A 72,089-nucleotide genomic window follows, 5' to 3' on the forward strand; every position below is an offset into this window, starting at 1 on the left:
CGTGTTTTATGTTGATTAAATTCTTTTCAAAATTCTTTGAAACCATGTTTAGCTTAATATATTGCCATAATAAGGAGTAGATAATCATATATTTATAGAATTTTTTGTTTCACAATGTAATCAAAGTTTCAGATGCTTTGAGCTATATTGATTAAGTGTTTAACTTGTACAGACTACATGCAAAATAGGGCGACGTGATTCTGGTTTAACATATTGTAATTTTGATTAAATTCATGTAAGCAACTTAATTATAACAAATTTTTGTTTAAACATTAATTATTGTATAATCATCTGTATTTACATTTTTACCGTTGATTTACTGTTTTACGAAATTTATAAATATTGTTCTACTCTATTTAAACTTTTTAATATACGTATTATTATTGTATTACAATAGCTAACAATCATTGTACATTGGATCGACCGTGGTTATTATTTTTTAGTTGAGTTATGTATTCATCGATAGTATCATTACGAGTTGATCCTGAAAACAAAACATATATGCATTATTTAATATTAAATTATTTGTTAATAAACCCAAGCATAATTAAACTTAATATAAAATGTATACATATAATGATGATAAACTCAAATAGAAAATCTAGATTCAGCATAATATTGTGATTTTAAATATATACATAGACAGTGAAAATTGGTTATAATAATATATAACACCTATAAAATGTGATGTCCCATCAGAAATAAACTATATTTATCGTATTATATAATTTATGTATTATTACGAAATCGATTGAAACTATTGCTTTGTAAAAATGAGGATCAAGGTTCCATTATCGATTATTGTTATGTTATCGGTTACAACAATGACAACTTTTGCAAGTATAATTGTAATTGTACTACAAAATATTACAATAATGTGTTTTTTTATTATATCACTATTATTACCTTTATAATACAGAATGTATTTCATTAATTTAATTGTACATTTGAGGCGTGTAGTACAAATGTACTACTACTATTTTCTCTAATTGCAATTATTATTTTTTTAAACTTGTATTGTAAAAAAATGCAATAATAAAATTATTAGCTATTTTATAATTACATAATATGTATAGAAAAATAGTTTGTAAGAAATAATTATTTAAAACAAATAAATTTATATTCTCCCTTAAGAGTTGTTATAACTTAAAGGTAACCATATTTACTGTACTTGTATATATTACACTATTTTATCACTATTGAAAACACGTTGAGTCTAAAGCACTCAAATTATAGTATTATTAACAAATAATATTTCTCAATTAAATAATAATAATAACAAATGTATAGATTTGTTCATAAATTTAGCTTTTAAATAATTAATGATGTACTCAATTCGAAATTTATGCGTACACACTTTTAATGCTTTATGGTTCCTATTGAAAAAATTTAACTCATGTTGGTGAGCATCTTTCAAATTATTTAATTCCTTTTTAAAACTGTTTTCCAATCTTTTGTACTTAGTGTTTGCTTCACTCAATTGCTTTTTTAATACAACTTGTTGGTCTTCTAAATCCTGTAAATCCCTTTTTACCATTTCATTTTTATTATCATTCTATAATAACAATAAACACAATATAGAGTAACACATCTTCAATGTTGAAAACATCGAAACGTTAAAAAATTTGATTACTATTTATGAAATAATATACGTTTTTTTAAATATTTCAATACAATCAAATCATATTCAAACATAACTGATACAACGAATACTCGTATATATATATATATATTATACATGGCTTATGATAGAACCTTTATTGTATAAAATGTCACAAAGTTACATTAATATAATATTTTATAGATCATCCTTATATATATATATATATATTTATATATAAGAAGAATAGGCCTTTTTTATGTTCCAATTTTGTGACGATACTATTTAATTTTTTTCTAATTTTTTTTCACAGAGATGTCTTAAATACTTTCCCGAGTGTCACCACGTTACCTGATTTTTATTTTTTTTTTGTTTTGTATTGGGGGGAAGGGGTTACATTTAAAGATTACTGTTTTTTTTAGCGTGTCATCTAATTAATTTAACGATTTTTTTCACAAAGTTGTTTTAAATATTCCAACGAGTAAATTACCTTTATTATTTCCAATTTCATTTTATTTGTTATTTCAGTTATAAATAGGTATCATAATTTAAATTAAATTATAAAAATTATTATGTATTACATGGTTAGACTTTAAATAGTTTAATTATAATAAAAAAAACAATTTATATACGAATCGATTGTTTAATACACGAGCAAAGCCGGGTTATTCAGTTATAGTAATTTATATTATACAGGTATATACAGAGTGTAACAGAAACAACTGACAGATGTAATTAATTATTGAATAAACTTTGTTTTTATCATTATTTGGGGTTTAATATGTATATATACATAAAATTATAAGTAAAAATAAAATATAAATGTTTATAGTCATATTCATCTCATTTAAAAAAATAGAAAAAGATTAATAAGAATAAAGTTAATAAGTGATTGCTTAGTTTATTTCATTTGTCAGTTATTTCTATTTCACTCTATAGACATAGAAAAAAATGCATTTTTCCTTGTTATTTTTGTATCATAATTATATATAATATTAAAATAATATGTATTTCATTTGTTAACATCATATTACGTATACTTATTTGTTAATACTGTTATTAGTGTATTACAATGTTGTGTGTTATTTTACTTGCAGTTTTTAAAAATGTCATATGAATGTTTAGTAGGTAAAATAATACGTGTAAATGGGATATATTAAATACATAATATTATATCTAATATCTAGATCAGTGTTTCTCAACCGGTGTGTCACCGGATAAGTCCAAACGTGTCACAGGAAGTACTAATATTAAATGCACGAACCTTGTTGACACTATATATTTATAAAAATTAATAAATATTATTCTTATTTATTTTTTATCGTGTGTCACAAAGTATGAAAATGTTTAATAGTGTGTCGCCATAATACAAAGGTTGAGAAACACTGATTTAGATTATAGGTATAAAATAAGTTGCTTGATTTATATATTTTTTTAAATCTATTTGATAAAGTCTGTCTTTATTTATAATATTCATCATATTTCGCGGTAATATATAACTAATAATGTGCATATATTATATATATATATATAAATATATAAACTTTAACAAATTATAACATACACGAGATTAGATAGATGAGAGCTGTAAAAGAGTGAGAATAATGAACGCAACATTAACTTACCAATGAAGCACGTTTAATTCTAAATATTAAACCGCTCTCATAGTAACGTTTATGGTCGATTATACTTTGGTTGTATTGGTTTCGAATTTTGATTAACAATTCACCTTGATCAATGCTATTTACGCACACTTGCCGTATCAGTTCATCTATAACATATAATAACATAATAAAACTTCTAATGAGCTACATTTTATACGGACACATTTTGCAAAATGAATTAAAATGATTATATTGATTAGTTAATCAATAGTAATTTGTACACGTGTGAAGTTTCATACGTATACAAATTAATTTTTACGTTACATACTAATGTAAACATTACAGTGATTGTAGATGAGTACTACGGTTATGGAGAAAATAAACAGTTTTAGTATTAATTATGTATTATTATTCAATCGTTTAAACATAAAATGGAAGCCATGACATTTCCTTACAACTTAATGTGTTTAATTTCTTTAGTTGTACATTATAAATTAAATTTTAATGTATACCATTACAAAATTCGAAAAAAAAGAAATTTATATTCAGAAATATGAACCTGACTAAACACACATAATGGTATATTATTTTAAAAACGATTTTGTTTTAATTTATACTATTAAAATTAAGCCCCATACACCGTTCGAATACGACCTGTAGGTTTTATTAACGATTAATTATGAAAAAACAACAATTGAAATAATTAAAATAAATATAGGTGTACCTATATAATAATATGTAGTAAAAGTGGTAACCATTAATGGTTATTATAAATTACACGTGGACACTGTTCAGTAGTTTATGATTTGTGTTTGACATCTTATATATATGTTAGGTATGTATCTGTAATTTTTGTTTTTGAATTCGATAACATGTAATAAACCAATAACAACAGGTACATGAAATTTTATTAGGCATATTTTTTAACTATTATTTAATACAATATGTTGTATAATACTAGGAATATATCTATATAGTTATTATTGATTTGTACTTACGAGGTTATAATAGCTACTAAAACAGCATTTCTCATTTCCTGCATCCATATAATATATTGTACATAGTACATTATGATCTATACATTTAGATTTAATCATGTTATTCGTTATATTATTATAATACATATATTAATTTATTATATTCAACGTATTTTATATTACAAAGTTAAAAAAAAAAATCCACAACATAATAATATTCTTATATTTTTTAATAAGACAATTAATTTTATTATTGACTACTTGTAGAGACTGTACAGTGCACAAGACATAATATATTGTATATTTAATACATTTATTTATGATAATAACATTGGAATTAATACACGAAATTACAAAAACGATAATATGATAATTGAAAATTACAATGCGTGCATAATATTGTTACATATTATAATGACGTGATGAATAAATTAAAAACTCAATACCACATATCATCGTGAGTAGACAGGTTTAAAACATAACTGATCGCCGACTGTATACGGCTGGATGTTAGAAAATTTAGTCACATACATAATAATTAGGATTGTAAATTTAAAATATTTAAAAATTTTAAATTTCACTCTTCATAAAATATTTCGATGATACTGTGAAAAAAAATAATACTTTTTTTATTATATATTGATATACAGGATTAGTATGGATTAGCTAGTGATTACAAATAGCAAACATTAATAATAATGAATTGGTTTATTTGATAATCATAGTATCTAAAAGTCTAGAGTTTCTATTAATCGTTATGATTTTCAACATTTTTAGAGTCAATTATAGATTTGAAGTGTTAGTTTTTGTAATTTGTAAAATTTTGAAAATAATATTTTTACTGTTCATTTTCTTTTTATGGCCAAAGCGCAACATATAGACAAAACTCATTCACTCGTTAGTTTATGAGTTAATATAGAGTATTTATAAATTCCTTCGAAGTAAAATGAGTACTAGACTAAATATTATATACATCTACATTAAGTTTACAGAATAATTTAGAAACAACTCGTTTGAATTTCGATTTATGCGCGTCAAAATGTTCAAAAAATTATTTTAATAACAATGTTTATAGTAAAACAGTGATAATAATTTGAATAAAAGAAGTTTGAAACACTTCAGAATTCTCTTTAAACGGCGCAAGAAAGCTAAGAATATGAAAATGTTGTATTTAAGATAAGTGTAAATAAATTTCAAAAAATCAGAATTTGAATAAATAAATAAATTTAAAAAATTAGAGTGACCTCAATAGCGTGTTTGGAAAATAATCGTGTAAAATGATTTACTGCAGCAGACAGCTATTCTGCCGAATATCATCAAATGACTTCTCGAATAATGAAATTGTAATCTCAGCGAAACTCACATTACATTTCGCAATATAATATAAATATTACATATGATATACATTATTAGTATAATAAGTTATTCCTCTCGATAATTTAAATACAATTAAAGGGTTTCTCGCGCGGTACCTATATCGAATCCATCGAAAAAACGTATTATGGTAGAAATCGAAAACGGCGAATCGGTGACAGGGTGAGAATATTAGGTATAATAATATAGCTCTATATATTCTTACGATGATTTCACCAGTGAAAATATATTATAGGCGAAAATAAGTTACCGTAAAAAACGAGAAGGAAATGTTATAGAAATATGATATTGATAGAGAATTTAACGTCCAACCGAAACGTTATATCGTCAATACAGTATCGACTGGTAAAAATAATATTTTAATGTTTAATAACTGGGTTGTGAAAAAAAAACTGGTTGACCCTTCGTTATTATTTGGACGACATCAATAAATGTATTTTGTTTTCTGTCGTTGTTTGTGTAATATCTATGAGAGTTTTTCACATTATTATGTAGTAAGAAAATACCATACAAGAAATAGAGGAAGGAAAAAAAAAATGTGCGTTTTTTTTTTATAAACAAATGAAATTTTTTCTAAACATTTGAAAAAAATGAATTTTAATAACATGTAATTATTATGTCCGAATGACTCGTTATAATATAGTACCCATAGGTATTAGATATAACAGGAGTATGTCTTACATTTTTAATGACGTTATATAAATATTCTTAAAGCTAAAACAGTTTTTTGTTCCTAGTAAATAACGACGAAATTTAAAAGCCATTTTTATTGTATGTTTCTATACCATTAAACGAGAATTATAACTAATGTTGTACAATCGCAAAATTTAGTTAGATAATCGTAAATGATAATATTGGTATCAATTTGGTATCCGTCACAGAAAGTATAGTATAGGAATTATAGAAATTAAGATGACTTTACATGGTCATTTAAATAAGGTATTTAACATGTATTATTAATTGTTAGTGATTTAAACTAAACTAATATTAAACTATTCATTTTTCATATTATTTTTATTGTATAGGAATAAGATGTAAAAAAAAGTAATATCAATTCTATTTAAATATATTTATTTTTTTCATAATCTATCTATTTTTATTTATTTATTTTACAGACAGGACCTTTTGTGATATATACTATATTATATTATATGTCTTATGGACCGAATAAAATAAAAAAATAAAAAATATTAAATTATAACAAATTATTGATTATTAAATACCTAAAATTATTTAAATTATTATCTATATATAGATAATTATATTAATTTTAGATAATAAGATACATTATCTATATTTAGACAAAAAAAACTGATTTGAACACAAAACTGTTTTTAAGAGTTGTTATTTTATACGACAATGTTGTATCATGACTTACTGAAACACTGCGTATACAATTCTCTCCTGACCGGACACACTCCATGCATCATAGCATTCCAGTACTCTAAGTTTGATTTTAGGTCTTCGGCCAGAGCCATCACTTGATGTCGATCGGCTGACTCCGTAGATGCGACTCGCCGCCACTTTTTACCGTTTTCCGTCCATTCCTCTGGCGGATAGACACACTCAAATATTTTGTTGTATCCAGGCGGATAGCCGTTGCACTCATTGTCCTGATGCAAAAGACAGCGACAAATATTATAATATAATCGTTAATTCGTTACATACACCGCAAGTTTTGTTATGATAAAAAAAACCGGCAGAGATGTAGATTGTAATATTATAATGTGCGTAGATTTCATTGTCGGAATATGCGATACAAAAAATTGAATCTTTCCCTCTAAAAGAATCCCGTAATAAAATCAAAAATATTATTGTCATTAAAATAAAATAAATTATTGGTCATTTTTTTTAAGAAAATATTTATATAGCATCCTCAATCCTGAACTTCTCTACGACTTTTTTAATATATATTTGTGTCTTCCAAGTAAATTTTTTTAAATCATTATATTGTAACCGTTTGTTTTTTTATAATTTACAAACAAGCATTTTATAAACATATAAATATGTTCTTTAAACATAAAAGAACATTTAAAGGAATATAATTAGCCCTTCCTTAAAGTCGTTGAGTATGCAGTGGGATACCTTACATACCTCGTGTACAGCGCGTCTATGATAATATTATAGTTTAATTTTAATACATCACTTAGTTAGTCTAGACAATTGTAATTTAGCCAACTACCACGTAATGTTTATTAATAAAATCCTTATTTAATTTTTATTTTAATATACGAACAATTGTAATTAAATATAAAAAATAGTGATTGTAAATATAAACTTGTACATAAAATGTAATATCTGTTTAATGTAAAAAATGTTGTCAGTACTACCTCAAAGTATACAATTGTTCAGGAGGGCAATTTCAAACTTTTAACAGTTACACATATTTTAAAATGAATGATTTTTAATTATTGTCAAATTTAAAATGATCAAAGTCACAAACAGCTTGTTGATAGTGAGCAGAGAGATGGTTCATGAATACACGTCAACACCTACTATTTAAAAAAAGCTAAATGTAAAACACAAAATTGGATTTTCTAAAGGCAAATAACTATGTTGCACACGTAGGTTAGAGAGAGGAAAAAGTATATATAATCTAAATTTATAATTATCTATACTACCTAATTGCTAAACAATAATGTATGATGGAAATCAAAATTAAAAAAATACTAATAAAAAAGTATATACATATTATATATATATCGAATTCATATGTTGTCTGAGGGGTCTTTTTTATAATTACAAACTTCATCCCCACTGAGTGACGTACCTACGCGACGTCGAACTGAAAAAAATAAGACATGACATGCAGTCGACACACGGTCGTGGTAATCCTATGTATGGTCTTTGCAGCCATCCGGTGGGATCTCTAATAACATAATATTTAACATCCAATCCCAATGTCTAACAAAAAGGATCCTGCATCGTGATCCCGATCTCTAACCAAACCCGAACTCGTTCGTTGTACAGACGATGCCATTTAATATTATATACATACACTTACATATTTTTTAAGTCTTAACGTGTTTTTATTTTATACGACCACCAGTCTCTATAAAATAATATACTTATCCCTATCTTGATAAAGCTACTTATTTTTTTTTCCATATGAAATACTATCTTTTAAATAATTTATTTACTCGCATAGGTAGTCGCTCATTTTATTTGTTCTGTATTTGGTATTATTATATTTTCACATACACAACGTTGTGTTTGAAATGGTCAGTTGTGAATATAAAACAAAGTAAACAAATTAGAAGCGGAATAAATTGTTTATTTTTTGAATAAATTATCCATAAAATATACCTTCAGTAAAATACAGCCCCAAATATATATATTTTATTAATTATCACGTGGTATTCTTGCGATGTTTTTCATACATTACCACAAATTATATCACTTTTTGGAAACAAAATAACAAAAATACTTAAAATTATAATTCAAAAAAATTACCAAAAACACCAAAATATAAATTATTCAAACCAAAGATGTTTTAATATTCGAATAAATACGAGACATTATAATTTAATCATAACATAGGTTAGGTCCCATTACATTAGTATATTTAACTTTTGATTTGATTAATTAAGTTTAAAATAATTTTAAAAACCTATATTGTTATTTATAATAAAATCGTTTGTAAAACAAAAAAAGTACAAAAAAAAAATTTTATTTGGTGGTTTAATGCGTCTATGTGAGACAACAAGCCCCACCATAGTAACGCCTAAAAAAAAATGAGATTATATTGCGGTAATATCAATACCGATTTTCTTTACAGTTTTACTGGTCAGATTTAAAACTGTTGAATTGTTTATCTTGCAATCGATTCAACGAAGTTTATGAAAAACGTGATTATAGTGATTATATCAACACACGTGGTCGAGCAGACAGGTCATGAGATTTACAAAAGAGTAAATACGATCCAATAAACAGCAGACGGACATCCGATGAGTGATCACACACACACACACACACACACACACACACATACACACACACACACACACACACACACACACACTAATTAATTTAAATTTTATTTCACTAGTTTATTACCCCTGTACACTATACTAAACATACACTATCATATGATATACCGAGTGAGTAAATTAAGATCGCAATATGCAAATTATTGTTTTTAAACGATGTTCATAAGGTCGTGTTTGTTCGGTGTACAGTGTTTATATTACGGGAAAAATAATCGTGTACTTAATAATACATATTTCAATAACGGCCATTTTAATGAAATAATAATAATATTAACCCATATTTTCTATATAATATTTATTACGCCAATTGATTCGTCTACTTGCTATATAATCAATAGTCACGTACAAGCGGCTATATTACTAGAGCAGTCGCGACTATACTTATTGCTGAGCTTACGTTGCTTAAATTATGTGCAGCTAATCACGAAAACAGTGTAATCGTGCCATTGTGTTATAGGGTTGTTATTTATCAATCATACATTCATACCGTAATAGGTATTTACTCAAATCATTTTAAAGTTATTTGTAATTTGTGGTTTATTACTAACATTTGTGAAATTTAAAGTACCTAATTGAAAATTATCAAATTTTTTTTTACTTCTGTGGTCAACTATATCAATTTTATTTTTTTTAATAAGTTAGATTGAACAATTAAAAAAAATCATAACTTTTTCTATATCTCTAGCTTAATTTTTATCTTTATACGTGTCACATGATTAGATTCAAAATTTATTACACGAAACAACTTATGCTATTTTAGCTTCCTTTTTTTCATATTTTGTTAATACATTGGATTCCAGAAGATATCAGTGAAATTTACAAAAGAAGAATACAAATACATTGTGTGATTTGTTATTGTCGTTAATGCAAATTTTAATTCCAGTTTGACGAGGAAAGTTTTTCAATATAGTATATGACTTCGAAATTTGGCCAATCTTCTGTAGAGAGTCCCAAAACAGTATTGAAATCCAAAAATTTCAATTTTTTATTGATTCAAATTAGACGCTAAAATGTTTATTTAGTTGTTTATCAATATTTATTCAATATAATAATCATATTTGTTCATCAACTTCAGTAGAAAAATTGTTTATTTTTGTCAGTTTTAAAATTTTACTTTACCGATTAAGACTATCTTGATCAACAATTTGAAAAGTTTAAAAAATTACAACTATGGAGTTTAATTTAAAGTATTAATCAATAGTTCATAATTCATATATAATTTTTATATTTTGGCATTTTTAAATTGTAATTAATAATAGTAAGTACCTAATTTATTCATGTATTTTATAATAAATTATTTTTTCAATAATTCTCCCATCTCTGTGTATAATAACTAATAGGTACCTATATATTATATTCATATAATATGATTATATGAATATTCAATATCCGATCAGAACGATATTTAATACATAATATACTTTATACTTATTTAGTTTAAGATTCAAATCCTTTTTAAATATTATACTATTTAAACTAAACATCAGTAAACATAAATTATTGTTATTTTAGTTTATTCTGCATCAAATAAATATTGACGAATAATAATCAATCATTGTTATGAAAATTGACTCTCAAAAGGTAATTGTGAAATTTGCAATTATTACACTTAAAAATTAAAACAAATCATAATACAAAATGATTTTTAATATGCGCGAACAATAATATTATCTCGTACCTCGTCATCGCCTTCTATCAGAATTGGATCACTACCTTTGACCAACTTCACATCAAATACTATTTCTTTGCAGTCCGTATCATCATCTTTCGTCTCCATTTTCGTAACAGTTATGCCAATTTATAATCTATAAAATATATTCAATTTATTCAGGTACTGTATACGAACATTTAAATAAATTGGCTTAAACGATAATAATATCCAAATGGACTGAACATGTATAGGTGTTTTTAAAATCGAAACACTAAACACTATAACTTAAAATACTAAAAAAAATATTAATGCATTAATATTATAAATTATTTCCACAGCAATATATTACAGTTATATTTAATTAGCCAATAAGTAAAAATATTTATATATACTATTTTATAGTAGGTATATGAGAGTGATTACGATGATTTTTAAGTTAATCGATTACGAACAATTACTAATTGATTACTTAAAAATGATACTCGTCGCATATGTGGTCGATCGCTTCCATTAAATAATAGTACAGTGTGTATTTATGAGAATACGAGATATAATAGGGTTTTATTATATATACGACTGATATTTATGTACATATTTAATATAATATCATATATGCATGCAATATGACATATTCACACTTATTTTATAATTAATCAGTTTTGATGTATAACTAACGATTATATTATTATTGCGCATAGGTGTAAGTGTAACCGATGGTAACTTGCAAGTTGGTAATTGAAAGCATCGGGATCAAAGAGATCTTAGCGTTTTGCACGGATAGTACTTAATCAATATACTTTCACTAATTACACACTTATACAAATCCCCAAGGGCTATTAGTACAGTGTTTAAACGTCTGGACTTATATTATTGGTGTGTTATTTATTCGAAGGGTAGAATGACTGCTAAAAAAAAAAATTAATTATCGTGCACAATATGACTAAATAATTTAGCCACGATGCACACTACATGTGTGTTGCGCCGTATATATTGCAAATGTTCACCTCGTCGACATTTAAGGTACCAAAATAAGTTTGGCCGACTAACAAACAGTGATCTGTAAATTATGGCACTTTCTAAACAGATAATATATTGTTACATTCCGAAACAAAACCGAGTGCGTTATTATCGAACCACCAAAAACCGGCTAGGCGGAAAAATTGTATGCAAATCGATATCTCCAGCTGGCGGTGATGGTGTGCTGGTGTATAATAGCGGCGTCGGGAACGTTGTGTCGAATCACCCTGCGGGGATATCGAATTCGCCACGTCCCGTTTCCCACGTGCATACAACGTAATATACGAATAATATGATACGAGTGTATAGTTCTGTTTTAGTTTACCACGAATCGATCGGATGAATTTTCGTTGTTTAAAGTACCACCAGCGGAAAATCGGTTTACCATCAGATTATTTTTAAATTGTCATTTATCAATACATTATCTTTATAGATACTCGGGAATATTATCAAAGTTGATATGTATAAGCTGGATTATTTCTATTTACTGTGTAATTATTATGTATAGTTTAGTAAGAAATTAACCTACTACAAATTCATTGGTCACTTCCATAATATCATCTCGTGATTCACGTTGATTATGTCTAGTTCTCGTATGCAAGTATACCTAAGTTAAACCATACGTTAATATTATGTACATTTATAAATTTATAATTGATATAAATATACTATAGATGCGAATTTCCCCGTCAAGCTCTAAGCAGCTAGTCTAAGCATTTACTGCTTGCTACTTATTATTAACATATTCACGTTTTACGTTGACACAACTTACAAGTTGAATATTCATGGTATTCCTGTAGTCATCATTTTTGGGAGTTGAGCCTACTATTGACAATAATAACTGACATTTACAGTGATTAAATATTAGAAACATCTAACAAACAATAAAAAGAAAACTAGAAATCGGTCCAAAATCTACAATGGCCAAAACTAGATCACAAAAACGATTTTGATAAATATATATTTCAATTTTTATCTAATTAAATTTATTAATATAATTTACGAATACGAGTAGTAATTAGTATTTTTTTTAAATTTTAGTCTATGTAATTTTAGACGGTGAAACATTAAAAAATCTTTGAGGGTAAAAAAATAATGTCATTGTATATTTTATATTTTAATGGCTAAAACAAATATTTCATATGATATTTATTATATATTGTTTTATATAACATAATTATGACTTTATGAGTAATATCAAAAGGATGGATCTTGGCCCTAGGGATTAAGACCCATCTAAACGAAATTATTCTTTACACAATTTTACTAAGAATTTTTAAAATTGCATAATTTATATTTGATAACAACAAGACTTCTCCTTTCACATATCAATATAGATGCCTACAGTACCTACAGGGCTACAGATTTATTATATATTATATACACATTTGAGATGTTGAAATAATTATAATTTTAGAATCCGATACGATGATACCGTTTATGTAGTGCGACGTTTTGAAACGTACAATGTTTATCAGATAGATTTGATGTGTAGAGCCAGTCATTGTTCGCAAGTGTATTATTTATTTATTTATTGAATAATAATACAGGTAAGATTCAATTCAATACTCTACGACAACGGAAAATCGCAAACGATCCCGTCACTATTTTACACCCATTTTAACTTTTAACCTTATGTATATACCTATTTGTGTCGGTCGACGGAACTTGATCTGCAGCAGGACGTGTCCCTAATACATCCTATAGCGCGCGATGGGGTCGTCGCCGCCAAAAGGATATTATAGAAACGTAGACGGTGTTCCTTCTATTGCGCGGTTGCGCGAGAAAAAGCGGGGAGATAGAGCGAAACAGGCCATACTCGAAAAGCCCCTTTGAACCTTTGGGATCCGTCTAATTCGTAGGCTAAACACACTGTGTTGGTGTGTGTGAATATATATATGTATGTGTGTGTGTGTGTGTGTGTGTGTGAGTGTGAACGCATGCATTTCAAAAGTCAATATAATATGTGCGCAAACGGCAGTGCAGGCGGCGGGCTCGTTTCTTACGGGTTCTGCCACTGCCTCGCGTCAAATTACTTTTCTTTCGCTCAGCGCCTAACGCCGTCATGGGGTCGACATGTGGCGAGAGGAGGTGCAGGTGTGTACGTTGCACGTTATATATCTGAGTAGTAATATGCACTTCATGGGGTCCCGCGATATCGCGTGTATACGATATAAATGTTGCAACACACACACACACACACAAACACACGCACACACACACACACACACACACACACACGCACACGCATATATATATATATATATATTATAGGAATAAAGTGTAATTATTTTATGTTATATATTATATCGCGCAGGTACGGCGAGTAATCTAAAAGAAAATGTCCAAAACTTTTTTATTAGACAAGACACTCAGCACATAATATTGTATAATACCTATATTTAATAAAAACATTAATATTTTATAATTATTATTATTGTTGTTATATTATCACATAATATTATACAAACTACTCAAATAAGTATAATAATCTCGCTAATAACTAATAACAAAGTAATAATGTTTTGGCTGCGATATTAGGTTTAATTTCATAACTCTTGCAACTATAATATGCAAATTATAGTAAAATACATTTATCATTGTGTACATATGCAATAGATAATAATTATATTTATACATTAATTTTTTTTTTAAATAGGAAGTAGTAAATGGCAAGTATTTAAGATATTATGTATATGTCACGGCTAAAGTCCGAATTAAGCTAATGTGTATATTATCCAATTTCGGATTTTAGCCGTGAATAAAAACTGTTGGGAAATGGATTATGTGCACATTAACCGGCTACAGTAATTTTAGCCATCGTGTTATGGCTAATGTAAATTATTATTAATAAATTCACAATGTATAATATTTTATTTCAATAAAATTAATTAATATAAGTTAACAATTAAATATTAAACTACATTTGATGCAATATTAACTTTATTTCTATTTATTAGATAACATTATTTTTATTATTTATTTAAACATGGTAAACTTTGATGACATTTAGAGTTGCATAAAATCAGTGGCGTCATTTCAATTTTTTTTTTAATATTACGCATGGCATATACATAGCAGGCCACTTAAGTGCAAGCCACTATCAATTATACAGGCCAATTAATTTATAAACATGGGCCAAATTACTTCAATGTTGGATATTAAATACGCATATGTATACCCTGCGTGTGCGGTCCAAATAACGCCATTGCATAAAATGCCAGATGCTTTGCGTTTGCATTTATTTGTTTCGCAATTTGATTTATATGCACAACGTTGATAACCCCGATCACCTAACAATGACATATTTTTTTGCAATTTCTCTTAACAATTTTTTTATATTTGACACCTCGTCTACTGTAATGAATGGCTGAGGACAAACATCAAATTGAGACCTAGTGTAATGTTTTTCTATCGTTCCCTCGTTATTATCTAGTTAAGTTAATAGTATTTATTTATATTTATTTTTAGTATTACATTTAGTGCTGTTGAAAATATAATTATATAATAATATATTTTTTTGTACATTTTTTCTATCCAGTTACTTCATCCATCACTCAATGGATAATGTACAAAATATCCGGTTAATATACGAAACTATGATTCTAAATGTTAAGTGTTTACTTAATACATCTAATATGGATTATTTACGCATTATCCGGATAATGTACACTTTAGCCATGTTTCGGACTTTAGCCGTAACATATACACTATAAAGTTATAAAATAATAAACTTGGGTTTGAAAATTTTTTGTGATCATTATAATATGTGATGTGTTAAATTTGAATTCTATTTTAAATATAATTGCATATTATGAAAAATAATTCTGAGAGAAGAGTGTAAATAGCCAACCTCTTTTTTTAAAAGAATATTACGTAATTTATTACTTTTAGTAGCGCACTGTATTTTAAACTAATTTTTATATGTCATATGTGATATGTTATTAATTGTTAAAATATTATATCATGTATAATATATCAGTCAATACTATGTAAATATACAAAAAACGGTATGAATAATTTTGAGGTATAAATAACTTAAAGTTTGTCTAAATATTTTAATAAAATGCTAACAACGTATTTTCGATATTTTTAATTAATGCAAGAATTATAAGTAGTAATTTCAATTTTTTTACTTACAAATAAAAAACTAAACATAAATAAATCTAAAAATAGTAAATTAAAATTAGAAAATCAAATATATAAGCTCTTCTTTGTTAAATAATAATCTATGAGTTAAATTTGAATTTAATGTGAAATCATTATACCCATCATGGAAATTTAAAAAAAAAAACCTTTACTAAAGCATTAATAGATTTTGAAATAATGAGTGTTATTCCAAAAAAGAAACGACCTGTTTATTACTATTATATAATATTACTTTTTGTATTGTTATAATAAATAATTTTTTTTTTTTATTATAGTAATACGTGATAGTATGAATGAATGATTGGTACGAGTAGTTGGAATTAACATTTTTTAAACTAATTTTCGCCAAAATGAATTATTATATTATATAATTATTATTATTTAATTTATCAGTAAATACCATACGTACCGTTTCGAAGAACAATGTAAATGGGTTTGTGGTATATTTTATAGCTTAGGATTAATCTAAATATATATTTAAAATATAATTTGAAAATTTTATTGTGTTTAATAGTAAATAATAATTTTTGAAGTGACAAAAAGTTTCAAGTTGTATTAATTATAATAAAATAATTAAACTAAATAATAAACTGCTATTTGTTGGTTAAATATCTAATTTCATCAAGTTTTATAACTTAGTTGTCTATTTAGTATTGAATTAATGATAATTTAGATTGTGACAACGACAAGATCAGTTTATAATTAATTTACTTGTAGTAAATTGTTAAATCCTAGTTTAAACATTTTAAATGTTATGAATATTTAGTTAATAAAAAATAATTTTCAAATTGTTGTGATTTCGATGTATTATGTCAAAACTTGAATTTCAAAATTCTTGAAAAAATGTGCTAATGTTTTTTTTTTTTAATTTTTAATTTCGATTCATTTGACTCAGCTTTAGCTTCAACTTTAGTTTCTAATTGTTTCTGCTCGGAATCGTTTCCCGTATATAATGATATATTATTAATGATTTCAAATTTAACACATCCACAAAGGTACCCACCTGTCTACCTTTTCTATGTTAATGTTATACTTGTTAGTTGTAGTGTTGCCTGTTGGTAATACAAATGATTATAAATAGTACCTACTTTTAGTATTTATCAATTATCATTAATGGCAACGCATATTTTAATTATCTAATTTAAATTTTACTCTGAGGGTGTTTGTTAATAATATAATAATATCTTACAGTAGGTAATAATATGTATTACCTACGGATTACGATGATGTTATTTAATTTAGTCGAATTTTATTCCACCTCGATAGTTCGACACCGCCTGACTATCGGTTTGGAATACGAAAACTGTGACGCCCGCTGTATGGGATCCTGGTTGTTTGGGACGGAAAAAACAACCAACGTTATGTTGTGTGTACCGATGTTCTGCACATATGTTGTAATGTGATATTACTGTGCTATCGATATTTATTTGTATTTATTTACTCGTATTTTTGTGATAAAAAATAAAAATCGATTTTTTTGAAAGTGTAATTTTGATAAGTATTTGCAGGGAATTTATTATTTTTGGTCCTCCAAAAGTTCCAACTTGATCATTATGATTATACAAACGTACACATAAGAAAGACCATTGTATGTTTACTTAAAGATTAAAAAATATTTTTAAAACCTATTAAGGAGTAAGGAATAAGGACACCGTCCTTAAATAAATTCTAAATTTGCTTAATAGTATCTAGTATATTACAAGCGATAATAAAAGTTCCTTTATATTAAATAGGTAATAGGTAATAGTCTATACTCTATAGGTAGAATATACTTATGATACACAGAATGTCAGAATGAGTATGGTTGGCGTGTATTATACATTTATTATAATATATGTACATTAATATGTGTAATGGGTATATTGTATATTATATTATTATACAAAAATTGCATATATGGTATGTACTTACCAATTATAATTCCACACAGAAAGAAATTTGTAAGTATGCAACTTTTTTCCAAAAAAAAACCTAAAATTGGCATTTTGGTCCATTGCCTGGTTTTTCATGCATTGTTTTTAAGGTATTTTATGGTTTTATAACCATTTTTTAAGTTCATAGTTTATAAATCACTTTTTCATTATTTATTTATACTGTAAAAGTATAAACCGTATACTGTTATACCAATTTTAAATATAGATATAAAGGCTTTGCCCCTGCATTCAAATCACGATTAACACGAGACTATCGGCTGATTGCTTACCGTACGAATTACGTAGTAAGATAATTATTATTTATAAATCGAAATAACAATGATATCATCACTAGGAGTTTCTGAATTTCTTAAGTCGTGATTACATTTTTAAAGACATTTTTTGATATTTTTTTTATAGTGTTTTTAATCGTATTTATAATCCTAGTTCTAGTGATAATTGATAACCATAAAAAAATATGACAAAACGAAAGTAATTATTGCCAATTAGCAAAAGCCAATAATAGGAATAAATTTGATACCTGATTATATTAATCTACCCCGAGTTAAAAATAAATTTTAAAGTACTAGTTTTTAAAACAATTTTTTATTCAAGAAATAATGTTAATTTTTTTTGTTCGTCATTGCTCAATGAATTTAATCACTGATAGTCCGGAGTATCGTCTTTTATATCATTACAATAATTTATCATATTTTTATTTTTGTTTTGACTCAGCGCCAAATTTAAAAAATATTCTAAAGATTATTTCTTAGATAATATTTGTATGTGTGTGTAGTAATAGTGTTAGCTCTTAAGTTTATATTACTTGTATAATTTTATCTCTATTCATTACTCCTTTGGATTATTAAATAAATTGAATAAATAAATAAATACCGAACTTATAATTAATTGAATATGCAGTATCATATTATGAAAACGAATATATTGAAACATTTCGCGTACTGTGTAATGTTTGTGCACGTGGCAGTCTGGTAAGCGTTTAAAATGATAAAAAACAAACATTAATAACGCATAAATACCAAAATACGTTACTATATTATGTGCATATATTAAGTGGGAATGAGTATGTCGTTGTAATACTTATGAACATTAGAATTTAAAACTAGGTCAAGAAACCATATTTATAGAATATATGGCGAAATTTGTTATTGAGCCCTTAGTCAGTAAATATTTGTAGGCTAAAAATAACTATTAATCAGCATAATATGAGACTAGATTGAGGTATGATATCATGTATGGATAGTGAGTGGTTCTCCGGCAGTGGTCGTACGATGCAACTCTGTTACAAAACATTAATAGAGTGTGTTTATATTTAAATTGCGTGTGTATTTTGATTTATCGGTTACACCGAAACTCAGAAAGAATTGACGTATATTATATGAATAGATGTTATTATTATAAGCATAAAAATTGTTTGACTTACAGATTTTCATCAGTTATCATCGCACATTAAATATAATATATATACAACGATTGCACGTACTTGCATATAAAATTAAATTATTAAAAATGTACGTTTCAAGATTTTTGATACATATTTTAGTGTTTTTAAAAAGTAAAAAATATAATAAAAATTCTCATTACATCTCAAATTGCGCAAATTTATTATTTGGTCCAAAACGAGTGATTCTGCGCGTCATTGTATAACTCTGGTATGCATTACTCGTTGTCTCGATCCAAGGCGTTTTACTTAAGATATCTCGAATAATTCCCAGAACGAGCTTTGATCACTTTCACTACGCGCAACATGATCTTCAGCGCTTGGTGAATAGGTATATTACAAACAAAAGGTTCTGTTAATATTTTGGTTTCAACATTAATATCATACTATATTTGGTCTTTGAATGTAATGCATATTAATTTCGGTGTGTATATTATAACTACCCGACAATCTACAAGCTACAGACGATTACCATATACCATAATGTTGTTGATTGAAGTGTATAGTCTTATAATATTATATTTAATGAAAAATATGAAATATTGTTCATGATGTACAATTTCGTAGCTTACATTAGATATAAACACGTTTACGTAATCGTTAAAAAATAAATAGTTATATACGCTAAATAGTTTGGCAATTAAACAGCTTTTTTGTTCTTATTAAAATGTAAAATATAACAATCCGTTCAATAATGTGGTACAATATAATATAATAGTAATCACAACGATATATAATATTAAAGAGGCGTAATAAAAAAGTAACTGATTGGAAACACTTAATTAAATTACTTATTGATTAGTTTAAATGAATCACGATTTCAGTTACGGTTTACTGTTATACCAAGTGAGGAGGGTTATTATTGGAATATAATAGGTGCGGTCGTTTTTTTTTTTTTTCATTAAAGGGTTAGTATTAAAAATTAATTTATTATGAAAGCGTTTTGTACTGAAGTTTGGAAAAGTCATTAACAGTAATAATTTGTAAATGTTTGTGTAACAACACGAAACGATATACTTTGTATTGGGTGGATATTATACAGTTCTGCGGGGGCCAAAATGTGTGCACCGTAATATGATAATATAACTGCGGGTCCGATCCACAGTGTTTACATGAGCATTTTGGTTCTGAGTTTTAATTTAGAATTTAGGACAGTTATCTGCAACCATTGATCCAAGGAAAGCTAAACGTTGTTTCAATAATTTAAAAATTACACTTTACGCACGTTTTATGAAATATAAACAGTAATAAATCTATGTCGATATTAATTATAACTTATAATTAGGTATAAAAAGGTATGTATATTAATAATTTTAATGATTATTGTACACGTGCCTATGAATTTTATTTGACGATAAAATAATTATACACCTTAGCGAGAAACTATAGAAATTTTTATCGGATTAGCTGATTCGTGTAATCTTTTACAGAATGAGTGCAACTAAATTTAACACTTTGGAAATACTTTAATACAAAAATATTACACACACATAGGCAAGCGCAAATTTTGTTGGATAGTCACACAATTCGTTAATTATTATTGTAGTAAAAAAAAAATAATTTATTAATATTGATTATGATTTAAGAAATAAAATTTCTTTATAATATTTGCAATTCACAAAATATATTTAGAGAAAAATTTAGCTCACAGAATATTTATGCATATTAATATTAATATTATATTAATTAATTATTTTCTTTTGGAACCTATATAATAAAATTCATATTCCATAACAAGCCATGCTTTATGTAGTTACCTATAGATACTATATGTCACCAAAGGCATTTGATGGCTCCTTTTGACATGACTTTTCTATTGGTAATTACTAATTAGTCTATTTTTGAGATACGTTAATTTTAATAAATTTTAATATTCAAAATTTCAAAATGCCATCACACGGCATCTTAGATAGGCAATTTAGCTACACTACCATGCATTATGCAATTTTTCCGGTATTCTAAATTATACTATGGACATCGTTTAAACAATATTGTATATGTTACAAAATATAAATTACGATTTATGATCTTAAGCTCACTAATACTCACTGAAATTTCCACCTCTTATTTTATCGATAGTAACATGTAGATAATGACTTTTTTTCAATTTATCAAATTTATCAACTACCACAATTTTAAGTGATTTCAATTTTTTTTTTTACTAAGTTTGTACTATGGAATATACCTAATTAATGTATATTTATTTTCAATAAAAAATATTAATTATGATTAAAAATGAAAACTCCTTTTATACGTACTGCAATATTTATAGATAATCAATAGTGCTTTCAAAACAAAAAGTTGATATTAGGTATTTTAATAAAACTATAAGACAACTGTAGCTAGTTGAGTGATTTTTACAAAAATTTGTGCATTATTATTATTTCTCCAGTCTTATTCAGTCTGAGTTGGTCTTTTTGATAAACAATCAGGTCTAATTTAGTCTGGTCCAAATTTAGTTTAAATTGCTCTGATTTGGCTCCAGTCCCAATTTGAAAATGTCGATATCGTCTCGGTTTCGTTTAAAAATATTTTAGTCTGGCTTAATTGCAGTTTGGGCTATTTTAGTCATGGATTAGTTACGGGCAAGTTTTAGTTTCAAATTATTAGTATTGGTTCTACACCGTAGTAAACATATTGTCAAAATACGTATAGAATAGGATCTGTATAAATAGTAATTTATCTGTTAAAGATAGATATAAAATAAAGTAAGTACCTATATAACTAATATTATGTATTTAAAAAAAAAATTATGTCGTCTTTTAAATAAGCAATAATTTGAATGCCATAAATAATATTTTGGTTATTTTTGTATAGCGGATTTCCAAATTATGCTGTTATCCTATTATGACGTGTTGTTATTAAAAACTCGTAATTTACGTTAATCGATTAAAAATGAATAAATCATGCAATTATCGTTATAGGTGCCAACACACGAATACGTTACAGTTAATTAAATTAATTAAATAAAATAAGATGTAGAATATAGACTGTAGATCTAATCTGAACGCGTGATCAACTCATGTGTCCGATAAATAATACTTTTATTTATTTTTTGTGCCACTGTTTCATAATAATTCATTGAAGTATATTCAGTAATGATATTGACTATTTTCTTTCGGCGTCGGATTTGTCGCACTACAATGAAACGTTTCAAGATGAATTTCGTGTGTATAGTGTTATTATATTTCATCAAACCAGTAAATAAAGAACTTAATAATGAGATTTGAAAAGTCAATCATAATATATATATACATTGTACAATAAAAAGTTTGTTCATGACTTAAGTATAATAACCATTCGAAGCAGAATATAAGTAACTATTTAATTAATTTTGACGTCCGACAATATGCAGTTATTTTAATGTAATAATTCTACTATTGCTTTTCGTCCAAATAAGAAATCACAATGGTTGTAATAATATGACGGCTAAAATTACATAACCAAAATATAATTGATTTATTTGAATTTTGAATTAATCACCTTGAAATAGTTAGTCTCAAATTGCCTGCACATATTATATTATCGTATGTTTATTGTTTATATTAATTAATACTATTTATAAATTAAATACTGTTCTTACGCAGAATTCGATAGTTTGTTTTTTAAACATACAACCTATCAACTTTTGCACAATAACTATTTTTAGATTTGCATGTAAATAATAATAATTATATATATAATAACACATTTTTTTTATTTTAAGTGGAGTGATGAGTGTATTGATTTTACAACGATATGTTTTATTTATATGCCTCAAGACATTTATTATAAAAGAAAAAATACTTAAATACTTAAATCTTTAACTCCTAAATGAATCTAATTAGTACTTTGAAGGAGTGGAGGGAAGTAAAAAGTAAAATTTCCTGTACTTATACTATTATATAGAAAAAACAATTAGGGATAAACGCAAACTCAGATTCGATAACGTCGGTTTTCATATTTTATATTTATTTTTTTGTATCAGTCATAGTGAGTTATCTAAGATTTAAATACATTATTTTTTAGTTGTTTTTATTTACCGATTATTTATAGCAGAATTTTTTAAACGTTACATAATTTTCAAAATATTTGGATTCTTTTTTGAACATTTGACATTTTTATTATTTTTTTCTATTAATGTCTATAAAAAAATATTTACTGGGCACTTAAGTTTTAAAATGTAATAGAAGGTTTCTCATAAATTTCACTAAACCTATTTAAAAATATAAAAGGTACTCAAGTAACAATTTTCTTTATAATAAGCATTTGAAATGAGCTCTTCATATTTTAACATATTTTATTTTTATTTGCAATGATTTATCATTAAATTCATATTTGATAGACATATCACACTGACAAAGCACACTTGATATAAATGTACAACAGTGCAGTTACCTAAAATTTTCTCCTTTTTTTGTTTGAAGTAGAAATTAAATGTTATTATTACATAATATGATATTTTAATATTTAAATAAGATCAATATTAAAATAGATTCCGTCAATCGAATAAATAATTCGAATGTATTAATAACAAATTGTCTCACTTTGCATAAAAATAATTCAAATTTTTGGTCTCGCCGCTGTCACCGTCGCCTAGAAACCATAAATCATAACTTAGATTTATAAAATAAAATTAATTTAAATTCCGTAATGATTGTGTAATGTTACCATGTGTGCAAAAATAATTTAATGTTTAAAACTTTAAAATGATAAACTGCTCAATGAATAAAATTGTTTTGTATATTATGAATTTAAATCAAAAATCAGTAACATACTAAAATCCATTATATAATGAAATTCGATTGTTTATTATTTGATGTTTTTGGTCCTATTGAAGAACATATCGTTGCATGGCTATTTTAACAAATGTATTTAAATGAAAAATGAAAAATATTAAATTAATTTATATTCTTACCACTCCAAAAAAATACGCATTATATATATTTTGAAATTTAATATAGTAGAAATCATAAATACATAAATGTATGGTTGATAAATATGTATTTAAGAATATCTAGCAGATACTATTTAGTTTTAATCTAATGAGTAATAATGTTTAAATCATCAGTTAGATATTCTGGTTTTATTTTTATATTAAAGTATTAAACGTATATTATGTTATTTCAAAGATGTAAGATTGTATGAATAACTAATAAATTATTATTTCTAGCTATTTATTTAATGTTGAAATGTTTTTTAAATTAAACTTTACGTACTTGAAACTATGAATTTTAGGTATGAACAAGTTGAATCAAATCAATAAGTTATTTTCAATGTTGACCAAAATATTATAGTTATATGCAAATACTAACATTCTTTTATAATTAATAATTTAAACTTTATGTTTACGATGAACAAAGAATTGAATTTATCTATTTTATTATCTAGGTAAAAACGTAATTATATTAATTTTTATCTAGATAAAAGTTAAATAATTATATTTATCTATTTTTAAATAACTTTTCATAAAATTATGTTTATCTTATAATGTACTTATATAGATATAAATAATTGCTTTGTTATCCCAACTTGCACTTATACCTCTTGAATTATTTGAATGCACATTAACGGTACCATATATATATATATAAATATGGTAAATGTTATTTACGAATACATTTTTTAAATTAAGCATTTCATTAAGAAATGGTTTTAAAACCGTTATGTATTTAACCCAACTTATATGTTGCAAAACATCTTTAGTAATAATAAAAATCGGTGCCTGATTGTTATATCGTCCGAGTAAATAGCCATCAAACCGCAGTTGTCTTTCAAACTTGATATTACAGTGTGACATTCTTGGGCCTGGAACCTCAGTTTAGTTCCCAGAAGACGCCTATAACGTGTCATTGCAGTGATGCGCTGTATTTGCGGTCTTTCGCCATATGGAACTGCGGTCGATAGACTTTGGTGATAGTTAACGACTTCACTACTCTTGACATTTATGTCATGTTCTGCAATAGTTATCTATTCATTCCAATAAGCTAGTGGCTCCGCAGGATGACGATAAGTTGATTATAATTAAATGGTAAACTTAAATGCATCAGAAAAAAATATATTAATATGATATACTCTTCTCGATTTTAAAATTTTTTTTATAAAATAATAAAAATTATAGGTACTAAAAAAATCAAAATTTGCGTTAAATATGTAGTTATATCTATGTATCTAAATGTATACTTCGATCTAAATAATACTGTTGAAAAATAAAGCAAATCGATTACACACATTTCCACTTTGAAATAGTTAAAAAACAATAATACAATTTAAATAATTTTAAAGTAGGAGCAGGTGTAGGAACATTAACTAAAATGTAGTAAACTAGGTAACCAGTCAAATTATTGAGTAGGAAATGTATAGTGAATGTATTAAATTTATCGAATTCAATGATAAATCGACAAATCGTTGTTAAGTATTATATACGATGAAAAACGATTCTGAACGAAGACGGAAATCAAGGTTGCTAAATATCTGTTTTGATAATAATATTAAAAATAGAAACACACACACACAAATACACATAATTTAAAAACCAATGCACTCATATGCAAATATTATATATGTAATTTCAAGTGTTCACATATTTTTTTTACAAAGCTCATGAAATAACTCTCTGTCATATTATATTATACTCTTCGATTTTTACTGTGGAAGGAAAAAATTATGCAAATGCAATAACATCCGCCCTTCAACGATAACGATCGTGCACTGTATAGTGAACTCCCCGCTCGGATACCACAACTAAATCGACAGCAACGAGTTCGTAGCCGACGTGCTGCATCCGGTTCCGGTAGCGATACCTCCAGGCACCAGCGGTCGTATGGATCACGATGCCGTTTCATTGGACGCTTTGATAACGTGTTACACTATGCATTGTTTAAGCAGACTGTGCGCGGCGTATTTATGTGAAAGGAAATTCGAACCCGAAGCTGACTGATTCAGCACGACGTTGGTTAAAAACTCAATAACACAAGTCACAAACGTTGCGATTCGACTTTCGTCAAAATAATATGAACTTTAAACGCTTGTAAAAAAAACTGTGGCTGTGTATTTTCGTTATTATTTAATAATTGCGTAAAGTATATGTATAGGCGGGTACGTATGAAGATAACATTGTATTTTTAAAAAATTCGATCAAATATTTATCTAAATAGTCCAAATAGAGTTAAAATATTTTGAAAATTTTATTATGTCTATTAGATTTTAGGAACAATATATTTATACTACTATTTAGTTGTAAAAATTTCAAGTGTCTACAAATATTCCTTTTTGAAATATTGATATTTCCTTTTTGAACAAAAAAATACAAATTTAGTTTTTTGAAAACCTGACATTGAGTATTTAGTTTTAGTTTTTCTGTAATGTACTTATATAAACTAGATCTAACTTTCTCCTGTAAAAAGACGTGTCTTCATACACAAAATAAATAACATTAATTTATTGTTCTGTATAAAATCAAAACTTAATGATTTTTATGATTTTATAGTTTTTTTTAATATTTAAAATAAATCTTCTGAATTGTTTATCTCCAAGTGTACAAAATAATAATAATAATAAATAAGGAACGGATTTGAATACAAACTGCACTTTTTTCAGAAAATATTGCTTTTTAAGCACAAAGTTCATTTCATTCATCAAGGAATTAAAAAATGTAACGTTTATTTTGTATTTTTTTTGAAATTTTTAGTGTATTTTTATGTTTTTAAGTCATTTTTATACAAGAATAAATAACATTTTATAAAAATTTAGTTAAAATTCATTCTAAAAAAATACAATTTAAATAATATTTATTTGGTACTTCTATTTTTATTATTTATTATATTTTTACCGATCTGATAAATATAACACTGTCCGATACCAATAATACGGTTTGTGAAACGAAATTATTCTTGACACTTGTCGACACTTTGGTAGTTAGGTGTACACATACATACAATTAGATAAAGATAAATTATTTATTTAATATCTAAATTATGATTTCGTATTGTACTATTGAGTACAATTTTTTCAATGTTAAAAATATTTTTTCTGTTATAGTGCATTAAATCGTATTTTTTAAGGCATTTTTTTTTTTTTTTAGAGCATTTAAATCTGTTCCCTAACAATAAACAATCAACACTCAGCAATAATTCATCGATTAAATTAAATATAATTTGTAGCTTCTGATAAAATAAGATAAATATTTATACTGATCTAGTCAGTGATCTAAAACTCAAAAATTATACTACAATAAAATTACTGTATATAATTTCCATCGAATAATTCCATGAAGATTTATTTAATTACAGTTTTGTTAGAATATTCTTTTAATGGAACAACAATTTATTATACATATTATTTGAATAATAAATTATTCACCAGCAGTAACAATTGTATTCAGTATGACAGTAATCAAATTAAAATGTATTCGTCGTTTTTTTCAGAATCTAATATTATATTTTTTCAACAATTTTTAAAATATTATAGTAATATAAAAATATAACTTTTATATATCATATTATACACAAAATTAATTTTCGATTCTTTGAATGTTATTAAAAATTAAAAATTATCATTATTTCAAATTCTATTCGAGTTAAATTCATTTTTTTTTTTTTGGATTTTAGTTAAAAATTTAGTTGAAAGTACCTACTATGATTGTACTAATACGCGGGAATAAATATATTACAGCTTTAAATATTTTGTTACAATTTTAGACAATTTGAAATTAGAAAATAAATCGTTACTGAGTATCCAAGTAACTGAGTCGGACGAAGGAATTGATACGTGATTTAGGGTAATTTTTGGGCATATTCTTTGTTTGAGCGTGAACGTTATTTATTTTGACTGGCTATTTTTCTCACTATTCAGACAAGAGATTAAGATGTACATGTAAATTGAATGAGACAGTTAAAGGATTCTCATTTATAGATAAAATGATTTTGTTGTCGGCATAAGTAGACTATAAATTAAAATTATATTTCTTTATTCACGATTTATTATTAATATTTAAATATTTTGTCTATAAACAACTAAATGAACGTGAAAATTCCTGATCCTGGAATACTTTAATATCCCTAACAAAGTTGTTGCGGGCTATCATAAGAAATTAGTATTTGTTATAAGGAACTGTTACTTGTTAATTATGCATTTCTCAAATTCTTAAATATGAATTGTATATTTATACCATTTTTGTCATTGTTCAACTGTTTATTATAATAATATTTTTTCTGTGAAAGTTGACATGTTTTTTTTCTATATATATAAATTAGTCTCTCGTGTAAAATCCATAATTGTAGTTGATATTTCGAAACATTTTAGATTTGTTTTTAAAATACTACACCTGCCTATAAAAAACGTATATCAAAAAAACGTCTTTTATATATTTTTTTTCATTGTTCTTGGGGTTGGAAAATAGCTTTTAAACCTTCAATAAAATTTCTTTATATTATACACTTATATATACGCACATGATTTTTATTTTGGTCTTTTAACGTACATTTTGAAAGAATATTGGTAAATATACACAATAAAATACGCATACATGCATACATGAACATAAGTAATGTCTGGGAGCCATTCGAAGGAAATTCCTTTGGGTGTCACCGAGTAGATATTAAAATGAATGAAAATAAAAATGTTATGCGTTCGCATTCTTTATTTAATGTCAACTATTATAGTTAAATATTATACTTAAAATCATTGTAAATAATAATTGTATAATTACTTACAAGCAGAGAGCTTTCAATGAAATAGTCGTATTATAATAGTGATGTATATTTTTATTTTTATTAAACGCAGTCATAATTACTGCAATATACGTAAATAATAAAATGTATCCACGATGTTATGATTAAATCGTTTCAATTTTTATAAATTGCACTCAAGAATAATATATTTTATATTATTTTTTTTAAATAAAAAGTCTTACGAGGAAAAATCAAAAAGTACCTATACTTGAAATTAAGAATGTAAAATGCGTTTTTGACTTAGTATTTTTAATAGATTAAATGTTTACGTTACATATTTGTGTAAATCGTATAAAATTAATCAAGTGTAGATTCATTATAAAATTGTACCTATTGTTATTGCACGTGAAAAGCATCATACATTATTGTTATAAATTGAAAACAAAATGATTTTCCAACAAGCAACTAGCAAGAAGTATAAACTATAAATTATATTTAATATAATATATTAATATTAATTGTTTACTTTTTTTCGGTAGGTATTATTACTGTCTTAAAATTATTATTATTATGGGCAAAACAAATAAAAAATTCTAAAATGAATACATTTATATTTATTTATTTTATATTCATAAGTTCAAAACGATTTGAAATGACGATTAAAGCATTTAAACAGTAAGACAACGGTTCGTTGTTTGTTGTTTGTGTATTGCGAGAATGCGTAATAAGCTTTTGGCGTTCATAGATGGCGTTACAGTATCCCGTAAATACAAGAAGTATAATGTAAGGATTTACATTTAGATCCAGAAGAATATTCTAAATATTGAAAACAATTACGTAAAAACTAAAGTTTTTTTTCTTTATTACAGAAAACGTTCAAACACAAAAACTTTTGGTTTTCAAAATTTATTGACCTTTATTTATTTTATTTTATTTTTTTGCTTTCGCAGATCTTTTTATATACTTAAATACTTATTACTTAACAGTCATTATTTTTTTAAACACCGGCTGCATCCTTCATCTACAAATAACGTATAGCTCAATTAAAATGTACTAGAGATATAATATAGTATATGATTATGCATAATAATATTGCGGTTAGACAGAGTCAAAGTCGGCGGTTGTTATGGGGCACGACGATACGCGATTGGATGCACAAATACTTGTCATTCAAATGCAGTCCAATTCATCACGGTATCATGCAGAACCAGCTTTATTATTTCGAATTTATGGCCGAGAATTAAACCTAGACTACGCGTCGGAATATATACCTATATACAGTGGTTGCGGGCAAACGCGAATAATAATTATTTTAATTTTATTATGCCAACGTAAAATAATATGTTTTTCAACGTCCATTATAGTAACATGCGATGGTAACCGATTCCTGCCGTTGTGTTAAAAAAAATAACCTGTATTATATATATTTATATGTAAACTACGGAGACAAGTGTATCGTTATTTTATGAGTTAATTTATATTATTAATTACGGTTTACTTTTTCTTCTTGTATTAAACATAATAATAATGATAATAATAAATATAATATAAATCATTAAACCGTATGATTTATAGTGTTTTAAGTTGCAAAATAAAACACATATACAATTTACATAATAAATGGTTGCATATAGAGAGTGTAAAGAGTTAACGAGTTTACTGATTTATTGTATTTGTGAATTCATGATTTGCTATTATTCTGAATCGATTAAACAGTTAATCATTACGAATCTAAATATATAAACAGCAACTATAGTTTTGATCTTCATAATATGATCATCGATCAGTAATATGATTAAATGATCAACAATATATGTATTGGGAAAATATTAACAATTTTTTCAGCATTTTTTTTTATTAAAAGCGTGCAGATTATAGAATTTCAGATTTTATAACAGGCACAGGTTTTTAAATAATATACTATTTTGGATTTAAAACGAAAATAATGTGGTGAACGTTCAACAGCCGCGGTTGATGGTGTTGATAAAAATCAACTTGTGGTGATTGCAGAATAACGTGGATTTCACTGATAGCAATAATAAAACTTGCAACCTTGGACAAAACGAAAATGGTTGTTACGCGCAATTATTACACGCATATATTTACATACCGAAAATTGTTTTGTCGACACACATATACACACCATCTGCACCTTCGACCGATTCATTTGTTTTGTGTTATTATTGTCGTGCATAATATAAATAACTCGTTTTAATTTCACTTATGAACTCGTACCGATTTCGGCGGTTAATGTTATCCGCACTGTGCCAATAATTTACAACGATGCGTATCAATAAATACGTCGTCAATAAAAGTCGCTCGACGATTTTATTACAAGCAAACATTATAAAAATGTCAAAATGTTTGCGTGCGCTGCTGCGCTGGCTGATTTTTTACAATAAAACTAGTCTGTGTGCACAGATATATTTTAATGTAGACGACGGCGAAAAATGTAGTACGACGTACGACATACGGTTTAAAAAGAAAACCCACAGAGTAAAACGTATAATACGAGTATTTACCTACAATATTTCAAATTATACAATACACAGCTACTGAACTATTACGTTTATTTTGGGTTTATATTTGGTGTAATATTATATTATAGTATATCATAATATTGTTGTTTTTAATGTCACGTTCGCCAATGAAGTGATTTCGGTCTATAATATTATATACCGTGAGGTAGCAGTAAAATATGTAAGTATATAATAATAAAAATGCACGCGACCGTACGAAAATGAAATATTTAATTGATTTGTTGTCAATCGCAACGACTAAGACCGGAATAAACATATATAACAAACATGATATTATTATTGCCTAAATGATTTTCGATCATTCCCTCTACATACATATACCTATTACGTGTTTCAGTGTTTAGTCAATTGTCTAGTCGCGGTGTCGATACATGATATTGTACTATCGGACATACGATGCGTGTTATATTTGATATTTATAAAATTAATAATATTATTTAGTAAAAAAACAGTCGAATTGGAGTCGAAAAAAAAAAAAAAAATACACTGTGTAATTCAAAACCATATGGGTAACCTATGCACACTGCCGCGTCTGCCACACCGCAACACCTCGTAAAAGTATCCGATAAAAACCATTACAAACAGTTAATCAAAAAAGCTCATACTAAAAAAAAGTTGTAAAAAGTGCACAGTGTAATTTACGTTTACATTTAATTCGTAAAAAATGTCACTGTGAACGATTCGCAATCCGTTACTATATAACTGGTCCGCTGATAACGCCCGAGAGCCTGGACAGTGAACGGATCATTAAATGTTTATGTATATTTTAATGCGTAAATTCCGAAATTTTAAATAATATAAATTATATGTATATAATCTATATAACGAACAACGAAAATAACCGAATTTTCAAAAATAATTAATGCGAATCTGTTCATTCAATACAGAACGCACGGCGTATAGATACAACAGCATACAATAATGGTGCTTAATATTTTCGAATATTTTAATATATTAATTACATACCTATAACCGTGTTTGCATTTGTATTTAATATCAATTACTTTTTATTTCTAAATCCCATACGACAATTGTCTTTATCATTCCAGTGTACAATGACTACAATGCGTAGGCATACATATATACTATTATATTATATTATATTATTATATTGTCACTGTAAATTCATTATACATTTATCGTATCAGAAATGTTGGTGAATTCTTAAAAATAAGGCCTTTTGGCTATTAGTAGTGTAGATTTGATTTAAAAAAATAAAAACAAAAAACGGAACGCGTATTAAATAGATAAGGTTAGGTTTACTAACGTATATTCATTTGATTAATTTAATATACGGTATTATATTAAATTAGAGGATTTTTGATTACTTCCGAGTTATAGTTCCGACAATATGGCAGTTGATTTCGATAGGTACTGTTAATTATTGTTTTGCAAAATATTTGACGTATTATTGTTGTATATATTTTATATTAGATATTGAATAAATTTATTTCGTTATTCCGAACGATATCGAAAGTCAGTGTGCCCAGGTCGCACACACTATTATACATGTGGTACAGATATAATCGAACACTCGGTTTTGCTTACCACATAATAAGACTTTTTATTCTTATATTATCTTATTTCTTCGCTGCAAATACAAACACGAAACACAATTGCATACACATTTAAGTTGGTACTTTATTTCAATCATCACCACTACGCGCGCATAAACGACAACTGTCCGTCCTAGATTTTTAATGCTCTTTAATACCGTCAATACCTAGTACTCTTCCATATCGATTTTTTTTTTACACATTTCTTTCGGTATGGAAAATCACCGATGTGCACGAACGTACGCCTACCCAATATAATATAATATATTACGACGGTGGCAAATATTTTTTGAACCTTTTTCTGATTTAGACAACCGCATCGCGATCGTATATCCGTGTTTATTTTAATGTTCACTTCATTTATTGAGCGTACGAGACAAAGGTTAACGGACCGTTTCGTTTATAAAGAATATAGTAATATTTTTTAAATATACGCATATCACGAAGAGCGATGCGCCTAATTATATTGTTACATATTTATACATAAATATTAGATATTTTATGCATTATGCACGTGTGCGCATCTCGCGTGTATATTATTATATTATATAACAAAAATGTAATACGGTAAGTATCATTAAAACACGATTATGTATTGCTCGTCCAAGCAAACCTTTCTAGGACTTGAAATTATGTGTTGTGATGACTACCAAATACCTACTAATTATTGCGTATATGTACGGCGAGAGAAAACAAAATAATTTTCCTAGACCGGCTAGACCAGTATAATAACGTATAAGATCATGTCGTGTTTTATATTATATCACATGATAACATAATATGTATGTACTTAGTATATCGATATTATCGTATACTTTAAATAAATGAAGTAAATGCGGCCTTTCAGTTTTCATATATATATATATATATATGTATAGGAGTTCCCATTATCCGCACTGGAACCCGACATAAGATATATAGTGGAGGGTATTATTTCAATGGGGTGGTTCATATATATTCCTTTATACTGGACTGTCTCGAACAGAGGTCGTTCAAAGCTCTCAAAAGGACAAAGGTCTTAACAAGGTTTAGTCGTATCGTATTTTATAAACAAAAATGCGTAAACAACGTTCGATATTTATTTTCCGCGAGTAAACTGGATGATAATGCAGAAATTTAACGAAAAAACATGATAACATATCATAAATAGTAAACAGTAATATATTACTTATTTTATAACTAATAATAATAATAATAATAATAATATAAAATATTTACTACACTTATAACGCAGTTATTTATACAGCACCGAATGGCGAATACCGGCAATAAAGGAAGCGCTTTAATACTGTCATCGCGCTAACAATGTACAACACAATATACGAGCATCAGATTCATAATGAATAATACACATTTTTCGAAAATAGTAATAAAAGTATAGCAATAAACTGCACATATACTACTGGTAATATTGTTTCATTTTTATAAAACTAACAGCTAAGAAAATTTCAATTTGTAATTTATAAAATAAAAACGATACAATGATACAAATCAACGTGTGTGATGGTAATTAGAATTGCACGATATGTAAAAAGAGTCTAATAATACTATTTAAGTTTGATTGGCTTAGATTTTTTATGTACCTTTTTAAGTATCTAAGAAATGATTATTTTTGATACTAATACCAATACATTATTGGAAATTAATAGTTTATTGATAGCAAAAATAAGAAAATAAATTAATAATTGATCGATTAAGGATTTAAAATCATCAAAAAAGAGGAGAATCTTAGGGATAAATCGTCTGAATTGGTAGAAAGAGTTTTAGCGTGATTTTGTATTGAATCGGAATCCCCGAGGTCATGTTTTCCTGATTCTATACTTTTATAATAATAGACGATTTTAATCTTCCAATTTAACTTGGTCAAATGGTAATGATCGCGCAGTTTTTTTTTCGGATTTTCTTCGATTTAGTTTTGTCTCTTGTCACTTGTCTGGACAATAGAATTCGAAAATTTATTTCAACTTAATTTTAAAAAAATGCGTTCGAGATCTCAATCACGTCAAGTTCTATTCTTGTCTAAAGATAAAACCTAGTTTAGCACACGTCTCTATTAATAATTTTTTCCTGTTATTATGTTTAATAAATTAATCTTTCCTACGAATCGGTTGTATATAGTTTTATGTAAGTTTTCTAAGAATAACTATAAAACTATGAATGTATTTTTGTAGTTTGTAAAATATTTTAAATAATAGTAAAGATTTTTCAAATTTTACAAAGTAGTTTCTAGAGCAGTCGATACACGAAAAAAAATAATTTAGTAACAGTAAATGGGTTGAATTATTTCAGTTGGCCTAACTATATTAGAAGGTTACTCTTTTACCTAAGTATTTATTTGATACTAACCCAACCTTTTTTTCACTAAATGATAATTCTAAAAAAAAAAAAAAAGAGCTTTCGTAAGAAGTATAAGATAACTAAGATAACTTAATAAGTCACTAGTTTATAATGAATTCTCCCGTATCCATGGACAATGTAAATTTTATTAAAAAAATGACTGTTCCATTACCTGAATAATACCAAACAATTTTCAAATGTTGACCTTAGGGTACCAGAGTAACGCACTTGAATAACTGATATTTTTTGATACGATGGCGTTTTTTGAATAATAAAAAAAAAAAAAAAAAATCCGTGAAACTTACTGTAATACTTGAGAAAATGAAATATAAAATGGACGCTCGATATTCATGGTCGACGGTCATCATTATATATAGAGTATATGTATTTTTATACTGCGCTGTATTATTACTAGGTATTTATGCATTATATTATTGTGTGCTATATACGCGTAGAAGATAAACATAAACGTGGTTGGTCGAAATAAGATACTTCAATATTTTTTGTCGACCCCGACATCGGTAATACCATATTTACGTCCTTGGGGACCGTTACAAATCCAAAATCGTATTATTGTGTTAGCTATTTTTTCCTCTCAGCGACATTTCAAGGGTATCTGAAAATTCTTAACATTAAGACATATATCTATATAAACCTATGCATCAAATTCAATATATTATATAGGTAAATCGCATATATACCATATTCATATATAATATATATTATAGCGTATAATATGGAGGCACAGAGTAAGACAGGTAGTTGGTGAAATATATTTATAACTTACTTACCGAATAATACGTATACTCAATATTATGGCCCATTTATTTATGTTATATAGTAAAACACTTAATATATAAAAGGATAAAATTAACTAATATAAAAGTAGTGCTATATCGGTATATTTCCGTTATAGCGTATCTCAGTTCACGGGCAACTCACCTGCGGCGTATTAGTACAGTACTTTTATATTTTTGAACAATTTTTTTAATTTTCGTCAAAATCGGTCAAGTAGTTTTTTAGTATATAAGTCACAGACATACGATACGATCATCTATATGTATGTCTCTTTTATTTCTGTAAGTTATTACGAGCTTATATATGTATATAATGTACCTATATGTTACAAAGTAGACTATCTGGCAATATTTACTATACCGGTCTATATGTATACTTTGCCCGGTGTTTTTGGGCAGTATATTAAAAATACTATTTTGGCCGAGCAGGATTATACTTTGACCGATCCAAGTTACTTTGCCCGTAGTAAATTGGGCATTTTAACCTAAGCTATAAACAAAACGTACGGTTTGAGTAAATTTTTTTAAAAATATGTTAAACAGTTAAGAAATTGTACATTAGGTATAGTAAGGAGGATATTTAAGTACAATATTAGAACCAATTTAATAAATACTAAATTCTGGCATTATTTACAAATTTTTATATTTATAAAGTAATAGATATGACAGTATATAATTAATAGTATAATACGTATTATGAGACAATAGTTTCTGTTGGTACTTCAAATACAATAGTATGAGTCACGAAATACCGACATACATATACCAAACTCCCAATACTATTTCATCAGTTATCGTCGTTTAAGATTATATTTTCATCTATAGTATATCGGTAAATCAATTATTTTACCTTTTAAGATATTGTACAATAATCATTGAGTTGTTAAGACTATTTATTATTTTAGTACAGCGCAATTGGATAATCGATATAGCCGTGGATATTGTAGCGTTAAAAAATAGTGTTCTCTCTACCAGTTTACTACGTGCAATAAACAATTGGTTAGAAAATGTGCCTGATCAACAATTACATTAAGAAAAGTAATCAGGAAATATTCAAATTTAAGAGGATATGGTTGTGATAGAAAAGTATTCAAAAATGTTCAAATAAAAAATGTAAATGTAAGGTGGCAGGGGAAATATTTAAAAACCGAACTCAGAATTTAATTTCAATAATAATTGTAAAAATAAATAATCATGGTAAAAATGTTCAACTAATAAAGTATTGAATAAGATTAGTAAGATTATTATAGTAAGGTGTATAATTATATAAAAAAACACTTTTGGTTTACGTTGCCCAACCTAGACTGAACAATTCTATATAGCCGGGAAAATGTATAATTTTTCTTGCATTGCCCACAAGTTTATATACTTTGCCGGTAACATATATACATAGAATAGAAAACAATTTGATTTTCGTGATCCAAAACGAAATGCCTGTGTGAGCCACCTTATATAATTGAACACCGAAATATTCCCCAAGTCTGTAAGAATATGTATATATATATATATACACAATTTGATTGCGATTGGTTTAGTAGTTTTCAAGTCTTTAAGCCTTATTCAAATGTGCATTAATTTATATACATAGATGATAGCAAATAATATAGTATTGTTTTCAAAATGGACCAATATTCCCAATTCCTATATTTATACGGCGACGTTAAAACGGTTTTAAATCCACGGATACTCGCTTTCTTACTGACAGCTTGAGTTATTTTATTATTTTTTTATTAGTAAAAATACAAGTATCCCGCGCACCGTGGATCTAAAACAGTTTTAACGTCATCATAAAAACGTAGTAAATGTTACATTTTAGTAACTTTAATGGTTTCATGAAATCGCATTTGTCATTTTGAAGTTATAAATCATTTACTGCGGTTAAGTTCAAATCTAACAAAACTATTACCAACAAATCAAATCACCTGAAACTAAAAATAAAAATATATTATGTAGATATTCAATAGAAAATCTAAATGAATTGACAATACCAGTTATACGTATTAAAAACATTATTCGATATAAATAACAATATGGTTATTCAAAGAAGTGTTCGATACTAATAATAATTACTACGTTTATTTGCATCAGTTAATGCGCATTGAGTTAGTCCGAGAGTTAGGTGCATATAAATGCATTTTTAATTCGCATTAAGCTGATGCGCATTGATTATTTAATTCGATTCGCCAAACTTATTTACTTTCGTCACTCTTACTCCGGGATTAAGGAACGCACGTAAACGCAATAATGCGAATTAATACTTTAGCGGAATTTTAAAATGGCAAATTATAATTATTTTGGTCGTGGAATCTAAAGTATAAAGCATGGACAAAAAATATTCGCATTGACTTGCGATTTTATTTAACATCTAATCTTGATATTTTAGGTGCATATAAACCCGCCCTCCAATGCGAATTAATTTAATGCGCATTGAGTTAATTCGCATTAACTCCTGCGTATAAACGCAGCAAATATGTATTTAAAAGTATTCAATACCACGAGTAAAAAAAAAAAAAAAAACTTTAACTCAAATTGCAGTATTGTACACTTACGGTGCAAAACTGACACACATATACGACACACGGCAGACATACAAATGACGACGCACGTATAATAGTATACGTATATAATATGCATATGCATTAGATAGGTGGGTCAAATTGTTCGTGGGATACCAAACTTATATGCGAACAATATTCTGACCGAACCAAACTAATGATATACCGCCATATTATAATACCCCTCGACTAAAACAAACGCGCGGAAAATGACATAACCCGGCGGGGCCGTAACTATAGGGTAATGCCGAAAACGATGCGCTCGCCTTTGGCATCCGTGTACGGCTGGCGCAAAAATACTATATCCAACTAGACTGAGAAAGTCTATTTAAAATATAACAGTTGAAAAATATTCATTTGTCGTCACTACTCACTAAAACAAAATAAATAAATAAATACTATTATTAGCCGCTGAAGTGTCGATAGTTTATATCAATAGTTTTGACTGAATATATCAGTATAAGTACATTTCTACACAAAATACTATCAATCAGAGCAGAAGAATTTTTTTTTGGACATTTGGATTTCTTCATAATACTTTATAATAGGTGTGAATATATATATTTAATATATACAGACCTCCCCACGGTTCTTATAATAACGTATTACATTTTCTATATCTTTTACCACTTAATGAACGTCGAATACTTCTACTTTCTAAATTTCTTAATAAATTATTATTGGGCCTTATTGATTGCCGGAATTGTTATCATTGATTAATTTAAAAATAAATAATCTTAATACCAGAAATCCGAAACCTTTTTACCCTCAATTTACAAATAAAAATTATATTTTAAATTCCCCTGCTAATCTCCTCGTGGTAGCTAGTAACACTTACCCCTTTGATTTTATATAACTTATTGTCTATTATCTTTATTATATACCTTATCGCACTTTATAGTTTTCTAATTATATTCATTTAAATACTATTAGTTTTATGTATAATTTTTGTCATAATGTTTTTTTTTCTTGTTTACTAATCTGTTATTATCTTATGTGCACATATTCGAAATTGTAATAGGACTTACGTCCGTATATTTGAATAAATAAATAAATATTTATGTATATACATATTATTACATAATATTAATAGTATGAAATTATAATATTTAATATGTTTTTATGTTTTTAACACTTGATTACTTACTTACATTCAAAAGCGTTATTCGTTAATCATGTCAGGTATTAAAATTGTAACTAAAGAAATAATATTTTAGAGTTTTTTTATTGGTTAATATATCTTATAGATATTGAAGGTTATAATTATTGATAATAAAAAGTTAGCTGTAATTTAAATATATTTTTATACGATTTATTGTATTACACAGATTATTCTATTTCTATTGTTTTATCTTGTTCGAGTTGTATAGTTTCATAAGTTGGACTTCGTAAGCATTTTACTACAAAACAAATTATATTTTTTTCTAAAGATTATATTAGTAATAAAATTATAATGACATAAGTAAATCCCAATAAAAAAAAAAAAAAGAAGAAATTCTACCGTAGAAATAATGTTGTAATTGGTGTACATTTGGTATTCAGTTTAAAAATTGAAAATATCAAAATAACTATATTCAATATTGTATTTTGCTCGGTTGAATTAGTTTGAACGTGGAGGAGGTGCATTATTAAAACTTTTCTTCGTGTTAACAACTCCATACGATATATTATAATATCATAATAATAATATAAAGTTACATTCTCGTCAAAAAAGTCAATATTCTCTCTCTCTCTTTCTCTCTCTTGTGCGATTGAATCGTTTGACACGCGTGATACACGAACTTGGAGTTTGATCGTATTCCAGTTGGATTTCCGCGAGACATCAATTGTCTGATTTAAAACGTCATACAAAATTGCATGATATAATACATATATTAATATAATAATGTTATTTGCACGCTAATTTAAAAAAAATATATAGGTACCTAAAACGCGTTATAATACGACAGCGTGCGGTTCGTCGTCATTTATAAATTCGGATTACCCGCCATACGCCGTGGGTCACGTCGGTTTTATTTTAATTATTATCGATATAAAACAAATCAAGTCGTATGTATTATTGCGTTGCACTTGTGGGGATGCACCCCGCAGGCTCCCTACAGTATTGCTTTTTCTTTTCTTTTCCCCGGATGAAAGCGATTCTATTTGCTTCGTCGCATTTATATTGTCTTGCAGTTGTTAGTTAACAAGACGTATTGCAACTTCTCACGCAACTCCGAACAGCGGATCGTAATCGCGGGTCGGACGCACATTATTAGGTATACTGCTGTCCGTCGTACGTACTCGTATTTCTCTTCTTCCCCCCCCCAACCACGACTTTTATCTCTAATTAATAGGTATATATATATACACGCATACACACACTATATAGCCGAAGACTACACCGCGAACGACGACACGGACTCCGATCAAACTGTCGCGTGAGAAAACATTGGAAATCGAATACCGCGCCACACACACGTCCGGCGGCGACGACCGTATATATGCACACGCAGCGGCACCCGACGACGGCACACGGATCAATATATAATATTATTATACTCAATACACACTGCAGCAGCACGGCCCATATAGCTCTACATTACAGTAAAATATTAAACGAATCGCACGCAGACACACGTATGTCTGCACTCGAAAGATATTAGGTTATTACTATTATACATATATATATATGCTCGTCGCCGTTGTCGTATAACAGCTCTGCAGACGGCGATCTCGGCACAGTGAGACTGTATTCGGATCCGTATAAAGAATTATTATTATTATTATTATTATACTTCTATACGTCGACGTAGTAGGATTCAATCGTTGGCGATTTCGAGCGGACCGTGTGTGCGTGTGCGTATATATATATATATATATATATAATAAAATAATATCGTTTTACGGTCCGTCGGAAAAGCGACGCGGCGCGGAAAAGATGAAAAAAACCACCCTCGCGCGTGGTCTAAATATATAAGTACACTAGAAATATATATATATATATAATATATCAAATATAATATAACGGGCGTACAATAAAAATCCAATCTGCCGCCGTCGTCACCGGGTGGACTGTATATGTATACACTATATATATATATATATACACTGCACAGAGTGGGCCGCGAAGTGTTTTCCGACCATATATATATAGCTTTTAATATCGTATTCGTATATATATATATATGTATAAACTCTCGACTCGCCCTGTACATATATGTATGCAGTATGTGTATGTGTGTGTGTTCGCTTATAATATAATGATGACGGGTACTACCACCGCTACCGCCGCCGCCACCGCAGACGATTCCGGCCAAAGTCTGTGACGTCCGAAACCGTATTTTCGTCGTCGCTCGGCACGACCACGCACCGCCCGCCACGACACGTCGCAACCAGCCACTGCGCTCTTCGCGAGAGACCTGACACGTCCCGTTATCGCGTCGTCTCCGGTCGGTCGTGTGTACTGTATATATAGTAGGTATACCGAGTATAGCGTATAAAATATATCATATCACATATACACACACACGCACGCACACACATTATACGGAATATATCGATCAACCGTCCGATATAATATATTATATTATATTAATATATTATGGCGGTCGAGCGCGTACAAAATATACAGAAACACGGCCGCGTATGCAGTCACGCCGAAAACGATATTATATGAACGGTGTATGTATAATAATAATAATAATATATCGAACGGACGAAAACAGGGGCGATGCGGCGGTGACGACGGGAAAACATCTAACCGTTCGCGTCGCATTGGAAACTGCGACGGACTATACGGCGTGCGAGAGGGACGAAATTAAAACGTTCGCTGTCCATCACGACGATCGCCGCCGGGTCGAGCTGTTTGCGACACACGTATAAATATATATATATATATATATTTATATACATAGAACTGTCGCAGTATTGAGTAGAGACGGGACAGACTTTAAAAATAATTTACGTCCTATGATAACAACTACAACTACAACTACAACAACAACAACAACGACAACAACAACACGTAGACGAGACAACAGCGGTCGACCGCGACAGCAATATATACCTACACCACTACGCGCGTCTCCGGCCGGTGCAGTATAATATTGACGTTGCCGCAAGCGATCTGTGTAGATATTCGTCCTGACCCGACACGAAGACGCCGTCGAGATTTCGACGAAAACAAAAGTGCTTATTTTCCTGTAGATGTATATAATTATTATCGTTGTGGCGCGATTGTGTTTTTTGATTTTTCGAAAAGCTACGGGGAAACGCGCAAAGACTGCGATCGGTTGAAATGTAATTTACTAATCGGCGTATTCGATTCCCTATCTATATTACTGCGGGGTTAAGCTTTTTGACCTTTTCGTTCTAAATGTATATGTTATCAAAAAACGGAAGCACCCGGCGGCGCCGTTTAAATGCAAAACCGATAGCTAGAGCAGCTGGTACGCACTGCCCGTATAATCTAAAAATTACCCGCTAAAAAAACAAAAGCACTATATAACGGCACTGATCGTTCGTCACTCCCCCGTAGACCTGCTGCTGAGACTGAATACATTTCGCGTGTATTTATATTGCCGTCTATTGACGTGTGTTGTACACATAGGTATCATCGCACTGTGCCTACGCGTAGATCATTCTCTTTAATAATGTGTTAAACTTGTATAAAGAACAAAATTAACAATAGCGAACGGTTATCGGATATTAATCATTATAATGATGGTCTAAGTGTCTACCAAGCACACTTGTAACGCAGGTATATTTTGATATATAAATTATATATAAAATATTATAGCGATATCAGTGAAAAAAATATTAGACCCAACAAATTAGATATACTTTATATATTATACTAATATTATATTATTAAAGTTATTTAAGTATAGATATTAAACTAGAGTTTACTATAGGGATATGGGAATGGATAACGGACAGCAAGCGAACCTTTTTATCTGCCCCACGCGGCGTTTTACAATTTATATTTTTAGAATTTTTATAAGAAAATAAACAAACACAAACAAAAGTCGTTCAAGGGACAATCTGGCCCATGAGACTTCTAAGTTTTGAAAGCCCCACTTTGGTTAATTCTAGTTGTCCGTCAAACAGTCTTGTTAAGTGTTTCTAATAAAGTATTTTAATACTATTATAAATAATTAAAAAAAAAAAAAAAAAAAACAATTCATATACATATTTTTTAGTATTATTGTTTTATATTTTAATTCTTTTTAGAAAAATGTATTATAAATTTATAAACCTTGTTAGTGATCATTAAAAACATAAATATCCTATAGCAAAATTAAAATGTATAACATTAATAAAGCGTATCTTATTCTTGTGTGTAAATAAATAATAATATTGGTAATACCTATTATCGTTCAATTGTAATAATTATTTTATTTTATGTACAAAAATTATACATTAGATTAAAGAAAATAATATTCATATGTTTTGAAAAATATTCCTGAATACTTTTTCAACATTTATTTATTCGATTTTCGATGTGTATTTTGAATATGAAATACAAGTAACAAAACTGCAGTCTAAAATCTAGCTCCCAGTAGACCATTTGTAATGGTCATATAATGGTAAACAAATTTGTAATTTGTTCATGGCGTATTTTATAGCATAAAATAATGCAGTGCAATTGAATGTCTAAATATTTTAATAATTATTATTACTATATTGGACAGTTTGAAAATGTATATAATACTATACTATTTATCTGTGTGCATGATACAGATTTTGTCTTTCGAAATAGTTTCTTGTTAGAAGAAAATTGGACAAAATTTGAAATATATTATATTATTATGTTGAACAATTGCTGCGGATGAAAAAAATTCGTTGTATAAAGAGCAAAATTGCGGGGCAAACTATACTCTTTCAGTTCTACAGTACATCAGAACTCAGCAAGCTATTGTTGTCAAATTTTAGACAATTGATCTAAAATTAATTAGAAAATGTTATAAATATATATTTAATAGATGTACCTATGAGTACTAATATTGTATCCATTTCTAAATTTATATGGAAGATGTATTTACTGGTATATAAGAATATCCGTAACTATTAACGAGCTAATAAAATAATTAATTTACTTTTAATTTTTACATGATGAGTTACTTTTTTTAAATAACATCCAAAATAACCAGTCCATTATTTTCTCTTAACATTAATCCCATGCATTTTAAATCTATGTGGTTTTTATACAAAGTATTGTCTATAAAAAAAAACTCGGAAATAAGTGTCACTCGTATATTAACTAGTTTCTATAGTTAATTTACGCAGTATTTGATAATTTGATATGAATCACTTTTAAGTTAATATAACTTATGGAAATAATACTTATGATATTCTAAAATAATCGAGAATTTTTTACTGGGAATTATTATTATTGGGTTTTGTTTTTTACTTACGAGGTATATTCCTTCCTTATCGATGATATATTATATATCTGCTTTAATCAAATAAAATCATACCATAGTATTTTTTATATTATTTTAGTTTATTTATACTTTATAGTACTTAACTACGCATCTAAAATAGTCTAAAATAGTCGATTAAAAAATTTATATTTTATTTTTATAATTTTGTTTTTAAAAGTATATAATTTTTTTGAATACGGGCTGGGGGCACCCTCTAGGCTCCTTAAAGGAAAGGCACCCTTTCAAAATTTATAAGGATTTTTAAATTATATATTCTTACCTTTAAGGTTGATCATTGGTCGATTCACTCTAATATTAAAGTTAGCAACACACCATTGGTTTAGTTGAATATAAATTTACTACATTGAGCGTGGGTCAGAATATAAAAACAAATAGTGCACTTACATTCTCTCTTAATATATGTAGTATACCGACAACCGTATATTATCGTCATCCCATCAATCGTGATGTTATATCGCAATGAGATTTATAGTTATTATATTTTCTGACAATTATAGCATATAAATGTTATTAATAATGTGAAAACACTTTTAAAGCCGTAAAACTTATTAAACAATCAACATTTATACTTAGTTACATACAGGATGTGATTAATCTGTCCGTATTAGGTCATTTAAGAAACAGTAAAAACTTAAAAAGTAGTGGAAAATTACATACTTACATTCAAATTGTTAGAGTGGAAAATCTTAGCAAATTTAATTGTCTTTTCGTTTATATACTTAACTCAATGATAAGACCCGATCAGGATCCGCAGTAGAGTTTGTACATATATAATATAAAACTTTTATAAGTATTCGAGTGATAATAATGATACATATGTTTGTGATTAATGCCTACGAAAAATGGTGACAAAAAAAACCCATGAAAGTGGCGTCCCAATTCATTCAGTATATTATTTTAATAATCGACAACACTACCGATTCTGATCAAAAACATTTTTTATATTCTAAACATACTATGAATCTTCGAGAATCACAATTTTCCAGTACATACACATATACTAGCCATAATATACATTATTCAAATTATTGTACAATTTGCACTGTTCAGCCATCGCCGTCTTGGATCGTAGTATATTATTTTATATATTTATATAATATAATAAATATAATGGTATGATTTAAAATATAATATTATTGTCGAAATTGGAAAATACACGCGAGGCATGTAATATTATATATGACCAGTCTCCCACATCACGACTTGTGTACACAAACCACCGTCGAGTATATAATTTATTATATAGGTCGTACAGGGCGCTTCGATGCGATTTTCGATGGTGAGAAGGGCAGAGGGGTTGAGCGTCCATTAAAACGGTTGGAGAGCCTCAGAGCATTGCTAGGACTTATTCGATTAATTTTAATGTATTTTTTTTTTCGGTTACCTGTGACCTCACAACCTAGCTATATCATTTTAATTTCGCCGGGGTCTCGTGACTACTTTTGGTCGATAATATTGCAGTTTTCTAGCGCTGTCGCTGATGCTGCTATAATATGTGAACGTTCCTTGAGATTTTGAAAACCCTACACACGCGCATCGCTCCGGCGGCAATCAAAGTCGCGACGCAGAGACGACAATTTAACGTAGGTATATACGAGTATATATCGTACTATACATTAATATACTTTATAAGATACATAGAAAACAATAAGGTGTAAGATATATAATATAGATAAGCTACACAATATTTATTTATATATATTATATCTATATTCTATTTATATAGATATATATATATAGATATGACATAAGTACTAAAATATATAGACACCAGGTATCAAAAATGTAATGTTCGATCTAAGTGTAGTGCATTTTACACATTATTCTATCTCTCCCTTTAAAAAAGCCATCTTATAGGATCAGTCTACCTTTAACGGATATAGTTCATTTGGTATTTTATTTTTATTCAGACAATTTGTAATATTCTATAAGAACAAATTGTTTAAACATGTACCCCATAGGCTCACCCATACACCATGTAATAAATAATACATACGTATTGTATATTATGCTAATACACTTGAGTTTAAATTTAAACCCTCCTCCCCTCATAAGTAGTTTTGAAATTTAAGAGAGTGAAATTAAAGTACGAATCGCAATATCATGCATTGGATATTTTCATTGTATTTAAGCGTCCACATTACACTGTAATATTCCTTAACGTTAACAATCAAATCATTAATGTTGTATAGAGGATTTTTTTTTATTGTACTATGTATTTTAAAATACAACTGAAAAATGTAGGCATAGATTTATCTCCATTTTTTTCTTATCAAGGAATATTTAAATACATCAGAAGATGTAAATTATTTTTAAAAAAACTAATCATTATTGACTTTACAAATATTTTAAAAATAAATAAATAAAAAGTTAATAACCGGCATTTTGTAAAAATATCATAGATACTTATGTGTGAATTGAGATAGTATACAATTTTAGATATTTAAAAATATAAATAAATAATATGATGTGGTAAAAAAAGTAAGTTTTAATTGTTTTTGTGGGAGATAATACTAAATATTTTAAAACTTAAATAAAAATAAAATTGTATTTGTTCAATTATTCATAATGCTTATTCTATTTTGATTTTATAATTATACATTTAAATGGTAGTACAACAAAATACTGACTAGAAAATCTGGCGATGACAGTAAATTCAATTCTAATCGACTAAAAACAGAAGTCTTGTTTAACCATATATTGGAAAACGAAAAACGTACTCGAAAAACGAATACGAGTTAATTATATAAATGAACTGAGTCAGATGTTGTCAACATTTATTCGGTGCATCTATTAATTACGAAGACCGGAGACAATATAAGTGATAGCGTCGACATTTCTGATTTTGGGATAAAAAGCATTACAATTATTAACGATTCAACCTTTAGTCGGAGGACGCGCGTGGACGAGAGATCGTATATCCATGAAATATGGTCGTTCAATAAGAACAGCATCATGCAGACGAGATATACCGGCAGACGCACACGGGAGAGAAATTTTATCTGTGAGGTTTTTGCGACAAGTCGTTCAATCAAAGCGCCAAAGCAGTACTACGATGATACACCCACGAACGCACACGAGTCGGGTTTTCGATTGATTTATGGGCTAGATTCATAGATGTTGATAAATGTTGTTATTGTATGATATGTTCACTTGTTAATTGTTTCGTTTAATAATTTATAATAGTATTAGTCAATAATAAATTGTGATTGGTTTTATAATGTCTATATATAATATTAGCCGTCACTTTGTCGTTGTTTTTAATAACATTATAATATATACTATTTATTGAATATTGTACGTGGTTTATATTATGCGCTTTAAGCTTTAAGCATATCACACCTGTGAATGTAATTTTGTGGGTTCGTTGTGGTACAATGTTTTTTAAAACTATTTCTAAAATTATCATTAGTTTACGCGTTGTTCTTCTCAATATTCAGTAGAAATCAATCCATAAAAAATATAAATACTTAAAATACTTCTATGGTATTATAAAATTACACAATTTTATAATTTATTGTTATGCATTTGATATAACTCAATATTTTTAAATTCGAAAAAAAAATATTTATATTTAATAATAAATATTTATTTATACATAAAAAATTTGAATATTAAAGACACTACTAGTAATGATATAAAATTAGCAAGGTCCTGTTTAAAAAAAAAAAAAAAATTACTAGGAAAAATTTAACGTAAATGTATGTGTCATATTCACGATCTTATATATTAAATACATGAACAAACAACAATTAATTGAAGAATAATTATAAGGTAACAACAATACAATTAAAAACTAATAAAATAACAATGTGAAAATCTTAATCTTTGGGTGGTTTTTACGTCCTCTTTGTTTGCTACGTAAAACTTTATTTTATTATTCCCAGTTCAACATTATTTTTAAGTAAAAAATTCACTTTACTTTCACATTTTATTAAACTCCATTTTTTTATTGTTTGACAAAATATTTTTGTTAATTAAAAATGTATAGTAGATTTCTACTTATAATCAAATGAGAGCTACACAATAACAGTGATATATCGTAACATAAAATATGTGCATTTTATGAAGTATTTTTTTTTCAAAATACTTAAATTAACTAATAAAGGTAAACTGGGCTTAAATTTACTAACGGCGTTTTTGGCCATTAAAAACCCTAAAAATAGAAAAAAAATGTATATATTTTGGGTTTTCTAGTACTAAACGCATTAATAAGTTACCATCATAATGTATTATCTGATCTATAATGAATAATGATCATGCATATGATACTTATCTGCTAATAAATGAAAACGTTTATTTCATCATTAACACAATTTGATACATCTGAGATCACCGTTATTGTAGTCGAACAGAAAGTAAACGATTATTCACACGCAACAAGTGAAACAAAAATGTGATACATATTACAATATATATACAATAGTAATATATATTTTAACGTTGTGTTTATCGGATAAAATCATGGAAGATGGTATAAAGGTGGAGTCTAACTCCCTCAAGTTATTCAAACTCTTTTAAAAACAAATTTGTAGTATTTTTCTTCATAAATAAAATCCGTGATATCATGTCTGTTGAAAAATTACCAACTATGTGTATAGAATATTTCTTAAGTAATTATGGTAAATATTTTAACTGAAAAAAAATTATTATTTTCCCAGAAATACTTATGTTAACAGCGAGCCGATTGTCGTCACTATTTCAAATAAGTTATAAAAAAAAGCGGAGAGCTTGAAGTTCCTGCTGCATAGTGCATAGTCAATTTAATAATATCTATAAATATCATAATTTTGATCGAACGGGTAACTTGAAAGCTTTTCGAATAATATTATAAATATGATTTTACGATATTTTAAAATAATTTTTTTAAGAACAACTTTGGAGGGACATATATGTAGTGATGTACAATTACGGTAATTATCTTTTGAGAGGATATTCTCTTATATAAAGAATATTCTCTAAAATAGACATCAGTAATCACTATAATGTACAACTGTCGTTGGTAAAATTCTAAATATTATCTAGAACAGTACGTTCCACTATAGCAATTATTACCCGGTAATAATTTACAAAAGAATATTCTCTTATCGCATCACTACATATATGGATTACATTTTCAAATATCAAGTATATAAATCAAACATTTTTGGACATATTAAATACAAATAAATAATACTTGTAAATTTTCGAGAATTTTAATACGTACCAACAACATGAAAAACTAAATAATTTCAGAAAATTATCTACAATAAAAATGTAATTAAAACGCTTGAAGCAAAGCAAGAATTTTTTTGTATTTCATTTTCAGTTAGTCTTCCTTATATAGTACCTGATTTTCACCTATGGTGCGATGATATAGATATTCGACACTCGTGCGGAAAACATTTTTTTTTTTTTGTACTATTTTTGTTATGTTATGTAAAGATGAGTCCAGAAGAAAATAATCAATAACAAAATATAAAATATTGATAAAATATTCACTATTTTCACATTTCTAACGTATACACACTAATAATGGTAATATCATAACACTGAAAGTAAAACAGAGAATTATCGGTATAATATAATGAATTTAAAAAACAAATCAGGAATGAAAAATCGAAAGTCATGAGATTCAAAGGCAATTCTTAAAATCTTAAATTTCATAAAGGAAGGTCGAATTTAATGAAAATGTTTGATTTGTCACTGTTTATTATGTTGTCTATGAATTATTGAAATCATTTTACATACCTAGTAAAAACTATAGAAGTTTTAGAAGACGTTTAACACGTCAATAAAGTGTACAAATAATAAGAAGCTTTGAACACACACAATACACACGACACACATGCAAGTACGGAATTGAGACGATTCGATTCGATTAGACATTCGACACGACATGACGTGTAACCGAAAACGATTAAACAACAAACTGAAAAAAAAAAATCAGCAAACTCATTGTGTACCTACTGCTTACATCAGTATTATTGAGTAAGTTATATTGTGGGCAATGATAATTTATTAATATTAAATAATAATTAAAACAATATCGATTGTGTTGAGCTTATAAAAAAAAAAAAAAACAACATAAGATAAATAACGACGTACGTCATTTCATAAATCTGCAGAATCCGATAAGCACTGATTTAGGCAATATAAATCTAACATCTAACAATAATAATATTATATGATATAACAACGTTGGCATGTTACTATTTTCTTAACAGAAATGAACGACGACTGTGAAATACAGTGTAAAAACGTAGACATCATTATTATTGCTTTTAAAGATATTGTTTTTTTTTTTTTTATATTTTATTCCTCACAACTGCAACAGCCTATAGCTGTATGCGTAACTGACCGTTTCCATATAGGTATTATTATTATATTATTATTATTATAACGTATCCCCGTGTACAGTCGTTTAGTTGTTTTTTTTTTTTCTTTGTTATTGCATTAGCGTGCAGAAGTGCTGAGTCTCGAAGTCATATTATATAATTATATTTCACTACAAACCCAACGAATACTATGTACTACAGTGTAGTATAATGTCGGTGGACCGCGATTATTATTATACCCGCGCGTTTGCCCGGCCCCGTGTGTAAACACATCTATAGGATTTAATCGCGTTTATCTATAGTGTTTGATAAGCTCGTAAAAACCGCAATAGTCATGACGTCAGTCCCGGTTTGTATTTGACTAGCTGGTATCCGCGGTAAGCTTTCGGTGTACCGGAACGTTTATACATTTTTACCGTACCATTGAAATACTACGTACCTATACGTTTCCGCGTAGTTGAATCTAGCACGACTTTTCGTGTGCACACGGCATTTCATTGCTTTATAGAATGCTGATTAGGAAGACAATAAAATATATTATCGACGATTGCCTATACCATATAATGTATGATATGACCGCGCAGTTACCTAGTAAAATCAATGCGAAACGTTTGGGTACCGCGATCGTAGCGAATGGACTCGGTCATTAAATGCACGTACACGTGAACGTGTATCGCGGCGAAAACCCGCCTTCGCGAGGTTAGGTAATTCGAACTATTTCCCCAAACTGACCAAACTAATTACCATATTATAATATATATAATATAATATATCAAACGCGCGGATATAACCAGCGTCCGACCCACGACTCACGATATCCAAACATCACGATTCACGGCATACATTACAACATACTCCTGCAGCAGTGTTTATGTATATATGCGCATATATGTATGTGTGTGTGTGATGTGCTTGATAAAGGGGTGACTTTTCTTATTTAAACGCTTTTCGTCGCAATGTATTAGGTACACGTACAAAATGTACCATTCTGTACCGTGTACAGATATGTATATACATAGGTACTTACTTTAAACTATTTTCGAAACCACAATGGCGCAATAACAGAAAAGTACACTGGCCGAAATCGTGTGAGGGTCCGACCATCTCTACAATTTTAAAAGTCTGCAAACGTTCGAAACTCTCCATTATCACCCATCGGTTATAGTACCTGTTTAGCTGCAAACGCCTGCACTTTTTTTTTTTTATCGTACATCACTAAACATGCCAATTTAATTGGTAGGTATATGTAGGTATATACCGGATTCGAGTGTGTATAAAGTGCCGAGGTTAATATATTTTTCAATACAAAATCCAATTATCGAATATTCGTATACGGCATACCTGTGAATACCTCACCATCAGTACAGTTTGTTATTTATGATTTTACATACACGTTTGATACGCAAATACATACTGAATTATAACTACTCGTATAACCTATTAGGTAGTTCACCTATTTTAGCGTTGGCCCATGCAAATAAAAAACCTATAGAAGTATAGACAGCTTAAGTATAGTTTAAAACTATATTCTATAAACCGCCGAATGCCTAACGTACCTATGTAATGTTACGGAGAAATAGCGAAAAATTTTAGTATAATTTTTACGTTTAATAAAATATTAAAATTAAGTCTTAAAATATTAAATTATGATTATTGAAGTACAAAACTAAATATTTTGGAGGGTAAGACGATGAGTTTTTTTTTTAATCTTAAGATTTTGAAAATTTAAAGGTTATTTAAATATTTAGAAATTTTTCTATTTCCAAACGATATAATGAACGTTATACTTGGAATACTCTGAAACCTAACCCTGGAAAAAATCTTATCGTCTTGACTTCCAGAATACTGTCATATTTTAATTTTATAATTGGTATATTTACTCTAGAACCAAATTTGAGCGAGTTCTACTCATACTGCGTAAACACGTTTTGTCTATGTCGTACATGAGAAGAAGACAACACATGCGGATGCGACGTCTTCTTAACTAATCAATGTAAGTACTTGCAAATTACAATAATTGTAAAAATGCATAAGGCTTATTGGCTTATACAAGTTATACCATAATGCAGTTTACTCCAAATTTCAACACTTTAATGAAACAATTTTTATTTTATTGAAAAAAAATATTACATTGGAAATAGATCCCTAAAATATTAATTTTGGAGTAGGTACGCAATGTGTACTATACATGTCTAATTTTTTTAATTTTAAAATGTATAGTAAGCTGTTTTATGTCTTATATATTATTAAATATCATTATTTTTTTTTATTACATTTTTATATCTCATAAATTATCAGTTATTATAACCATAGAGACAATGATATGGATAAATAACCAAAAATTGATATAATATGTAATTAAATTTATTAGTGCAATGTAAATACATCGAATATTCGAGCATATTATGATATAGTAACCAATAAATTTCATTTTTTTTTCAGTCGATTTGATGGACATATTTCCAGATAAATATTTTTAAATATATTATGTGTATTCTAGGAATAATGCGTAGATGTGTGGGTAAATAAACATACGCATACAATTCCACATACAGCACTGTTACGATGTACTATATAGTATACAAAAATAATTAATTATATACTATTAATTAAAATTATGTCTCTGTCTTACATAACAAAAAAGTATTACTGTTTTTTAGAATAATGACGAATAAATATAATATATAATATTTATTTTTACACCAAAAATTAAAAACATAATACAATACTACTGTCTACTTACGAGTGTGTTGTGGCACTATACATTATACCATATATTTACGAGTATTTGCTACATGATCTTAAATAACAATAGTAATGTATATTAATAACTGCTCTTTAACAAATAATATTTTGAAACAAATCATTGATTACAATATATACTTCTTCCTTTAGATTTTAGAACATATATTATATTTAACTTGTCATATTCTTCTGGAATTTTCCCGAGAATTTTTAAGGTCATATAGTTTTCAACATTTTAATTTATATAAAAAATATATTAATCATAAAATAAAACAGTAATATATATTAATATATATATATATATTAATTTTTAAGCATTTATTTTTCTCTTTTTTCTTTTTTTTCAAATTAGAATTTATATAGTTAATATTGTTATTTTAAGTTTATCTTTAACTTACTCTATACATATATTTGATATTTATAGACATGCATAATATTATACCATGCAAACTAGGACAACTTAGTACAAAGCAACTATAGTGTACATTTATATGATAGTTAAGTAACTACAAAATAAGAACTTTTGTCTGCTAGCAACGCAAAATTCTATAGACGATAAAGTGTGTCCATACTTACTGCATGCGTGGACGTCCACACGACCTTCTACTATAATTTTATAATCTTCTTAATTGTAAGTATATTAAAATTTAAATGTATTAAATTGATACTAATACTATAATTGGAATACAATACACTGTTAGATACTGCAATATTACTTTCCTTATTGACTAAAAATACTATTATTGTTATCGATTTTTCAAATGTCTGCAGAAATATGTCGTTTTTATATAAATAAAGTATAATAGTGAGAGTATTTACATGATTGTATATACATAATAAATGTGGAATATTGAATTTTACAAAAAAACAATGTTTATGGATAATAATTATCTAATTATCTCCTTTATAAGTATATATAACAATTTATTATTATTATTTATTTATTCAACTTTGTACTAGCAATTATTGCCCATTTATTTGAAACATGCCAATATCCCATACGAAACACCCTAAGTATAGATTTAAGTTGATTGTACCGTTAATTTCACAAGTTACTAATAATATTTAAAGGCTAGGATAAATTAAAATAACACATATTGTCTATATGCATAGTATATAAAATTTGGATTTTTGACTTAATAAATATAAGCATTATATTATGAACTACTACAGCCCGGGTACAGACAGACATTTAAGATTTTATTTGGTTTTTGATAATAACATATGGAAGCGATGACACTGTATGACATGTTATGTCCATGGATAATGGGTTATATATTGTTAACTATTAGTTGTATATTAACTTTATAGAAAATATTATATTATAATTTAGGTACAGATTATAGATATTATAGTGATTTTAATGTATTCCATTTTATGTAATTCGCACATTTTAGTAAATGATTATCATTTGTATTATAGTGTGATTAAGTATTATTAATTAATACATTTTCTAACGAGTTTTGAACATTTAATTACAAATTTATATTGAGTATGTTAGAAAAGTTTCAACATGTGGTTGAAATACATGCATAACTTTAAGAACAATCAAAAATTAATTAGAATTTTCAAAAAAATATTTATCATTAAAACATTCACACAAAGGTTAACAATTATCTCATTAGTTCCATCTCGGATACCGTCTGTAAAGGGTACATCGTAGTATATATTATTTAGATATACATATATAGGTATTTAAATAGTAAATTTAAGTGTATATCAATCATCTAGATCAATATCAGTAATTAAATAAGTATTTTAATACTGTTATGCTAATAATTATTTCAAATTTCGATTGATTTTTTCTATTTATAATTGAGATATCATACTATACAATAACCATATATGATTATGCAAATTTAAGTACCTACACTGTACAATAACTGTATAGCGTGTACTGGATAGACTGTTATTAATAAATTTGATAATCCTAGAGAGTTGTACGTAATTGGAAAAGTAATGAAAATAGACGAATAGTAAGTTCAAGGAAAACGCAAATATCATAGATCTATACAAAATTACAAATACACAATATATTAGAATACATTACATAATTTAATCTTTGTCGTAATGATTACTAATCAATTTACGGCTGTTCTGTGGACAATTTGTCTTTTACTTCTGGAAAAAGTGGAAACTAGACAAACCGACGTTGAGTGTTCGGGCACGTACACAAAAAAAAATTTCGGGAGGGGTTTCCAAAATATAGCGATATAAATTGTGTCGCAACATAATAAAACAATTATTACTCGAAATTATTTCGGGTGGGGGGGGGGGGGTGTTAATCCCTGTAAACGTGCCTGTGAGTGTTTAATGTATGAACTGTGTAGTAGCCGTGACCTGAACGCAAGTCGTTTTAGCCTTCACTAACAATTAAAATCCTAATAATAATGTTACTAGTAAAAAACACTATTGGTTCATATCACATCATGCTCACTTCATAAATACAAATAAAAATATGTACTTTGCTGCTTCGAAATTCGAAGCGAAAAACCCGAGGTGAAGAACGGTTTAGCCGTTATGCGTATATGAAATAAACAGAAAAAAAAACGTTCATGTGATTTCTAACAGTAACTCATATTCAACTTCTATATATCCATACGTTATAGAACAATTTAAATTTAAAAAACGTACTATAGTTTTCCCATACTCGCCTCATCTATAAACCTTAAACACATAATTTATTTTTCCGCGGACACGAGTAAATAATTAAACGCTCTGCCTTGGTCCATAACGAATTGTACGAATTGTACACTCTTGTACTTTTTTTTTCACTTTGCGACAACGTCCACAGATCGTCAACTTTCATAATATTATTTTGGGCCGAAGATTATCGCGGACGTAAACTCGTGTAGTGGCTTTCAAAGGTATTTCAACACTTAATATTGAATTTTTCACTAACCGCGACAATATATATATACAATTATTAGTACAGTGTACACGAGCGCCAGCGTATAATAGCATAATATTTGTACAGACAAATCGCCGACTCGACTGTCGTAAACGACAATACGTACTTCAGAGGTTCCCAACCGCATTGGTCACGACTCGATTTCGAGTAACGAAATTATCGCGATTACTATAATAGTCACAAGCATTTTATGAGATTTAAAAATGTAATTTTACGATACTGTTTTGTACTATGGTAAATTTTACCATAGTGTTACTGCAACAAGAGACGATACTATAAAACAATATTTTCGGTCGGCTGTCCGCAGGAGAAGGGTTTATTAGTGTATCGAAAAGGTTGAGAAACACTGACGTAGACACATCAAGCATGCGTCACGTATATATATATATATATATATATATATACATATATACCTACGAGTAAATAATATTATAACCTTTGTAGTGTGAATAGAGGCGATTTTTCGCGGAAATACGACACGGCGTCGGCACGATATAGGTGTCACCGGACCCACTCGCACGCATAGGTACACACACCGGACGCCTGCACGTACGCCCGCTGAATATTATATTATATTATTCACTCGCCATTATTGCGAAACGTCAAACGAGACGGCAAACTTTTCGCGCCGCGCCCAATGCACACACACTCGTATATAATAATAATAATATGGTGTCTGCAGTGTGTGCACGACTCCGTAGTAGTACGGTAGTAGTATTACGTCGTAACGACAAATATAAAACAATAATAACAATAATTGATATCGGAAAGCGCTGGCAATTTTACGATAACGCCAAAACGGTATATAATAATAATAATAATAATAATAGTAATAATAATAGTAATATACTATACATATATCTATATATAATGTGTATTGGGTATAGCGTAGAGGAAATCCAGGGTTAGGTGCCCCCATCCCTCCTCCCCGAAACTCATCCGCAGGACAACAGCTCCGGCAGATCCGATGTCAACAATAGGGTCGGCTTTCGCTCCCGCTGACATTTTGCGTAACCGCACACGCTCACGTCGGCGTAGTACACACGCACACACACACACACACACACACACCAACACAAGTTTATGTATATTATATATACTTAGATATATATACACTATACATATATATATATATATATATATAAGACTCGACGTTCCCCAAAACCGACCTTTGTCCCGGGCCGATATATATTGTTCCAATATCTATATCAGCCGCACGTACACGCACACGCGCAAGCACATAATAGTATACATACTTATACACACGAAAGCACATTTACGCGCACGCACACACGCCCCCGTAGTGTTCTATCCCGCGTGTATACGATGTAATATACCTATACCGCGCGCGCTCTCGACGACGTCTCTGCAGTGGTCCGCCGCCCCGACCCTCTGCACAAGCCCCAAACATCCGATACCACCGTAATGATATGCGCGATGAGGTGCTGCAATAATACACACACACACACACACACACACACACACACGTGTATATATAATATATGACGTATACCATATATATCATTATATTACATAGGTAATGTTTCGTGTACGCGGTAAATGGCGCAATGTGACCAAACGTCGAGACGAACACGTACTGTAATAATTATAATACATTACGTAGGTACGGCGCACACAATATACGCATATATATATATGCATGCATGTGCGTGTACGTACTGCTATAGCCTATATCGTAATATTATATATATATATCATATTGTACGACGGGACGCGAGGCCGTTATTATCGCGTTGTTTTTCGTTCGACTGTACAATAATATAATATAATACAATACGCTCCGGCAGACCGTTTTGACTGTCGCCGCGGTGTAATATATTAATTATATTATACAGCAGTTCGCCAAATCGAACGTCGCCGGTCACCATCATGCGTGCCAGCGCAAAAACATATAAAAGTGCCAGGCCGGGATAGAGCCGCATCGAGTTACCGCACTATCCGCCATCGTGTGAACTCGACGGGCCTGACCAAATTCTGGCAGACAGTTAATATTGTAATTAACGGTAAACTACGCCAGCAACGAGTCATCATCGTTTCGCGTGTTTCCCAACTTCCGAATCGGTTCCGAATGTGTGACCTCATTATACATTATAATACGAACTTGGTGATACGTATTTTAAACACGGGTTCCATTTCGCCACCTACGTGTTATTTTAGCTTTGATCACAAAATCCGTCTTAGCTTTGTCCGTCCCTGTGTAGACTGAGTACATACAGTTCTATAGTTCAAACGATCAATGTAATAACATCCCACTGTATAATACGTCTATATTCTATAAACGCTACGAATGTAGGTTTCAACATAACTCTAAAATCGAATTTTAAGAGGTTTTATTTTCCTAAAACCCTTTTGAAGATATCAATCCTAAGGTTGGCCTAAAAATACGAGTGAACTGACCGGTACGTAAACTGTCATTTTTTTTTCTAATTTTTTCTAAGACGATGATTGATGTTTTTGTCTTAAAACAAAATATTATAGAAGTCACGTGTAAACATTTACATTTTAAACTTAGCAATCAGAATATTATGTATTCAACAGGTAGTGATTTAAATACATTTAAACATTCAACATTTTTGTATTTTGAAATTGAGATACTTAACATTCAATTTAAATACAAGATATCGGCCAAGTGTAAATGTTTTATGTTTCCTAATTACTAATTACAAAATATTTTTCCGCATTTCTGGGTAGATTTATTAATAATTGGTGACATTACAACTGCAAGCTGCTAGAAAACTTTTAATAAGTTAAAGTTAATATAAACATTAAACATACTTCAGAGTTCAAATAACCAATTATGACAGGAATAAAGTCTCGAAAATTTGATATTAATTAGCATTAAAAATCGTATATTGTTCAAAAATTGAACGAAACAATAAACAAACAGTTTTACCGATTTAAAAAATGTTTTTAAAATAATAGCTGTGTATAGTTTTTTAAGAAATAGTATATATTTTTAATAGTTGCGTCCATATTAAGTTATTATATATTGCACTTGATAAAATAAATACAAATAGTTATAATAATTGTATGTAAAAAGTACAGTGAGTATTTTTGAAAAGCGTCTTTTAAAAATGTTAATGGGTTTCGATTATATTAATAGTCGACTCTGGATCAATTCTACAAGTATTTTACAACAGTTTATGTATGGAGGTGGAACGTGTATATTATATATTTTATACTTATGTAAATTAAAAAAAATCTTAAAAAATATAATATATAACATAATAGTATAATACGTATATTGTATTTTCCAGTATACGAATATTTACGTACATATCAGAATAATAGGTAGACGAATCTTATACAAGCAGTGAAACAGCTAGTTGTACACTTGTACTCTTTATGTGTATACTATGTTTTCACGATGGTATATTCATATCATAATATACAAGATACATAGACCATAGATATAATTACCGATCGCATCGTTATACTGATAATTTTCAGCTGTAAAAACATGTCCACGCAAAACAAACAAAACGGCATTTAACCCTTGGTAACGGATTTGGGGTAAATTTTAACCCCAATTGTTATTGAACCGTTAGTAATATCGATATCATTAAACAGTAAGGTTCAAATATTTTTCTAGCTCCTAAAGATAGCTTATCTACTGATAAGTGTTTATTGTCCAGTTTCCACAGTGTCCTCAGTGTAATATTTTTAAGTTCGGACGATCATTCGATATTGACAATCTTTGTGCTTAATAATTAATTACTACCGTATACACGCGTAAATATAGTTGTATTTTTTATTTTTCAGATTTATTCTACGTTTGTTAACATTTTTAGTGATTCATTTCTTTTGGTTAAATTCAAATACTAAATAGAAAACGTTGAGAAATATAGAGACTATTAAATTATTTAAAATACTTTAAAGTCTTAATGAAGACCACAGGTCTTTGGGAGAAGCTCAAATACTTTTGATACTGATATTGACAATAGTGATTACTCACCGATATTATTGATATAGAACAGTCCCGGAAAAGTTCTTACAATGATGTGCGGCATTGAAAATATGAATAGGTTATAGGTATAGGTATAGGTATTAATGGAATCTTTAAATTTTGATAAACGTTATCACGGAGCCGATGACAAGATTTACTATTTAACATACGTACATTATACATTTTACTGTGGTGAACTATCGCGACAATATTTACTTGGACAATTTCAAATGTTCACCGTGCAATTTTGTTACTTAGATTTAATTTTCCAAATTATTTCGGTACATACGTATCTACACGTTTCTACGCTACTTGGCGTTTTACAAGTCCGCTTTACACATTTACACATCAACTCGGATAGTGTTTAACTATATACCGTGGATCGATATCCACCAGATGGCCGAAAGTTACACCCTTACAAGATATTTTCACCGAAACTGTCGCCAAAGTACTTATTATGTTCCCCGAATCGCGGGCTTTAGCATTCCACTTAAAACCACCGTAGTAGACTGCTATCATTTAAACTCAATTCTCCCGCAGTCAAACGATCGGACGTCGGCATCGCTCTTCGTTCGTCAATATCTACCAAACTGTACTCACGAGTTAAGCTATAAGCATATATGTCCGGCCTTATCTCGTTCCAGCTTGTGTATAGTTGGCATGTATACTTTTGCCGTCCCGATTAAGTTCAAGAAATCGATTGTGTCCGTCGACCGTCTTAAGTCGGCATACTTTGTCACGGGCTATTCCACTTCAACTCAACGTTTTTAATCCGACCCACCTGCAGGAGAGGAACTTCTCGACTGTACCGTTGACCACGCCGTCGTCCATCGTCACAGGCGTACAGTGCTGATGACTTACAGTGGTGGGTATATATATACGAGACGCGTCCCGGTCACGACGAGTCCGTTTTATGGTGTTTTTTCGAGCATAAAAATGCATTTCCCGCGGGACGACGTAGCAAGCGCGAGTATGAAATATATATTATCGACGATATTACAACGTGAAGATGAGGGTACCGGGCGCGGGGGTATGATTGAATATTCTTCCTACAATCACGCCGCGCGACACGTAATGCGCGCTGACGCCGCCGTCGTGAGAATGTTCCCGATTGGGCGTCGCCCGTTTCCGCTTTGCGAAAATTCTTCAGCCCATGTACGCGCACATAATTCGCCAACAAATAGTTTATCTTTACCGGTATTTTCTATCACGCGTGCTATTCATTTATAGTAGTATTGTTACTTTTATTTACTATAAAAATATATTTCATCGTATTTAGTTTATCTGCAGTGTGCTTTTCTTTCTGCTGTCTACGCCCACTACTTGCCTATATATATATATATATATATATATATACAGTAAAACTCTGATTATTCGGACTAATTAATGTCAAGGGTGGTATGGATAAGCAAATATCCGGATGATTGGTATATGACATATTAACAATTATATGATTATATAATTGTATGTATGTATTTATTATTAATATGTATGCACTATAATTAAAAATTTGTAACAACAAACAAATAGTATTTAACTGAAAAAGAATAAGCTATAAATACAATTACATATTTTTTAAAAGCTGTTAAATCTTTTTTCTCGCCCTGTTAATTGGACGTCCGGTTGATAGGCGTTCGGATTATCGGAGTTCTACTGTACTTGCAATAGCCAAAATAATATATTATCATATTATGACTTATGCTTATATGTGTAGATACCATTGGAAGTTATGACGATATGTGAATTTGTAGTAGGTATATGGGGGAACGAGCAATGCGACTATTATAATATTATCATGGAATATATAATATTATTATTAAACATCGTGCGATTAGTTAAGTTTTTTTTTTTCGCAGCTTTAGTGCGTTACGGTTGGAAAAACGCACACAGAACTCGCTCGAATCCGGCACCGTTTAATATATATATATATTATAAACGCAAGTACTATAATATGTACATATATTATTATTTTATGGTGCGTCGCGCCGTGCTGTAATAATTATAACCTTAAGCGTACTATACGCATACGCACGGGATGTACCTGACTTCCAAGGCTGCAACACTACTTTTTACCTACCTACTTGCCTGCTACTCGCGGTATGGTAATTGGTAAATGTAGCGCAATACAGTAATATATGTGACCGGACGCCGCCGCGCGACGAACACGACGCGTATAATATTATATATATATATATATATATATACGTATAATTATAATAATGTGTGTACTGTGCACCACGAGGCCGTCATTATAGATAAGGTGTTTAAATACGTTACGTAAATTAACAATAAATTATTATTACGCCGCCACCGCCGACGCCTGCGACGAGCGCATCGCCGCTAAATTATTTGCCCGTCGTTTTTGATATAATATTCAATATTGTTACGACGTTGCATCTACCTATACGACGACGACGACGACGACGAAGACTCGTGTTCTACACTTCTATACCGCATACGCCGGCATAATAATATCATCCCGCCTACATTAATTATTATTATTTTTCTCCACTATATACGTTATTACCACTGTTGTGCATATATTATTATAAATATATAATGTAATATATGCGCGCAAACGAGAATAATTATGTGATATCGGTGTTGGACGTTGGTGTACATTGACTACATATTATACACGAATATGATATGACGGGTGTAAATTGTGTTGGGCCCGTATGCGGTTTACCGTATTTATTTATCAGTTATGACTGAGATTTTTTTTCGGGCTGTTCAAAAAATGAGAAAATGTTTGAAAAAATAATTATGTTTATGTCTTAAGCCTTAAATTATACAATCGGTGATATCGTTTCTACGTAATGCAGCTGTTACAGAATGGCCTTATATCATTCGCGCATCGTAGGTATAGTAATAGTAGTCAATAATATCAATACTGTGGTATTCGACGTCGGTTTATATAATTATACTATATGAAATGGTCATGATGGTTGTATGCAACACACGTCTATCGTTATATGATTTATATTTTATCAATTATTATATTTGTAACTTTTTTACTGCATTATATACATATAGGTTACGTACTAACAAGGTGGATGCACATTGCACATGATCCAAAAATAAGTTAAATCTTGTTAAAGCATAACACTATAAGAAGGTTTAGTATTTTTAGTTTTTAGTGTTTTTACATAATAATATAAATAAAAAATATATTTTTTAATCACTAGACGATTTTTACAATGGTTATTATTGCAATTGAAATATCAATAGAATCAAAAATAGTGTTATGTATATTTATATAAAAAAAAAAAATCAAAAATGATAATAAGAAGAACATTTTTCATTTCGATATTGGTTTTATTTCCTATGTAACTTTTGTTAGTTGTAAATGTACAAATAAAATGCAATGGTGACAAATTCCAATATTTATAGTTATAACTACATGCAAATTGACTTAAATCTATGTTAATAGAATAATCGATTATTAAATTTCATAGTGTAGTTTAGTTCTACACATAATGTAGGAATCAAAAAAATAAAAAAAAGTTTTCGACAAGTCAATATTGATATTACAAAAATAACGAATTGCAAATGTATAAATAATCAAACTGCTTATTTCAACATAAAAAAAAAAGATAATAATTGTTTTGATTATTATGTATCGCGTAAAACACCCTTATCTACGATAATTTCTATCAGATACTATTGTTCCTTCCAATTTAAGCTCCTACTTATAACTACTACATCTTCCCCTCCTGAGTCTTATCATCTCATACAAAGTTACACAGGTGTCCCCATTTCTATTGTGTAATTTTTAAGTAATATGTGCAACTAGGAATTCTGGATACGCCAAGCATGTCCAGCACACTAGTATTCTATTTTTTTATTGTCTCCAGAATGTTTATTTTATAAAACATTAAGACATTATATTACTATTTATTATTAATTGTTTTATTATTCAGTCATCGCTTTAGCAATCCTTTGCTTCTTTCAATACTTTTTATCTAAAGCTATTTTTATGGCTTGAGTTTGTATTTGGAAATAAACAAATAGTATAAATTAAATAAATACATAATTGATTTTTTTTAAAACATTAAAGCTTATAATAATTAACATTTAATACCAGAACTAATTTCTAATGTGGCAATTAGTTGTCATATCGGTGTATCGCAATACTGATCCAAGACATTCAGCACAATATCGAATATTATCAAATACGTTAGATAACAACTTCTACAATGAACGTAGGTACCACCTTGATGTATAGTCTAAAAAAATATATCCACATAATGAATTAAGGTCACGGTCACCTATGAAAAAAAAAGTCAACAATATTCAAAGATAATACAACAATTTAGCCCACAATCAAAAGAGATAATGAAAATAATATAAATAATGCATAATACATAATACATAATGTTTTGAACACTGCATTTAAGCGGTATTAATTGATCATAAGTTCAATATTTAATTAATCAACACACTGAAAATAATTTATAATAAATAACGTCTTCAAGTGCACTTTTGCTGTGTGATATGTTGGACTATTTGACAGTGTGATAGCACATTTTTTGTCAAAATGGTTAAATCATTTATTTCAAGTTCTGGTAACAATACTAGTGAGTTTAGAAAAAAATATTTTAAGTAAGGACAGTTAAGTCTAGAGGATCAGTAGACTACGGGGTAAGTACTCGAGAGTTTAAACATGCTTCAATTTGTATCAATATTGTGTAAATCTCGTCGTCGGTCAATTTTACAGATGGTATATATTGTGGTTAAGATGCTTTTTAACACTTTAAACTGTCGCTTTTCCCACAGCCCTTCAAAATACAGCACTCGTACATAAATAAAATGCCAAATAATTTGGTTACTATATAGTCATAAATTAATGAATTCGACTTTTGTGGTCATCCGACTAACCTGTTTTAATTCACTCGTTATTTATTGTTTGCAAATGGCATCACCCGAATACAATTTTTTACATAGAATACGAGAAATACATCCTTATTGCTTAACTAGCATACGAGCTGTAAATGTAATGCCTTTGTTATAAACCATACGAATACGCATCTGTATTATATGCTTTTTGAGCCATTGAATTTTGACGGTTGCTACATTTTAACACGAACGGACCCACATAATCTACACCACAATTTTCTAAGCATTTACTTGACCGATCGACTTTGAATGTTTGTAAATTACCCATTATTATAGTGATGCATTTTTTAGCTGTGCTTTAAAACATGTTACACATTGATAAATAACCTTTCGCACACATCTTCACCAATTGATGGACCAATATTTTAAACACGCCGCAGCAAGCGGAGCGAGCGCCCCACCAACATGATTTTCATGTTCGTTTAACATAATTAATTTTTAAAAGTTCGTCCCGTTTAATAATATAGTATTGGGAACCTTTGACCAATATAAATAAATAATAATCACCGCGTTAATTGATCTTCTACCTACGACCTATAAGCGCACAATTCCGTCGTCATCTATAAACGGTCGATTTAAGCTCACACATTTTATTTTTAACCGATACTTTACAGTTGTTTTTTAAATCTTTAATTTATAAAGAAAAATTGATGTACTGTAATTGTAATAATAATAATTTAACTATTATTTTAATTACTATTGATATTTCCTATACTTTCAGCGGGCCGATGACTCTTGAAATACACCACTACGTTTCGATAAGGAACTATTTTTATAACGTAATAAATACGCGATGACGGACAATAATTTGTTCGGCGACGAGTATCTATCGATATCGAATGGTACGCCCGTTATAGAGGTGCACACGACAAAAAGGAGTAATTTTTTTTCTCATTTTGAACCATTATGCGTGCCGTACCGTCTACGTACGATTTTGAACAATTCAATTTATTATTATTTAACCATACCGAACTATGCCACCATAATGCATTATCACTCGTGATAGTACGCGTCGGCAGTTTACACGTTTGATTTCACGTGCCTCTTCCAAACTTTTTACTTTACTTTACTTACACCTGCGATAGGTTTTTTTTAATGTCTCCCGAAAATGCATATTTATGAGTTCTGAATCACACTAAAACATCTAATAAGTCCGGTTTTACTCAGGGACCTTTCATAATAATTTCATTTAACGTCTCGCTGATCCGTCAAATACAACGCGCGGCTTGGTCGTTTAATCCGTGCACGAGTGCAGTAGACAAAATCATTTACTATTATCGATTAACTGCTTATCGTCTGCATCACTGCATCATTTAAAATATATTCCATGTGTTTCAGATCTTCATACTTTAACATAAAAATGTTTACTTCATGTATAGTTTGGACATTTGTAAAAAACGCTTTTCTAATCAGCTTAAAGCGCTTTCCTTAAATTATAGTCTTACTATAAATCTAATAGATGTTTTCAAAAAAATGTGTTATGCTAGATTTCTGTTTTTCAGTGGTATTGTGCTTCAACGATACCTCTTCCACTTTCCAAGTAAACCTTGCAAATATAACCACGCGTTGACAGCAATGCTTGATTACAGCCATTATCGGTATTGACATCTGCTGTAGTCGTAACCACCAGCGCATCGTTATTCGTTTGATTTACCAAACTGGCTTTTGTATCTTAACATAAAGGTATATTGTGCAATTTTTGGCACTTACCACATTTTCTCGTTAACATTGTTTTACTTGATGCACGGTTTGTTTTAACAATTTTCACATAACTTCAATTCATCAACTATATTTCATAGAAAAAAATTGTTATATTCTGTATTTTCTAAAAACTTTTCTCTTTTCGTTTAGTTTCTTTATTTCATATTTCTAATTTTAAAACTATTACTCTGTCCTCGAAGCATATTATAAACTACACTATAATCTCGATTATTTAAAGCTCCATTATGCGAATCCTCTATTATTCAAATGCCAATACCCGTTAATTAATGTATTCAAATGCTCTGTTATCCGAAAGTATTGACCTGTATACCGATTTTATCATTTAAAATTTTTTTAAATTCCTAGTATCCGGACATTATTGTTTATTCGATCTATAAGTGTGGTCTCAACTCCCAATTAGTTCGGATAATTAAGATTCTACTGTAATAAACTTATGAATTATTGAATTTTTTATGATAGAGAGTTAGTTGTTAACTTACCGATCAACCTCCAACCTAGAGAACAAATCAAGCGAACCACTTAAGGTCAACCCGTCGTATTAATAAAAGGAAAATCAGTTACTTTATATCTATATGTATAATTGCAATATAAATATATAATAAGCAGATAAAATATTCTTAGGAATATAAGCTAACAGACTATCTCCGCTCAAAATAATTTTTCATCGTATTCAATGATTTATCATTGATTTCAAACTGAATACATCCATCATAGTACTACTCGACACCTTCTATAAAGTAAGAGTATATTTCTTGGTTTCTTCCATTAATAATAGCTAGATTTATTCAAATTCTATTTTTTGGATTTTTTAAGCATACTTAAGTACTATATTATTTATTTATTATAAGGACGGGCTGAAATCCAATTAACTGTAATGTGACATAGTGGCTTAAAATTTATGGAATTTCTTGTGAGCTATAACGATATAAAACTTCATTTGTTCATATTATAAATTAACCTATTTCAATCTAAATTGTTCAACAGATGATTTGGATGTATCTATATCATAATTCAACAAGTTTTTTGAATTTTATATACAAAATATATAATATATTAACAGTCACATATCCAAAAGGGCTAAGTGGCTTATCTCCCCCCTCATATAAATTTTATAATTTATTAATTAGTTCATACGTCATAAATTTCATAAATTTGAACTATACAAAAAAATTGTTAATATTATTAAATCGCATTTTTAATTGTATTTTTTTTTAAAAAAATTTAGCCCCCATTTCAGATTCCACGTTTGAATACTAAGGATAATAGTTCGTAACAATGGTTTTATAAAAATATATAAAAATAAAATATAAATTTTATTAGAAATATTTATTATACTAGGTAAATTTTAACATGTTATAAAATATTTACCAAACCCATTGTTTTAGAACATTTATCTTAATTAAAAGAAATACAAATTCTATAATAAATATTTCAAATATAATACTTATATTTGAACTTTGATTTAGATATATATCGACATTTTCAAAAAATTCCTTTGATTAATAATTCATAAGAAAAAAATTACAGGGTTTCTCTTATAAAAAAAAAACGAAATTGGTAACGTCATAAGACACTTATTAAATGATATAAAAATTCAAATATTTGAAAATAAGTTTTGGTTGACGAGTTGACGACTAATTAAAATCACGAACCAGGATTCACAAAACTGTTCGCAATAATGTAATATATATAGTATAATATCATTATAGAACCTGACAGCGAGTGCATAATACAACGTAGTCATCGTCAACGTCGTATCTTGAGAGACGTGCAAAGTATTTCTACGAATTCGTGTTCTTGGCTACTCAGATGAATTTAACTTTAAACTATCATTCATCATTAACGCGAGAATCGCCAGTTTATTCGGTGACTCGTGCAAAAATCACTGCAACCGAACAATACGAGTTGCGATTTGCTCTTCAAAACTTTAAATACTTTTAACTTATTAACTACCCACTCATTCAAAATTCAATTTTTATAAATCAAAATCCTTAGAAAATATATTTTTGTCTCGAGAAATGAAATTAAAAACTCTTTAGAGCTACCTACCGGTAATTATGATGTTGTCCTAATAATTTACATTTATTCACGAAAAAAATCATTGTTTTTTTTTGTAAATTGGTGTAGGTATACCTATATAAAAATCGTGTTTGCATTTCTGAGTACCGCAGTGAAGAGATTTTTGTTCAAATTAATTTAATTTGAATTAAACCGAATATTTAATTTTCAACATCTGCACTTATTTTGTTGTAATTATTATAATTGTACTATACATCATACATATCAGACACAGTATAAGGATGCAATTGATTTTCTTTAAAATAAATAATTCTTTGTATACATATCGTTATAACACGTCATAATGTTATTATTACGATACGCTATATTAATTTAAAATATAAGTTTAGCTATTCACAGGTATATCATTTTGTAAAGCCCTTTAATACTGTATACGTTTGTAGTTTTTGCATTAAATTATTCTAATTGACTATTGTGGGCTTTTCGACATTTTCGCAGGGCACATATATATATAGTATATACCGGCTGTACATAATATTATATGGGTTCGTTTTCAGTATTCAGAACGAGATAAGTCCACTCTTGTTGTATTTTGCAACTCAACTACCAAAGTATTTATTTTGGCTGCGTGGCACTTTTGAAAATAACTAGAAAATAACTTATGAATATACGACAAGATCCCATACGTAACTTTCATACTTGTTGAACTAATTGGTTGCCAGCTTTTTCCACCGCGAACGGGGCATGGGTCATTGAAAAACTTTTACGCATTCTTTTCCATGTAATAAAATTTTCTTTGAAAGTCCGTTATTTTAGTATAAATAATAATATTTATAAATAATTTTAAACTTTAAAAACCTATGAAACTGTTATATTATTTTCCTTCGTGTATATATTATTTATGAATGTACATTTAAATTTAACATTACAAAAAATGTTTTATGTTTTCAATTTACTTAATAAACATACAATAATAATTTTCTTTGATGTATATATCATTTTCATGTATTTGAAGTGAGTATGTGCGCGTTTAAAATGACAAAAAGTAGTCCCCTCTGAACTCGCTAAATATATAATAAGCCAATGTGACCAAATATTTGATTTTTAGTTTTGTCATTGTATAAAGTGTGAATATAGTGTAACAACAGACATTAATCGTGGTTGACATAAATTAGCCACTAATTTCGACGGTCCGGTTAACAATTATTTTTGGGTTTTGATTGGCTAGTTGGCTACCCATATACAAGGTATATTATACCTACATAATATCTATGCTATATAATTTGTAAAGTAAATAACATATTTGACATTTACAGTGCTCGTAAAATTTCCTACTGGGAGCAAACTACTATACAATATAGTGGCGAATGAAAAAAAAAACTAAATAGTCTCTCGCAGGTAAAAAAACACCAGTCGGTTTTGCACAGTTGCACAAAGCTAGATTTGACATCAAACGAATGACCTGTATTCATAAAGTATAATGTAAAAAGTAGAAATAACCCGTTAAAAAAAATATATATTTAGTCTATTTGACTAAATTTCAGCGGCGAAAACAATAATGTAATGATAATAATATACTTTATATTACTTTTAATGCATGTCATTGTATGATTGTGTTTGCGTAGTGTTGCATCTACAATAATATTATATGGATACAGATAATATATATATATTATACATACCTAGTAGTAATATAATATATGTGTGTACGCAAATACACAATAATGTAGTCAAAGGTGTTAACAGCAATTTATGAAACGATCTTTTTTATTATTATTCGCCGTCACGATTGGTAATAGTATAGTTTAGAGATTCATAAAATTATAGTATTATACATTCATACCTATACTCAGATAATTAAATAAGTGTTTATTATTTGCATTATATTATTATAGATACCATATTATTCC

The 72,089-nt window shown here is 28.4% G+C and overlaps 1 protein-coding gene across 1 annotated transcript; it reads right to left on the reverse strand.

Annotated features, from left to right (window-relative positions):
* Positions 1 to 448: 448 nt before the first annotated feature.
* On the reverse strand, positions 449 to 51,405 carry LOC113559010 (33 kDa inner dynein arm light chain, axonemal-like). The gene is made up of 6 exons (XM_026964601.1): positions 51,330 to 51,405; positions 11,223 to 11,349; positions 6,934 to 7,168; positions 3,226 to 3,371; positions 1,358 to 1,555; positions 449 to 484 (listed from the first exon to the last, which is right to left on the reverse strand). The coding sequence occupies exons 2-6, from the start codon at positions 11,319 to 11,321 to the stop codon at positions 449 to 451; spliced, it is 714 nt and encodes a 237-aa protein (XP_026820402.1). The 5' UTR covers positions 11,322 to 11,349; positions 51,330 to 51,405.
* Positions 51,406 to 72,089: the final 20,684 nt, after the last annotated feature.

Source organism: Rhopalosiphum maidis, chromosome 3, assembly GCF_003676215.2.
Source record: "Rhopalosiphum maidis isolate BTI-1 chromosome 3, ASM367621v3, whole genome shotgun sequence".
Lineage (NCBI taxonomy): Eukaryota > Metazoa > Arthropoda > Insecta > Hemiptera > Aphididae > Rhopalosiphum > Rhopalosiphum maidis.

What these genes read in the sequence shown, in the direction of transcription:
- LOC113559010 (XM_026964601.1), bottom strand. Translation starts at nt 11,321, where the DNA reads ATGGAGACGAAAGATGATGATACGGACTGCAAAGAAATAGTATTTGAT. An exon ending in TGATAGAAGGCGATGACGAG is followed by an intron (nt 7,169 to 11,222) that starts GTACGAGATAAT and finishes CTTTTGCATCAG; the next exon opens with GACAATGAGTGCAACGGCTA. An exon ending in GGAACCATAAAGCATTAAAA is followed by an intron (nt 485 to 1,357) that starts GTGTGTACGCAT and finishes TTTTGTTTTCAG; the next exon opens with GATCAACTCGTAATGATACT.